The 52,168-nt window shown below is 33.5% G+C and overlaps 4 protein-coding genes and 1 non-coding gene across 5 annotated transcripts; 3 read left to right on the top strand and 2 right to left on the bottom strand.

Annotated features, from left to right (window-relative positions):
- The first annotated feature begins 2,429 nt into the window (after positions 1 to 2,429).
- Trnai-aau lies at positions 2,430 to 2,503 on the top strand. The gene has a single exon. It is a non-coding gene; the product is annotated as a tRNA-Ile (tRNA).
- An 11,744-nt stretch (positions 2,504 to 14,247) lies between these two features.
- On the top strand, positions 14,248 to 17,087 carry LOC125065951. The gene is made up of 5 exons (XM_047673811.1): positions 14,248 to 14,523; positions 15,488 to 15,623; positions 16,107 to 16,205; positions 16,524 to 16,653; positions 17,014 to 17,087. The coding sequence occupies exons 1-5, from the start codon at positions 14,248 to 14,250 to the stop codon at positions 17,066 to 17,068; spliced, it is 696 nt and encodes a 231-aa protein (XP_047529767.1). The 3' UTR covers positions 17,069 to 17,087.
- A 796-nt stretch (positions 17,088 to 17,883) lies between these two features.
- On the top strand, positions 17,884 to 23,805 carry LOC125065629. The gene is made up of 4 exons (XM_047673361.1): positions 17,884 to 18,011; positions 19,534 to 19,651; positions 22,808 to 22,976; positions 23,570 to 23,805. The coding sequence occupies exons 1-4, from the start codon at positions 17,959 to 17,961 to the stop codon at positions 23,749 to 23,751; spliced, it is 522 nt and encodes a 173-aa protein (XP_047529317.1). The 5' UTR covers positions 17,884 to 17,958; the 3' UTR covers positions 23,752 to 23,805.
- Positions 23,806 to 24,611: 806 nt separating this feature from the next.
- LOC125065628 (macrophage mannose receptor 1-like) lies at positions 24,612 to 29,090 on the bottom strand. The gene is made up of 7 exons (XM_047673360.1): positions 29,008 to 29,090; positions 28,328 to 28,435; positions 27,375 to 27,503; positions 26,828 to 27,019; positions 26,032 to 26,165; positions 25,531 to 25,651; positions 24,612 to 24,826 (listed from the first exon to the last, which is right to left on the bottom strand). The coding sequence occupies exons 1-7, from the start codon at positions 29,060 to 29,062 to the stop codon at positions 24,654 to 24,656; spliced, it is 912 nt and encodes a 303-aa protein (XP_047529316.1). The 5' UTR covers positions 29,063 to 29,090; the 3' UTR covers positions 24,612 to 24,653.
- A 3,818-nt stretch (positions 29,091 to 32,908) lies between these two features.
- On the bottom strand, positions 32,909 to 39,831 carry LOC125065627 (macrophage mannose receptor 1-like). Its single transcript, XM_047673359.1, has 7 exons — positions 39,744 to 39,831; positions 37,360 to 37,470; positions 36,039 to 36,176; positions 34,621 to 34,815; positions 34,083 to 34,216; positions 33,493 to 33,613; positions 32,909 to 33,273 (listed from the first exon to the last, which is right to left on the bottom strand). The coding sequence occupies exons 1-7, from the start codon at positions 39,790 to 39,792 to the stop codon at positions 33,089 to 33,091; spliced, it is 933 nt and encodes a 310-aa protein (XP_047529315.1). The 5' UTR covers positions 39,793 to 39,831; the 3' UTR covers positions 32,909 to 33,088.
- Positions 39,832 to 52,168: the final 12,337 nt, after the last annotated feature.

The raw sequence follows: 52,168 nt of genomic DNA, 5'->3' as shown, positions 1-52,168 counted from the left end.
GGTTGTTTTGTGTAACGGTGATGAGCCAGGGGTGAATGAATCAGTATTATTACAGATTAAACACGCATTTGAAAGTACTGCTTCCCTCTTACAATGCTGACGTTTATCAACTAAATACAAGTTTTATAATTTCGTTTTATTTTTCTATGTGTGTCATGACACACAAACAATAAAATGCGACTGTATAAATCGGACTAATAATGGGGAAAGTTTAACAAAATGTTTCTAATAAAAACTTAACATTGTTTAATACCAGCTAAATGGAGCTACAAGTCTTCTCTTCTTATCATAAAGAATTATTAAAATTGGTTCGTAAACAAAATCGATATAAAACAATACATGTAAATATGTAGTTGAGAACCTCCTATTTTTTTAAGTACAGTAAAGACTTAACTATGATTATTTTTACTGTTTACGCACTCACAGAGTGACTTGTAACGCCATCTCTTGGTGAATTTGAACATCAAGTGCTAACTCTATGCATTATAATTGAAACATAAATAAAAGCTTTGTTGGCTCACCTCAAGAGCTCTGTTTTGTTTTAAGACTTAAACTAGAAATTAAATAAATTCCGTAATGTGGCCCTGAGGACGGTGAAAAATAGGACGCGTCTAGCTAAGTGCTCGCGAAAATTCGTTACCACAGAGTACGCTATAGCAAAGGCATCATAATTAAAATATAATATATTAAATTAGTTTTATAGCTGGTTGTGGACAAATGCATGTTTAATTATCATAGATTAGCTTAAGTAGCTTTACAAATGATTTTTGTGCATTTTAGTAGACACTAAAATGCACAAAAAAGAGACTAAACAATAATGTTCGCTTAAGTTAGGGAGTCAGAGATACTAATCTTTCGTTTTAAGTATCGAGTAAGTACAACATATTAGAATATTAAAAAAACTGACATATATATATAAAAAGTTGAAACTTCGAACTCTAATTAAGCTATAATGCAACTTCTATATTTAAAATTTCGAGACCCCTATACATAATATGTTAAATAAGTTGTTAAACGTTACAGCAATTTATTTCCAATTCACAAAACCTATTATTATATATTTTAAAATTTTACAGTATCTAATCATCATCTACTCTATACTGTTTTTAAGTAATCTCGCCGTTGGTTTTAGAGTAGCTCAATGCAGCTGCGCCTTTATCGAGACCGATAACAAAGTGCTGAAAGGTGTGTCTTAATAATGTTTACGGCCCTTACTTTGCTGAATTTCCTTATAATATCTATGTAATATATTTTAATTGCAAACTTTATTTACTCTTAATATAATTCTATAATAAGGTTTTTACGAGACACCCAGGCAAGCTTTGGAGATAACAAAAATAACAATTATTCTACTGTACATATATAAATGCTTTATTACTCCTTAAGATATATACGATGGTTGGGAAATAGACTGACTGTCTTGTCTGTCTGAATAAGTGACCTGTCGGCGTCAGCAGTCTTAAATCAATAAAAGTTATTTAAGCTGTAATATAACAGGAATAATAACTGTAACATAATATTATTTTTATTTTCTCGAAGATTTTTATTTTAATTTTTTACTCCCGGAGTTTACATTACATACATTAGCAGCTTGTAAATTTCCCACTGCTGGGCTAAGGCCTCCTCTCCCTTTGAGGAGAAGGTTAGAAGCATATTCCGCAGTTTACTTATACTTAATATTATATACATTTTAAACGTCTTTTTGTAATTTTAATTATAGTTTTATATAATTAAGCCATTTGAGTTTGTAGCAGACATGTATGTATGATCTATATTTGTCAATTCAGTGTTGAAGTGACTAATTAAATAAATAATTAAAATAGAATAAAATTACTTCCAATAAGATACTTATAACCTTAACTACTAATTTAAATTCCTTAACAACGTAATATTGACTTAAATATTGACGAATAGATACGTGAAATATCTTCCAAAACGTAATAAATAATTTACGCAGTAACAAAAACATTTCTTAACCACATTTAAATTACCATAATAATAATTATATTATAATCAAAGGAAAGTTTAGTAATAAATATTTACGTTGTTTAATAATACGGGAACGATCCATCACGACTGTCAAGTCTCGTATTCTCATCCACGTGCAAAACAATATCTGTCGTTTGCCAGTGGCCTTTTCTCTAAACCAACTTGCCCCCAATTTCTGCCCAAAAAATGTTGCAAAACCTTATGTCATTCCGTTTTTTTTTAATACCGAAGGTATAAAGACATTTATAGTTGACAGTTGTCATTAAAGAATCATAAGTTGTCATAAAAAAAAAGGTGTCATAAAAGAAAAAGTTGTTTTCGGATGATTCGTCACGTTTAAGCACCGATCCGCATTGGAGCAGCGTGCTTGACTAAGCTATGTATTGTTGTGTTTCAAACGATTACTTACCTGATTCTGTATTTCGTCATTACACTCACCAGGCCCATTAGCTCAGTTGGTTAGAGCGTCGTGCTAATAACGCGAAGGTCGCGGGTTCGATCCCCTCATGGGCCATATAGTTTTGGTACAGTATATACCTTTATTAACAACGAAACTGTTATATTAGTTCGAGTTAAAACCACATTACAAAATGGGATAGATTTTTCATAACTAATAAAAAACAAATTGAGATTTCCTGAAGGTAGATATCACGGGCAAAAAATTCCTAAACGAAATAATTCAAAGTATTCTCTTATCTATCTTTCCTCAATTTTGCTTAGTATGTATTTTATTTAGTGGACATTAATATCTATTATATCCGAAACAAGAAAAAATATCGTCTCGTAACGTAGATTATTTTACATTTTTTCCTGTTATTTTTGGCCATAAATCTCTTTGTGTCCAATTGTGATATTTTTTGGAGAATCAACAATCCCCCCTTGAACCGCTGACAGGGTGGCTAAAACGTGCGTCTGACATTTGACGAATGAATTTTCGGCGAATAGTCGAGTAAATTTTGCTTAACAAATATGCCTAATTTTTGACGGAACAGTTTAATTAGGGGCGATAATGCGAGACCGAAAACCAACAACCCTTACACGTACTAAATAAACACATGTATTTAATCACAGGATGATGGCAATATTTACCTACCTGGTGTTAATTGGGTACTTCCGCTATATATATATACTTTACACAACATAACGTAACATTAAGAGTCTGTAAATTTCCCACTGCTGGGCTAAGGCCTCCTCTCCCTTTGAGGAGAAGGTTTGGAGCATATTGCACAACGCTGCTCCAATGCGGTTTGATGGACACATGTGTCTAATTTCAACGAAATCCGGTAGAATTAGACACATGCAGGTTTCCTTACGATGTTTTCCTTCACTACCGAGTACTGTGACATCTCGTGTGTCTGTAGTTACACTGGATCAGTCATATTTCAAACAGGACCTTGAATAAGTGGGTAGTATCCAGACAGGCTTGCAAAAAGCCACATCACCAAGTAATAATTAAAAATAACTATAAATCATTTGTAACTTGGGGATATGTAAATGGGGATAACTAATTAATTACTATGTATACATACTTTGTCTGCCAAACTTGTCTAGTGGCCAGGTTAAGATTGCAGATATTTTAGACGAAATTTCTTTCAAGACATTCTCTGCATGAGCACGTTAGAAGGTTCGAGTGTCTCTTCCATTCCTTTTATTTATATATCATCTATTGTTTGCAATTTTAAACGGTAATGATTAAAAATCAGCCTAAAAATTACCAAAGCGATAAGTACAAAAGTAAACGTCTAGATTTCTCTTTATTTTCCACAATTTAGAAGAAACCTATTTTTTTTTTGTATCCAAAGCTTGTTCCGTTTTCCATGAGAAATAAACCCAGGATTTCTGTAACGAATTTCAGTGCGACATACTCGTAAAGTCGTATAAGCCGGCACATGTTCACCTTTGATACTAGATACGGTGTAACTTGAACATTGAGCTAGCAAAGTCTGTATGCAAATACAGCAAAAGGCTGACTCGAGTATTTGAACTAGAATTCGCAGAATCGCTCGAAAATTCGAAAACGTTCCAAAAGTTTTCTTATAATTTGATTGTACTACAGATACAAAAACAGTCAAATATATTATCATATAAATTTAATATATAACCTATTTTTTTGTATTTAAAATATTAAATTAGCTCACTGGAGTGGAAGTGGGCTGGTCATCTTTCCAAACGCTTTGATTGCTGATGGAGCTGACACCTGAAATAATGGACACCGCGCTTGGTCAAACTTAGTGTAGAATAAGTAATTAAGTTGGACGGACGATATAAAAATATAGGAGATACTGGTTGCCCAATATCAATGGTTGGCGTTCTATGCTTTGCCTTTCGTTCAGCAGTGGACGGCAAATAGCTGAAGAAATAATATATAAAAATGTTATCACTTTATAAAAATCTTTGCTTTACATAAAAGTATCGATTAAGTAAAGATTATGATATAAGAGAGTTCCGCTCTTCCATGTACCAAAGCTTCAACTTTATAAATGAATTAAATATTTTATATAACATATTGTATAGGATATAGATAGAGTATTCAAATATTTATTTGCATGCGTGCCTTGGTGGTGGGGGGGTGGTGTAGCTTTGCGTGTATGTGTGTTTAATGGTGTCATTTTTGATCATTTCACCTTATTAACATTTATATTTTTTTAATGGTAAAATGATTATATTTACCGATGTCATATTATATATGTGGGAGATAATAATTATTAATCAAGTTCCGATCTTATAAAAAAGGACAAGTTGCTATAGAAAGGGTCGACAGATGTCAACAGATCAGAAGTGGTTCAGTGTTGAACACGGCACAATCGGTGCTCTGAACTGTTTTTCTTTGGTGATTAACCCAAGTGAGTATCTTTGTACTTATTCTGTAATTAAACTCAATTATTCTATATATATCGAATTCATTGTAATGTTTAAGAATAAGTATAATTTATTGTTATTGTTTTAAATATACATTTTTTTGTCACCCGTTCTCCAAAATATATGCGTAGTAAACAACTAGACTAACTACTTCATAAACATGACATCGGTTGACAAAGTTCTTACCTTTGAGAATAAACCATTAAAATTCTTACCAGAAATTGCCAATATGAAATGCTTTCACGACACATTGACGACCATCGACCTTCATAACTTCCATACAAAACACTATTCTCTTAAAATAACCGAGCGTATTTAGTATCGCAGCACTAAAACTTAATTTCCTGGTTACATTAGAGGCTATTCGCTGTTAATTGTAGCAGTAATATAATAAGGAACTGCCCTATATCCCTCCCAAATGTAATATTTCTCAGGTTCATTAAAATCGGTCAGAAAACTTGTAATTATAAATTCCACGAGTAATGCTATTAAATTTTAATTTCGGATGTTTGCGGTAAGCTACCACTTGTTTTAACTTGAATGCGAATAACACAATATACTAATGGATTCAACCATTAATATATTAAGTAGTTTGCGCATAATTTGTGAATAATAATGGTAATCCACATTCAATTTAAATTCTATTGCTGTAATAGGGTTTTTATTTCATTAAATGATGAGTTTAAACTTTTACAAGTGAATCTATTTGTTTCATTAAAAACAATGTTAGACGGATTGGCCAATGGGTTTTCTCGCGGTAAGTCGGTCCAACAACACTATTAATATGTTTGGCAGTAGAATATATATATACCTATGATGAGTGGGTAGTGTCTATCAAAGGGGCCATTTCATTGTTAACTTGTAACTTACGTTGCCAATTCTTATGTTAATAAATAAATATTTTTTATATGTACCTTGTTTATCACAGCAACACGAAGACAGCTGGATCGTTTGAAGTTATTATCTATATAGGATGGATAAGTATATAATATATATAATACAAATCATTAATATCGTTTATATAAAATCTATTGAAATGGATAAAATAGCGAATTTTAATTTTAATCATTGCAAAACCCGATGAGCCGCAATCCTCGAACGGAGCGCGCCATCACGTTCCAGGTACTTTGTTTGTGATTTGCGTTGATTTAAATGAATTTGTTCAGCTTAGCCGTAGAGATCAACAGACGTACTCCTGTATAAACTGTTTGGAAATCTTCTGAAAGCTGCAATAGCTTTGCGATTACATTATGTAAATGCTAAAAAAGTGAGAAGTCAATTGCTATAGAGTTGCTCTAACATAAAACTTTTTAGTAAAACTTGTGGTAATGCTTCGTGCAAGCCCGTCTGGCTACGTAGCACCCACTCATCGGCTATTCTATCGCCAAACAGGCACTAGGGGTATATCATCTTAGTTCCCAAGGTTGGTGGCGCATTGGCAAAGGAATGGTTAATATTTCTTACAGTGCCAATATCTTGGTAGACCATGTTATATGTAATAGGTGGCAAGCGAGCAGGAGGCTCACCTTTTGCAAAGTGACTACCACCGCCCATGGACATCGGCAACTCCGGGGGGCTTTCAGGTGCGTTGCTGGCCTTTAAGGAAAGAGTACGCTCTTTTCTTGAAGGTTCCCAAGTCGAAACTTGATGTAATTATTTATTTTAGTAACGAAACTCTTTTGTATCGCGTTTTGGTTTAAAAACATTTTTTAAAACATTAAAACGAATCCAATATAGATAAAACACATGCTTCAGTGTTTTCATGATCCCATTTATAACAGTCGACTGACTCGCCCGAAAAAGGTTAGTTGCCATTTTGATTTCAGTAAAAGGCCTACACGTTACTACGTTTAAATGATATAATTATACGAATGCTTAGACATTCTAGAGATTGAATATTAATATTAATAAACCAGCGAAAACGATATTTGATGCTAATTGATTAATAACACTTGCTTCGCAATACGTAAAAACATATTAGATAATTTTCATAAAATCAGCGGCAGTAATTATATTTTTTTTTAAATTTAGTAACGGTGGGCAGACTGCTACATGGGTAAACTGATGGTAAGCAATACCCACTACATCGCGATATCTACGGGGTACATATTATTTATAAATTAACTCTTACTCAGTCAATACACCACCAACCCTTTCTATAATAAAATTGCGTAGATAGTTTTAACATTGCCAATTAGTAAATTCAAATCATATCAAGTTATAATATTGTTTTAAATTTACCATTTCGGAAACTCTCCCACTTCTGGGGTCACCGCTTCGCATTATAGAGCCCTCAACTTAAATTCGTACACCAAAACGATTTCAAAATAATATTTTTTGCGATCTGTGTTTATTTTGCAGGTTTTTGTTACACAAAATATAAAATAAATTGTGTAGAGTTGAAATTTCAGTCGTTTCAGTGCATCAATACATCATACATGGTTCACATCTGCTCGATATATGAGAAAATTTAATATAATAGCTTACGTTATCTAGAGCCAATTTTAAATCAAGACGGTACGAGTACCTGACAAGATAGAGCTTCGGTCCTGTAACCACTTGTGACAATTAATATGTCCACTGCAAAGATGGATGGCATTCACCTAATGGGCGGAACACATCTGCGACGAAGAAAAGGGAACGCAATAATAAGATATTTCAGATTTTCCAACATTACAAATAACGTTAACTAAATATACTAAGAAATTACGTCATTAAATTTTTTTTTAGCAAAATTGTAATGAGAAGCAGTAGTAGAGTTTCGTATACAAATGTTCAAATTGTAATTTAGATTTTTTATTTTATTTAGTCTTTAATACAAAAGAAGATCACGTAATGTTTTACGTATTCGAAGGCGGTATCGCTGACAGTGATCTCTTTCAGGCGACCTCCATTGTGGAATAAAGTTGGACAAAGATCCGGAGATGTACACTTTGCTTGATCTTTGTCAGAGCTTAAAGTTAAATTAATTAATTATTAACTTAAACCTGGTTAGCTTGTCTCGTGCTACATTTACACAAAATCTTCCCTCGACCCTTGCAAGATCGTCATTTTAACTTGTCTTCCAGTGTGTGGTCCCTTTGTTGTAACACTTAAGACATACATAACTAATTTTATGTTTAATAATATATATAAGCGATATTTTCATTACATTACATTAACAGCCGGTAAATTTCCAAATGCTGGGCTAAGGCCTTCTCTCTCCTTGAGGAGAAGTTTTGGAACATATTCCACCACGCTGCTCCAATACACACATGTGGCAGATTTTCGTTGAAATTATACACATGCAGGTAAACACAAATTAATCACATGAAAATTCAGTGGTACTTGCCTGGGTTTGAACCCGAAATCATCGGTTAAGATGCACGCGTTCTGACCACTGGGCCATCTGGGCTCTTCGATATTTTCAGTTATGGTTAAATTAGAGAATACCAGATAGTCTAAACCGAAGAGAAGTCAAGCTAAGCGAAGGGCTTTCGGATAAATTTGAATAGTAAAACTAGTCAGACAGTTTAACTGGATCACTCGAATTTATTCTGTTAATGAAATTTAAAGCGGAAATTCTGCATTTTACACTAGTTGCTGCTCGTGGTTTTATCTGCATTAAGCTATAGTGTTCCGCCACTGCGTCGTAAAAGTAAAGAATATATAAATGTCCTAATGCTGGGCTAAAGCTTCGTCTCCCTATAAGGAAATTTTGAAACTTATTCCACCACATTAAAATGGGGTTTGGTGGATATACATGTGGCAGAACATCATTGAAATAAGATACATTCAGGTTTCTTCGTGATGAATAAACAACGCCGAGCACGGAATTTTCTGGTGCTGCTGGTGGTGTTTGTTTTGTGTCTGATTTAAATCATCGGTTAAGTTACACGCGTTCTAACCACTGAGCCATCTTGGTTCTACTGCGTAACACAATCCTATATATATTGATTCACCACGTAGCTTGAAATGTATTTGAAGAGAGGGGCGGTTTTAGTATGATTATAAGTGATTCGCTTCACAGACATGGCAAGTTTATTTGTTCATATTAGCCAGCAGACTTGACTGCTTGTATATCAATCACTGTTGTGCTATCTCTAACGGGATGGCGCAGCAGTGATTATTAAAAGTTTATTTTTTGTTTTTTCTTCTTTAGAATTATTTATTGTACTAACACTAGGATATGAGAATTGTTACAAACAAAATGGACATATAGTCTGAAATAAATGATTTGTTATTATTATATTAACTTTTTAACAGCTCTACTGTCAGCTAACAGTAAAGCTGGACTCATATTCGAACACTATTATAAAATGAAGACGCAAAATTAATTATAGACATTCTAACATACACAATAACAACACAAAAAAAGCGTATTTCAACGTGGCTCAATATTCGACACTTGTATGTGATTCAGTAAAAAACTGTAAGAATTATTATGGGTAATTCAATGTCCAGCGGATTTTTTCCATATTCAATATATATTTGAGTTTTATTACTTAAATCAAAACAAAATGTTATGTTTTACTTATGTACTGAAACTCAAAAACCGGAAATCCAGGAAGTTTTCGAAAATGAATCTTAATAGTTAGAGAACTCACCTCCGGCGTCCAGACAGTAGTCCCGGTATAATGTGTTGTTTTTTTTTTTAAATAAATATAGAACAGTAGTTAATGAGACGAAGAAAAATGGGAAAAAAAAACATGTCCATAAAAGATAATTTTCTGAATATGGATCAAAAAATATAATAAAATCATTTAAGGAACAATGCCTGTTTTTATTTTTATTTGGTGGAGCTTGATATTTCGATATTAAAATACTGTTAGTAATAAAAATAACCATATTAATTTAAAATCTTATATATAGTTATTGTTTTAAATTGATATTAAATGTAAAAAAAAAAATATTTTTTATTACATTCTAAAATTTTCCCACTGCCGCTAATATGATTCTCCCTACCTTATTCAAATCATTAATATCTTTGTTAATCTTTTATCAAATAATCAAAATTTGCCCATGTTATTTTTGTTTAATTAATCTATATGCCGTACTCGGGCAATCCACAAAAAATAAATATTAAAACAAAAAATTGAATTCTCTCAATTTTTCATCATATCTGCGGGTTCCGAGAACCACCCTTAACCATCCCTTACGTCGCCAATGCGCCACCAAAATTTGGGTCAATCATAGGTCATCACTGGTTCAATCACCATTCAAATCAGAACACATGAATGCTAAGTACATATATGACGATAACTACCAAGACAGGTTTGCATCAAGTGAAGTTAATACTTAATAAATTAATTTAAAAAGGCAACGCTTGCCGGTTGATAAATAGTATTATATATTGTTAATTATCAAATGGTCTACACTGTCAATATCTGTCACCTTACAGGTCCAAGGTTCAAATACAAATATTAGCTTAGGACACAATCAAATGGTCATTGGTATTCGAAATCGATGCCTACACTTGCGGTACAGGCGTGTAGATAATTACACAGTTGAGGATTACGAGCTGAACTGTATTTACTCTTCGGCGGTTGAAAATTGTGGATAATCATGGAATCAATTATGTTTAATGGAACGACATTATATTTGTCTCTTTCTCGCATCAATCGTCATACGAGTGTGACAGAGACATGAAAAAATGTGCTAGAATTTTGTTAATTGTATCTTTTGGCACAAAACAATAGATTTTCTATTAAGCATAGACATAACAAAAGTTTGTAGGTCTAATCAATTGATTCAGCGTTACCTAGAAATACCGTCGATACCTACTTATTCTCCATCTAGTTTGATAAAATCTGAATTTTTATAAAATTAATTCTCTTAAAATAATTTGTTTCATTCGTCAAAATCAAAAACGAAAAATTAACAAACAAAATACATATTTTTTAATTGTAACTAATAACAAGCAATACAGTACTTCACTTTTCTCTTAAACTATCAAAATATTCTTTTTATGTCATAGTAGACGGACTATCAAATGGACCAACTAATGGAATGTGGTCGCCAACGCCTATAGTCATTGCCGCTGTAAGAAATAAAAAACCATTTCTTCACGTCGCCAATACGCCAACCTTGGGAGCTAAAATGTCATGTCCCTAGTGCCTGTAGTAATTTTATTTCTGATATTAACTTAGTGAAATATGATAAAGTTATCTATTTCATAAATCGAATAAATATGTAATATATATGCAAATAAATACAACCTGAAATGTTATATCCACAAGTTGATGTCGAGTTTGTATCAAAGCGAGAAGTCAAGATAGCCTTGCATATTTCAAACTCCATTAACTCGTGTCGTACTGAAACGTTTACTAAACGAAAATTTCAACCCTGAACACCTCGTATTAAGAATCAATTTACAACGAAAGTCCTGAGAATTGTTACTCGAGAAAGACATTTAAGATATCTACGTGATATTTTGCGGTAAAGAGTGAAACACTTTGAACACCTTTACAAATGCAAAGTAAGTCAATTTCTCGTTTTCTTTTTCTTATTGAAAACAATCTCATTTTCCAGTTGCGAAATTAAATTCACGGTTTGGGAAATATTTTATTACTTAGTTCATAATTGAACAGCTATGAGGGAAGGTTATACGAGGACTGTTTTCAAGGACATTTTTTTGTGGAAACATATACGACGTTTATAAATTAAACGGTTCAGATGGTAAGTTTTACTTTGTCATGTTTCAAAGATGTTAATGGACGTTAATTACAGAAAAATAAGGTATTCTTACCGAATTATAATCCTATGGAAGGATTTGAGAGATACGCAAAAATTTTGACATTATGCATTCGTGACCAGTCTCGAGCGATATTCTGCAAGCATTCGGCTAAGCTTTGCGGGAATGTTCCACGTGATTACGGCGGATTTCACCTCAAGGGGCAGAAAGTTCGATTCCCCCGTACCAGATCGTCAGTGCATACCATTCTTTTCTAGGCTTTTTGAAAGAAAGCGAAAGCACATCCTACCCCTCCCCTTTTACACGCCCTATATGTTTCTGGAAGGCTACTTTTCTACTAACCTATTATAGTCATACAGATGAATGTATTTGAAGCCAAAGATGTTATTCCTACGATAGCGATAAGCCATTAAAGTTCATATCTTGTCATCATCAGCTGATTATAATCCACTGATGGACATTTGACGGCATTCAGTGAGTGGAACTCGACCTTCAACTCCTTTTCCAAATCCTTCCCGCTTCCTTACGAATATACATCAACATGTAGTATTATTAAAACAATGAATGTTCTTGAAATCGCGCGACAAGAGAAAAACCAAGGAGACTACGCACGTACTGTTACTGTCTCCTTAGTATTCTTAGGGACTTTGACAGTTGACACTTGAAACGCAAATACGGTCTCTAAAATTTATGCACTGTTTTTGTCGCGACACGTTTCGTTCCTTATTCAAATTATATGAATTTTTTAATGTTCTTTATTTTCGTTACTATCGGACAATATTTATTTAACTGAACTTTATAACAAACAACAAAATACCAAAAATACAAAAATCGTTAATTTATTTTAATAAAATATACATTGAACAGGTTACCTCGAACAAGCACTTAACTAGAACTTCTCAATTGCATAAGGTCGATAGTAGTTAGACTGAATTGTTTCAGGACTATTCTAAACAATTTATCCTGGACGAAGTTTTAGCTGCAAATTGGATTCTAAACGGTCTCGAAAGAACACTTCTTGGAATCACGGTTGTGGGTATTTATTTGAAGCGTTACATATTGAGTGTTTTATAACATAAATATTATTTTATATATATTTCTAATGACGTTGACGGTGGTTTGTGCATAGCCCGTTTGGATGCATATATGTATATATTTTTTGATCAGAATGACTAAATGTAACGGTTTGAATAGTGAGTGAACAATTTAGTAAGTTCAGTGGTTGGAGTAAATACTCAAAAGAGGTTTATAGTTATGGTATTGCCAGTGTCTTCGCTTATTGTAAGTGGTACATGACCTTTTAGTCTCTTTACGATTTTTAAATTGAAAAAATCAAGTTAATTTAAGTGCCATACTCACGCTCCAAAAACTACTTCTCTGTTACAATTGTAATTGTGGCCAGTTCGTGGTAATAGAAATAAATCAAATCGTTCCTATAATTTGAATAACGCGTCCCTATATACATTTCGGCGAATGAAATTTTAGCGCGATTCAGAATTAAATATTTCTTCAAACAAAAAGTTTTACAAAGTGCTAAGTTACAAGCGCAAATGCATTTCTAAAGACATATAACTTTGAATCAATTTAAAAGTCTATTGCTATTCAGAATAGCACTTAAGTCTAACTTAAGAAGCACTTGACATATAAAACACTTCGTGCTGAAAACCGACACGTGTATGATGTTATTATTAGTCCATAAGAACTTACATAAACATTACTTCTATGTAAATATAGCAATAAAAATAATAAATTTTATTTAGTCGACATTCTTAATTAAAATTCAATTCGAAATTTAAAATAAGGAAATTCGAGAGATTTAATTATAAGAAACCGGCTTAAATCTCATAAAATCTCGACATTATTAAAGATCCTCTGGCCAAATTTTGGCACAGCGGATATATTCAAAGTCTATCTAATAATACAAGTCAAATTAAAATGAACGAAGATGTTTACCAACAAACCAGTTCTCTACTCTCTCATATTAATTCTCCGATGAATCAACAATTAGTCACGAATAGAAAGAGATCAGAAATCAAGTCAAGTGTTAAGGGTGAAAAAAAAATTACCACTAAATCAACAAGGCAGATTTATATGACTAATATTGACTGCCTCGTTAGTCTAGTAGCTAGATATATAAAGCCACAGATCACAGGTCGGATCGATAAAAGACTATTATCAGTAACAGTTTTGAGTCTGGGAGTTAGAAGTGTTTATTCTCGTACCCCAGAATGCATATTAAGCCGTTGGTCTTGCGGCTAAACCGGTCGTGTCGGATTTGCCGTCTCATCGGGTTAAGAGAGTGCACATCTATTTTCACACACACATGCGTAATATAATATATCTTGCGTGATATGTTGGTCTCCCTTGAAGTAGTCCACCATGGCCAAAATCGGTCAGAACGAAATCGTCATAGAGATTTATATAATTTATAATAAAATGTTGGTAAGGGTAAAAATCTATACGATTAATTTGAGTGAATAATTAATGATACAATTAAATTAATCAGGGTATTTCTAATTCTCAGAATAAAAAATTCTCGGTAATTTATACATAGAGTACAAAACGAATATTGATTTGATTTCTAAAAAGGTCCCATAAATTGATTACAACTGACACATGTCAGTGAGCGCTTAAACGTATCATATATTAATTATTTAATTAATTAATTAATTCGCTCAGCGTAGTCATCAATATTAAGCAGACATTATATTACAAAACTTTTACAAATGGCTCATGTCGATGAAGGAAGGTATATTTATAACGAAACAGAAACACCAGAATTAAGTGCTGAGTTCAATAAAATGTCTGATGAAGATGTGAAAAATGGATCATCACTTCTATTTGGTGATGGTGATTGTGGAGAACCCATATCGAAACAACGTGTAATATTAGACTTTACACCAGATGATGATATCGATAATGACGATGTCCAAGAGAAATGTTGCGCATTCTGGGAGTTTGTGAATAACCATCCGGAACTTGATAATCTTATTGTTAAACCTGTAAGTAGTCAAATATTTACCTTCTTAAATATGTCATAACACCACAACGTCGACTGGATACCCGGCTTGCCACTTTAAATTATATTCATACTAGCTGAAATTTATAAAACAATACCAATAGCACACAAACCTCCACCACTATTTAACTCATTTTAAAAGGTGAATTAAAAAAGTAACTTCCCCGGAACTTAAACTATCTGTATACCAAATTTAATCTAAATCGATACAGTGGTTTAATTGTGAGGAGGTAACACACAGAGCTATTTTCGAATTTATAATATCAGTATAGATTTTATGAGAAAATACGAAAATGTGGAAAGTACTTGATCTAAAACTAAGAAACAAAACGAGGTCTATCAGGATATTAGGTATAATTTCTAAATCACTAATATCGCTTTATTTTACAACTCAATGCCAAATAAAAATCAAAATACCAAAATACAACTATTAGTATCAATTTTAACATATTCAATATGAAAAATATTATATCTGTACAAAACTCATCAGTTATAAATAAAATAATGTATAACATCTAACTATTATACTCTGGTTGAGTCTTACCAAATAAGTTATTGGAAAAGCAATAACAAGCTGCGTGTTGTAGAGTGTCATCACGATCTAGTGGAGACACTTGAAGGCAATCGAAGGAAAATAAACCTTTATACGAGGAAACGGATACCAGTTCTAAGAATATCGTAGAAAAGTTTTAATATACACCCATTATTAAGGTTCTCGATAAAGATGTCATTTCATAGATTTTTGTTCTGATTTATTTCGATTCGTTTATTTTGATAATAGTCAACCAGATTTTTGTTCTTGTTTTTAAATTGATTTTATGACGAAGAGTAGACTTTTGTTGGCCGACTCATACTAATTCGGAGATCAGGATTGCATCTGATCATTTGTAGATACGTAAAATAATGATCGCGTTAATGTTATCAATTCTTTTTCTCTTTTCATTTAGAAAGAAGATACTTACTCGTATAATGGTATCAAGAAATCAAATGAGATGATATCTTTACCAAAACATAAGTCAAGCATTTCTGTTGATTTAAAAGAGGATACAGCTGTATCTGTTCTGGAGTTTGTGGAAGAAAAGGGTAAGAAATTTTGTTACCGCCTAATGAATCAGTACCATGTAGCGTAATATGTCACAAAGGCTTGAGTTTACTTCTTGGCGCAACTTCCTTTGATTGTTAATGATTACTATAATTCGGTTATTGCTGGATAACTGTACGAGTACGCAAGTCGCTGACATGCAATCGACGTTTCGCCATAAGTTGCCCCAGTAAGGACAAGCGCAATACATGATTCGGCCAAAGTATCATGAAATAAAGCCGCTGCCAAATTTTAGTGTCTTTGTAATTTAATGACCAAGCAATTCAGAGTATATTTAAAACTGATAAGATTTTTATTTATAATTATTTCTTAAATAAAATTAGCTAGATGTATTTATTCGCAAAATAATTACTTTGTATACCTTCCATGAAAATTAATCGATTCTAGCTCCAAGCTTTTTTATCATTTATACAATTGTATCGACTTCTATCACGTTTAATATTAAATAAGACAAATATTTTAAGGTCTCATCAGTCGCGCATTTAAATCAAAAATGGCGTCTTCATTTTGCGATGGAGAATTAAAGGATTATTCCGATGAATCCCTCCCTAAGGCGAGAAAAGGTAATTAGACAAGAGGTGGAGTAGGAAGGTTCAGACAATTGTCTTAATTGGGATCGTCAACTGAGTGGGCATGTCAACTTTGAAACGTCAGAATAAGTAGACGGGTAATTAATAAAACAAACATAACTACGTGTCATAAGTCACTCAGGAGTATATTGAAGTTCATCAAACGATTTAAGGGGACTGGCAGGTGCATTTTATGGTTAATTTAATAAGTTTAAATTAGTAGTTTTTTCTTCATTCATTAGCAAATTAATATATACTATTGTATTTTATGGTCTAGTTTTTGTTTCTTAACGTTTTTTTTTTTACGTGTAGTCCGGACTAATGCCAAGGAAAAAAATCATAAGAAATACAAAACACCGAAGGAAGACACATCCCCTCAAACTTCTGTGGCTGCACGAAACATGTGTCAAATGCTCCAGGAATGGGACTTGGAACATCCTAAGTGAGTAATGAACACATTTATTTTTGATATTTTTAACAATTTGGTCAATATTTTTTCAAACTATATCTATACTTAATATTATAAATGTGAACGTAACTCTGTCTGTCTGTCTGTCGCTCTTTCAATGCCAAACCAATGAACTGAATTTGACGAAATTTGGTATGAAGCAAACTTGAGCTCCAAGGAAGGACTTGGGGTACTTTTTTTGCCTAACAAATGACAACCAATCCCTAAAGCGCGAGCGAAGCCGCGGGCGACAACTAGTCTAAATATATTTTAAGTACTTATTAAACTATGGGATATAGTTTTAAACGTGTTAATTTTGATTATATTACGTATGTTGATGATTGATTCTTACAGATCTATGTGTCCGCCGGGTCCTGTACCGCAACCAGGTTTCAAAGATTCCACATAACAGCAAAGTGATCCAATATGAATTGTTTGTTGTATTTGCTGCAATGTTATAAATTAATTAATTATAGTAACAACAATTCCATAAAATTATATCACAAGTTAAATAAATTAATAATGTTTATTTTGAATTATATGTATCATCATTTATATAACTTATTGTACATAAATGGCAGCCGTTAAAAAAAATACAATATTTTTATTTAGTATTGTTTTGTTTGTGACATAATTGCGATTAATCTTAAAGAAAATCAATGTATAAATATGGAGTACAATAAAAAAAATATTTGTTAAAAAAAAATAATATTTAAAAATATATATTATTAATGAAAAAAATATATATATCAATCGTGTTTAGTTAATTAGTAAAAAGTAATTGGGTTCTTCTGACGACACAACTATCAGTAGCAGCACGGAGTCTGTAAGTCTCTGAATCTGTCTCATTTTTAAACATGTAAAGCCGGTGATCCTGCACTTTAGCTTACGGTTATCCGGATTAGGCGTGATATTATGAGAGTAAGGGAACAGAGCATGTATCTGCTCGCACACTCGTCAACTATAATATTTTCTGTGTAGTTGGTTAGTCTCCCTTAAGATAGGCTGCCGCTCATCCGCTGCACTTAAAATAGATATTTATAATTGATTTTGTTGTAACAAAAAGTATTTACTTTGTCCTGTCAACATATAAAATATTATAACGGTGTCATGGTAACGCGCCCATGTATTATTACATAATTAATAATGAATTAGTTTTAGCCACAAAACTATATTTTTGGTTTACAAGTTTATTAAACACTGTTAAGTTATATCTTTCTTAAATTCATCAACTGTACTTCAGAATTAATAAAATAAATTAATGAATTTATGTTTCAAGCTAATTATTCGTTCAGATAAATGTTAAAATTACCGAAAGTCAAGGACAGAACAGGTACTAAAGACGTATGCAAGTAAGTCCCTCTAGAAGTTGAATATATACTTTGCTAATTGAATATTAACATGCTTCAATAAATTGTTGTGCATTTCAAGGGACATATCATCTTAACCCAAACAAATCAATTTTATTCAAGTAATCATCACAATGAAGCGTTTTTGAATCGACGATATTTAAATACTAACTTTTCGGAAAGCAGCTTCCAGCGATAAAAAACGGCAAGAACTCGCATAGTTGCTCTTGTCTTCTCTTCTTTTCAAACAAACAGATTTACTGTCCTGTGATGGAACTCGAGCCTAAAGCCAGGCGTTTTTTTCTAAAAAGGATTCTTTTAATGAATAATAAGATTTATTTATTAATTTAGTCTTAATAAACTTTTTAAATTTAGTAAATGGTAAATTGATTATATTTCCCGATATCTTATCATATACTCCAAAAGTTGTTGGCGCATTGAAGTTTTAAGGAATGTTTTAAATATCTTACAACGCTAACGTCTATGAGTGATGGTGGCCTTTGTCATTTCGGCCTACTTATTTTATAATTTAAAAAAAAACATTCTATTCTATGATTAGCTTGCTTGATTAGACTTCGCAAAGCTTAGTATTTAATTAACTCTTGGTAAAATATCCGTACAAACTGACCTATATATTGAACGCAGGTATAAATAGACTGTTTTCCTACTCACCCAACTAAGCTCAAGTGATCCGTGTAAATAAAAATGCAGCGACGATCAATCAAAAATATCTCAAAATTTTCAATTAGCTCTTTATCAAAATTTATACAACATATAGACATACTTTTTTTTTCTTACGCTTTTACATCTTTTTAATTTAACCGATTAACTAATCCGAAAATGATATATAAAATTATATGAAAACGATATGTTTCAAACATTTGCCCCCTTTCTCCCTTAACACGAGCAAACCCACGGGCCACAGCTAGAATTTTTTATATGGCTTAGTTGGGCCGGACGTGAAAATGGACCGCTGGATGGCAAGTGTCCATGGACATTAACGCCACTCACATCGCCAATGCACCACTGACCTTGGGAACTGAGATGTTATGTCCTTTGTACCCGGAGTTTCACTGGCTCACTCACGCAGAACCAAGTATTGCTGCTTGATGGAAGAATACACGATGAGTGTACCTACCCAAACAAGGAATTTAATGACGGTGCGTCAATAACATGAATATATAAAGAGTATTACTTGCACACATTACAGTAAGAGTGTATTACTTGCACACCAGCGGACCATCCTGTCGAGTCAGCCATTTTGCTTTTTTTTCGGAAGAAATCAGCAGATAGTATATCTATTTAATGATAGAAAGGTTTAATACTGCTATCAATAACCGTTACTGAAAGATTATTATACACTGTTTTGGAAACGGATTTGTCTGTCATTTTTGTTAATTATCCACATACTATCCGTGATAAAATCTACTGAACAGCCACGCTTTTATATAAATATATAAAAGTTTTTAAATTTTCCTGTTTCCTTTAAAATATTTTAAAGATAGGCGGCATTTGATTAATGCAGATGCAGGCCGATTTGTAAGAGCCGTAGACGAGAATGGAAGGGAGAAACCCACAAGACATCAGCCGAACTTGTACTTGAAAGGAAACCTTTACAAGAATGTTTTAGAAGATGGCCATCGGTAAGCATTTGTTTTTTTTCCTTTTAATTTTGTATATGCTAAGCAATACAATACATAACAAATGGAACCTACTTAACTTTTTCCTACCAAATGATAAATGGACATGTACCAATGCCAACGCGTTACCAACCTTGGAAACGAATGTGTCTTCAAACCGCAACACAACAAAACTAAGTATTGCTTTTTGGCTTCCTAAATTTCGATGAGTGGATCGTACTTAACCAGACGGGCTGGCACAAAGACAAACTAAAGCATCAAATAATCCAGTAAGCTAGCAACCCTACCAAATTTGAAATAAGTATTTTGCAACCAATCAGTAGTAGCGTGATAGTACTTTATATTCTAACAGCCTTTCTCGTTTATGACACACTACTAGATGATGACACGTATCGCATCACCACACGTTTGAATTTCAGAAGAAAAGAAAAAGTCTCCCATTTTATTAATTGTGATTAACTGACTTATTGACTGACTTCATAATTTCAAATATATCAAAGTGCTCATTATAGATTTCAACTTATGTAATATCGTAGTATAGATCTGTTTACTTAAGAAGACGTCACGTTAAATTATTATTGGTGTGCATTAGTATGAGTGAGTGAATATAATGCTTACAAGATGTCTATCTTAGTGTGCGTGAGAAGACTGAGGGTAAAGCAAAAATAAGAAGGAAAAAATAGGAAGAGCGCACCTTCGTGAGTGAATGTATTATAATACAACACAGAGCATACGAAAAATAGCACAACAATGTGTACGTGTGTCTGTAATTAATATCGTTCTCGACATGGAATAAACATCATAAATATACATGCGTGTTTCGACTGACATTCGCCTACATATACATCCATCAACCCGGAATAGGCTATCGTATCTTCTGTAGCTTCGAATTTTGTCAACAAAAGGAGGCCTTAACCCAGCAAGTAATAAATACATATATACACAGAATAGTTTTTATTATTTGTTTAATTTTATAAACCTTATAATCCTAAGGTTGAAATAACATCGAAATTCACAAATATATCCTATATACATTAAATCTGCAGAATATATTTAAGAATTTGTAATATTTTACTTTTAAAATTCCTGCCAAAAGATTTGTAACAAAATATGAATATGAATTATATAAATGTCATTCCGACTGAAGTCAAGTCGTCGAATAAATTGTTGAAATTATATAAACCAGTACAGTCCAGTTCTCGGCGGTAGTTTCAGCGAAGAGTAATACGATTTGCCTCGTGAAGTCGACACAAAAGTAACTACTTCTTGGAGTTTGTTTTGCCTTTTACACTGCTCCTGTCAATTGAACTTTTGTATCCATTTTGAAAATAGTACGTTCGAACATATATCCAAGCGAACGGAGTAAATATATTTATCTAGTTTTTCTATACGAGTTGGAAATTTAAAACGTGATACCAAAGCTAGTCTGTTTATCTCGTTATTTACGTGATAAAATGGATAGGTATAATGGCGAATGTAGATCACTGATTAGATCATTTTATAAAGGTAGCAGCTAATCTTATAATTTATATGACCTCAAAAAAAATTGTTTTTTTTTTATGATGTCAGTAGGCGGACGAGCAAATGAGCCATCTGATGGTAAGTGGTCACCACTGCCCATAGACAACGGCATTGTAAGAAATATTAACCTTTACCTACATCACCAATGCGCCTTGGGAACCAAGATGTTGCGTCCCTTGTGCCTGTAGTTATAATGGCTCTCTCATCCTTCAAACCGGAACACAACAATACTGAGTACTGCTGTTTGGCGGTAGAATATCTGATGAGTGGGTGGTATCTACCCAGGCGGGCTTGCACAAAGCCCTACCACCAAGTATATTAATTAAGTATAAGTATTATGGATAGTCATTTAAGTTTTAAAATAAACTCTATTTAGGCAAGTGATCATAGGCATAATTTAAATAAACCCAGTTCATCAGGTTGAGGGCGCATTATATTCGATGTAATGAATCGTTTTATATTTATATGACGCCAATATATATGGACAGTGGTGATCACCTACAATAAAAAAACTCATAAGGTGGTGAAGTGGATAGAATCCTTAAATTTAAAACTACTATAGGTCTTTTATGAAATCTTTCTAATCACAAATGCGTTTCACGTGTTTTATATTTTTCTTTGATACGCAGGGTTATTGGTAATTCGACGTGTTTCTATTAGGACGTGATAGGGGTCACTAATTTCGATAATCTTAATGTATGATGCAAAAGTGAACCATTTTTAAGTTATCACGTTTTTTAGATTTTTTCATAATAAGTCTAAAATGCAACTTCAAAAATTTTATATTTACATATTTATAAAAACGATTAAACACTGGTTATTTATCAATATTAAAACAATAATTATCGTTACGAGATGCGAGACTAAAATGCGAGACCGAAAACGATTTCGGTCTCGCATTTTTTAATTTGTATTATTTCAATATTTTTTTTATTTTTTTTCCACAAAATAGGCTTAAAAACTAAATAGCCGTTATTAAACTGTCTCAGAGATTATTTAAAAAGTATTACCATTTTCTTATCTCTTCAAAAATGTATTACAACTAGGAATTTATTTCAAAGCAACTGAAAAAAAAAGACCACACAGGACGCTGGTGGAAATTCGTATTCGAACATGAACAAATTCGGACTAAAGGTCGCTCTTTGAAATCCCCACAAAATTAATTAAAAACAATACCATAAAATATATAAACAGAAACAGTTCAGAGGCTAAGTTACAACTAAAATATTTTGTAATTTAGCCTAATTAAAGTTCTTGCTCGAAGTGACTTCCCTTATTGCGTACGCAAAGTCGCATCATTTTTCTAAGTAACAAGACTTTCGAATAAGTCAAATTATTCCGTATCACAGTTAATGAGCTTGTAATTCTTATTTTGCGGTCTGCAAAAATGGTTCACTTTTGCATAATACATATGGGGGTTACAATTATCGCAAATAGTCACCCCTATCACCTCCTAACGGGAATAAGTCGAATTAACAATAACTCTGTATAATGTGCCTTATGGCAGGAGCAACACTGGCTCACTCATCCCTCAAACCAAAACATTCTTAGTATTACTGCTTGAAAGTAAAATATATCATGAGTGGGTGGCTAACCAGACTTGCTCAAAGCCCTACCACTGAGCAACGATTGTTTCAGAAAATTCACGCAAACAGCCTCTGTCCTTTGTTTGCAAGAAAACATCGCCTAGTGATAAATGAACGGAACGCTAGCATACCTCCGAACATCGTACGAATTTGCCAAACACCCTTAGATGACAAAGTTGATACACCATATATAAAGTTTGCGGAAATGGCGAAAAAATTAGGTAGGTCTCCATAGTAAGCGAATTAAATTAAAATTTTACCTTCGTAGAATTAATGACAAAAAAAATTATTAAGGGCACAAAAATATCTTGTAGTAGATAATTATATCCATAAGCTAAATAAACGAATTTATGGCTTTGAACTGCGAAGGAGCTTGATCGATGTTAACCAAACTGATCTGGACCAAACCATAATAGAAATAATCATTTCTACAACCGTTTTAAGCATTGAGTTTTATTTTCATTTATGTCTCAATTCATCGTTTCAGTTATAGCGTTCTAGCGTCTGATTGTCATCAAGGAAACCTACAATTCTTTGTTTTTTTCCTGCCATAATAAAAATACTTCGCCCTCTCTAATAATACGAATACGATAGTCATGCCTCCATCGCGGCAATACTTTCAACTGTTCTGCATATATTCTCATGTTTTTGTATGTCAGTTTTGCCTCGCTTATTTTCTGGCTCTCTGCTTTCTCATTTTGGAAATTCTATAACATATCACGCGCAACGAAATTGTCTCTCTTGCGAGTGGAGACTGTGGCCAAAAACGAACAAGAACAATTACATACAGATCACTTTATTTTTTGTAATTCAGGTGTATGGGATGCAGTGATAAGTTGCTGTGCATTTTGCAACTGTGGAATTTGTTGCGCGTGCCGTCCGCACAACTACGAGATACGTGCAGAGTCGTGGGACCAGATGCGTGCAAATATGCGTAGTTTTGATGCACGTGTAAAAGACTGTATGCCTATGCGAATTATGTATGACATACTATGATTAAATTATGAAATACTATTGCATTTTATATCATAATAGGAATTTATATGACATATGTAATAGATGGCCAGCACCAATAGGTATCGATTATATATTATAATTTAATTTATGTGTTGTACCTTGACAAACAAATTTGATCTTTTTTTTAAGTCATAGTTGGGTGACAATATGGTAAGTGGTCACCACTACCCATGCGCGGTATGAAATATTAATAATTCCTCATATCACCAATGTGCCAACATCCTTGGAAACTGGGATGTTATGTCCGTTGTCTCGTAGGCATACTCAACTTTCAAACTGGAACACAACGATACTTATCTACCTAAACGGGCTTGCACAAAGCGATACCATAAAGTAAAAGTAGTGATTCTTAAGTAATATTGTGTTAATTGAAACGAAGGGAATAAAAACAACTATCTTATATATATTTTTTATTATTAAACTTTTATATATTTTCAACTCTCTTATATTTTACCGCCTTGTTGCTATAGCGACCCCGTCTTTTCTTTTTCCCTGTTATATGGGTTGCCATGGACGACAGTCTCTTTTGTATAACTAATGAGTAACGTTCGGAAAAGAATGGGTTGGCTATTCAATTCTAAGGCTTGGCTTGGCTTGGCTTGGTTTGGTTTGGCTTGGCTCGGCTTGGCTTGGTTTAGCATATAACGTTACATAATATTTTATTATGAATGTCATACATAAATTAAACTAATTGTAAGCCTCAATCCTAATTTATATCATAAATATAACTGTGTGTTTGTATGTTTATTATGCTTTTACTTGTTAACTATCAAACTGAGTGTAAACATTATGCTTGCTCATTTCATAATGTTAACATGACATAAATAAGTAACAACGTATAAATTGCCAAATATTTTTTATTTCAACGCTTAAGTGAATGGTTAACACACTAAGCTTTTTGGATCCTTCTCACATATGAAAGCGTAGCTGTTTTCACACCACAGATCATTCAGCAAAGCAGTTCTGTACACAGAACCGCAGTATTCGCCGGTTGTTGAGTTATTGGGTTCTCCAGGAGAGAAGTGGTCATAGCCTGCCTCTTGAAGAGTCTGACCTGGTAATAAATATATAAGAACAAAGTTTAAATATATTTTTAGAGGTAGCGATTATTTTTTATATAAAAAAAAACCTTATTAAACTTTTTTTTATGTTGTTTTGTGAATACTAACTATAAAGATACGATTCGCTTTGCTTACTGATAGTAGATGTGTCTAAGTGGCGTCATTTAAAAGCTACCCTTGACCCACCGCATCAGAAGGCTTTGTATGTAGGATAGAAGTATCTTAAGATTATAAATGATACATATGATATTTTATCTTTTCCTATGAACTGGTAAGACCTATACAAAATGAAATAAAAAAAAATATTTGTTAGAAGACAAACTGTTTTTACGTTAAATATTATGAGGGGAAAACTAATAATTATTAAAATTAATTTTCCTTGACGACATATTATTTACATATATCCATTATGCTATCACAAAAAGGATTATTAATATGAATATTTTAAAGTAATTGTATCTACAATAAACGATTCTAGATTCAGACAGTTATACTTTCTGCGTCAGTATAGTATGGAATGAACAAGTATCAGCTCCTGAATTCTATTGTCTTGATGACGTCACGTTTAGCACGTGTGCTGTCTGTAAATTTTTTTTTTTTTCAAAAAAGAAAAAATGCTAATGCTAAATAAAGTGTTCTTATAAAATTACAGCGATAATTTGTTGAATAATAAATTTATTATTAGGTAATAATTTACCTTCTATCGTTAAGTATTCTCCGTGTTCACCCCAATCATGGAATCCGACAAATGCTACGTCTTTCCAAAACTTTCCTACCATAGAAGTTGCTGGATTCTGTGCGAAGATTGCCGCGATAGCCTTAAAAAAGAAGTTTAAATTTCTAACAACTTGGTGGACGAGATAATTGACCACTAAATGGTAAGTGGTGACCTTCGCCCGTAGATATTGAAGCTGTTTGAATTATTAATCATTCATTACATTGCCAATACTCAAACGTGCTTAGTATTGTTGTTTGGCGCTACCTACTAGTGGTGGTACCTACCCAGGGTGCTGTAAAATCTGATGAGTGGTGGTATCTACCCAGACGGGCTTGCGCTACGAATGAATACGACGATATTAATCAAATTAAGGCTTATCCATCCATTATGGTTTGAAATGGTCATTGACCATTATCGTCGTGATTAGAATGATACACATACCTAATTATAAATAATTTTGATATATCAAACTCTAGCTACCTTTGCTTCAGTCTTACTATTGATGATGGCCAAGTAACCACCTTCCGCGTTGCACGCCATGAAAGCTCGTGACCACTTACGCGGCACTCTGTGAAACTTGTAGCAGCTTCCAGTTGAGTTGTAGTAATGGTAATCTGTAAGAAAGCAAGATGCATCTAATATTAGTTCACGATATTTAAGAAAACCTTTCTTGATAATGCCTGATTAATACTTCACGAGTCAGTGATGCTAGGTTCAAGTCAGCAAATTTCGATTATGTCGGACCATATCGGCTCTAATAACAGGTGAATAAAAATCAAACGACGACCTCCGTGGTCGAGTAAAGTGAACACCAGTTTTCATGGGTACGCCACTCCGATTCTCGGCCGAGTCGATGTACATAGAAAAAGTTCATTAGTTTTCTTTGTTGCCTTGGGTCTGGGTGTTTGTGGTGCCGTCGTTACTTCTGATTTTCCATAACAGAAGTCCTTTAGCTACTTACATTGGGATCAGAGTAATGTATGTGATGTTGTCCAATATTTATTTATTTTTTAAAATGGTTGCGTAAATTCACAACAAATCCTTTACTTCAAAAATAAGAAGCAAAACGAAGTCATGAAATTAGAATTGTATGCCTCGGAGAGCATATCATACGAACCCTGCACCTGATCCCTACAGATGTTTAGAGTTTTTCAATCAGATGTGTTTACGGAAAAAGTATTAAAACATTTGTGTTACCCACCTTCTGTCGGGACTCGATGATGTATAAAATCAGATATATTCACTCTTAGATTTCAATTAAATTAAATCAACTTACTGCTATCTATGGTTCCGCATTCATTACGACGATCATTGGGATTGTATTTCTTATAACAGATGTATGGTCTTGTAAGTTCACAGTTCATGTCTCCTAAATTTCCACTTGAAGTCATATACAGACAGTCCTCGCTATTTTCCCAATTGTCAGGCTCTCCATTGACCCACGGAGTGTACTTGTCTATTGGTAGTCCTGATGAATTTTTGATAAACAGGTAATTATAGAATTATGATACTTAAGACTATATGTTTGAATTAGAAATTATTCTATATTATGATATTTAATATAATTTCGCTTATTTATATTGATTAATTGACCGGATACGGAGAATGTGTTGTACGTATGTACAGTATTACATTTTCTTTTGAACATTACATTTATTGCGAGCCAGATATTGTTAAAAACATTAAACGGCTTAACTTGAAAAGAAATTCATAACTAATGACATTTTATGATCTCGCTCAAGATACAGTTTTGATTTTTAACAAGCGTCTGGAAACGTCTTTTGATTAATTGAAATCAATTTAAGTTTCAATGATTCTCATACCTTCAACAGAGTGATAGTCTTCTTTTGAGAACGTCGCATGATATCCAGTGAATATATCGGTATTTGCCCTTGTCATTCTGAGCATTGCGTTTCTCATTCTAAAGTTTAACGGTGAAGCTAACACTGCACCTGTAAGAAAAAAGTATTGATCAAAAACAGTTATCTTAAATAATGCTGGATATCATTTCGTAATCTTAAATTTAGCCGCAAGCAATAATATATAATTTAACAACTATAAAATTTAGATTTCATTACAATATTTATAATAATATTGTAAACAGTTAACCGCACATTGCTGGTTCAAAGCCAGCAGCACAGCAGAATGAACATCGTGAGGAAACCTCATATTGAAGATGTAAATCAACCACACAAAACATCGTGGTTAAAAGGTTACTAAACTGTTTTGAAGATTTTTACAAATAAAAATATATATTATAATTAATACTATAATAATAAAGGTGACAATATGTTTATTTGTATGTAGGGGATAAACTCCCAAATCAAATAAAAAAAAGTCGCTGGTAGAAAATGCATTATTCCAAATTCGCAGTTAAATTTTGTTCATTAGTTCCTTTGAAAAAACCTTGAAATTATCTATACAAATAACTAAAACTGATGTGTCAAATATCAAAATAATGCGTATAGATGTTTACTCGATACTCAAACTAAAACATAATTTTCTATTATATGTATGCATATATTTTTAAATATCCTTAATTTTGTTGACTGCCACTCTATATACCCTGAGCATGTACATACATGAGCCCTGAAATCATTGCATTCAATAAAAGTGTTAATATCAAAACATATAGAAATGACAAATATACTTGATTTATCCTGTGACCAACAATTTACTCAAGAATTGAACAATTTAGACGAAATCGAAATTCAAAATCGATTCGACAATTCGAATATAACCAATACACGAGTTTGTCTACTATAATTATTCCTACCTTCAAGATGACATCTCAATCTTGCGTCGTGCCAATTCGCCGGCACTCTCTGGTACTTCAACCAACCGTTAGCGTCATCGTCATAGGTGTAGTCGCAACGAAAATCATCTGTGTAAATAAAACATATAAATTGTCAATCCAATGCAATGAAACTTTTTAATTTTTAAATACAACAAGTGATAACGTATATTTTAGACACGACCTAGTTTCTCGGAAGTAAAACCCACAGAGACATTAACATTGGGAGCAATGAGCTACTTGCAAATTTTGATAACTTCACAAATAATTCAAACGGGTTCGAAGACAATGGATGTGGAACGACAAAGAGAAATACGCAAAGATCCAAACGATTTTCAAAATTGCAAACAAATTAAAATAAAACAATGAAACAAAGTTATTAAAAATAACTAACTGAATAACTTGTTCATTACTTACCACCAAATCACCAAATAATTTGCCGACAAACAGCACTTACAGTTGTATTATGGTTTGAAGGGTGAGTGAGCCGGTGTAACAGAAGGGTCATAGCATCTTAGTTTACAAAGTTATTGGCGCATAGACGTTGCAAGGAATGATATTTATTATTTCTTACAACGCCAATATGTGTAGGCGATGGTAATCACTTGCCATGAAACGATATTAAAACTAATATAGGTAACATAAAATAATATCTTATTTACCCGCCGAGGCCACGCAGAAAATGATCCCGAGCGACAAAAAAATACGAAGAAACATGGTGTTAAACGATTGTTGACACAAAAAAATATCTTTCCGACGTTATATATTCATTTTAACCGTAAATAAATCATAATAGGTGTAACGATTTTCAACGTTCGTCTCGAATTCGTTAATTTCATACTAATTAACGTTATGATAATAATAAATGTCTATAGAAAAGCCGTAATCATATTATTTTTGTAAGTAAATGTCGGATTTCTATTAGCAATTAGGACTAGAGGTGGAACAAATGGTACATTTTTCATTAATTTGGAACTTGAAGGATGAAATAAAAGTGTATAATTAATTTATTAACATTTGACGTTTAAAATCAAAATCAAAATATACTTTATTCAAGTATGCTTATAATAAGTGAAGCTACCACCGGTTCGGAATGTAGATTCTACCGAGAAGAACCGGCAAGAGACTCAGTAGTTACTCTTTTTCAACATTTAAAAGTACAGTCATGTTAGTTAAATACAATTATATATGTACGAAACTCCAAGCTTTTTAACATATATGATCTTGTATTTGAATAATATGCCTTCTTTACCAATGTATTTTTTACAATTTTTTTGAATTTATGGAAAGGCAACGTTAAAAATGTCTGCTATCTTGAAATTAATAAACACTTAAAGTATTAATAAGTAAATCAATTAGCAGCCGATAGCGATCTACTGCTGGACATAAGGCTCTGCATCCACTCGGGTCCCGTAACCTTCTTCAGGTTATCGTTCCACCTGGCATGGCAATCTCGTAAACCACGTAAGTCCTCGGTACGGCTCGCTCAACAGCCATGTCACTTCAGTCTGGTAACTATGCAAGCTTTATAACTCTGGTTCTTATCCGGATAACCTCATTTCTAAATGTATCTTTTAAAGATACTCCTAGCGTCCTTTCGCGCTCTGAATTCTTGGATCGAAGTGGCTCCTACCGAGCTGAATTACTTGTTTTTCCCCTTTAACTTCGGTACGTTTCCGTTTTACATATCCCGGTCCCAGCAGGAAATGCCTGTTAAACATGACCTTGATCTTGTTCAATTTTATAACAAGACCAACATTTGAAGTTTGTACCGAGGAAGACTTTCGTAAGTTACGCAACATTTTGGTTAGTTTTACAAGCGACTCTTGAATGGGTTAGGAAGCAGCATTTAAGTCTTACTCCAATATCAAATAAATATCTTTGAAATACTTTATATACCATTATAACAGCTATAAACAGTTGGGCCATCTGGTGATAAGTCTAAAAAATATTAACAATGGTCGAGTAGTGTGTACACCGGTTTTCATTGGTACGCCACTCCGAGGTTCCAGGTTCGATTCCCGGCCGAGTCGATGTAAGAAAAGTTCATTAGTATTCTATAGTGTCTTGGGTCTGGGTGCTTGTGGTACCGCCGTTACTTCTGATTTTCATTAACACAAGTGATTTAGCTACTTACATTGGAATCAGAGTAATGTGTGAGATGTTGTCCAATATTTATTTATTTAGCGCCACTAACTTTGAGAACTACGATATTTTATCCCTTGTGCCTGAAGTTACACTGTCCCACTCATTCTTCAAACCGGAACACAATAATACTAAGTATTGCTGTTTGGCGGTAGAATATCTGATGAGTGGGTGGTACCCAGACAGGCACAAAGCGTAACCACCAAGTTCTAACCACTAGCTATTCTCCAGCCCAAATAGCTCATGTATATAATACAACAGTGACTATGCTATCTGAACAAATAAAAGATATGACATCGTTGTAGTAACAATATCTTGTTTAAAAAATCTCATCCACGATAAGTAGTTTTTTTAACATAGTACCGAAAATATAGTAATTCAATATGACAAATTTAAGCTTAGTAAACAAATATAGAGATTTAGTCTTTTTAATATTATATCGAAACTTTTTTAAAGGTACCTTTGTACATACGATATAAATGTACATCACAAGCATTAGCCATAACTTAAAGTACGATATTATTTTAATTTTGTACAGCACTGTTACTTGGGGTGTTTCACTGTTCACAAGAGATCAATTAGCTTATGAAGTATATATGTATGTACAGCCTAAGGGTCGGTTTACTAACCTCCAATTAGCAATACTTTTGTATTTCCGTGTTTCAATATGAATGCTGAGTACCTCGGTGTAATTACAGGTACAAGGAACATAAATTCCGTTTATTTATTGACCAAACTTCGTTTGAAAAAGTGTAGTTAGAATATTTTCATTAATTTCTCACATCGTCTACAATGAAATGCTTGAAGACGAAAGTTTTCCGCAAATGCGTATCACTTACATTGAAATTCGGTATCGAAACGTGGACTAACTAATGGGACTAATCCACAAGCTCAAAGTTAAAATCTGAAATGAGGTAATCCGGAGATGATTCCATGACGTGAACAAAGTGGCTGCACCCGACTGCATCGGAAGGTGAACCGAGAACTTTAGCGCACTTTAGCTTTGGCAATGTTAGCAATGTAATTAATTACTGGAATCAATGTTCGTTTCGTCATTTCTAATTTTGGTGCTGAATGTAAATTCTAGAACCCTAATTATTTCGGTGTCCATAATATATTATAAGAAACTATTAGAATTCCATTAGAAATAATATGTTATTTGGCTTAAACAGCTGTCGTTGAATTTAAATTAATTTATATATATTTATAAACCTTTTTTCATGGGTACGCCACTCCGAGGTCCCGGGTTTGATTCCCAGGCGAGTCGATGTAGAAAAAGTTCATTAGTTTTATATGTTGTCATGGGTCTGGGTGTATGTGGTACCGTCGTTACTTCTGATTTTCCATAACACAAGTGCTTTAGCTACTTTGGGATCAGAGTAATGTAATGTATGTAATGTTGTCCAATATTTATTTATAAATATTTATTGTTTGCTCTCCTACTCATGACCTGGATAGCAAAACCGATGGGAAAGACTACAGGCGCAGGACGAACGGCTTTACATGCTATTCGAGCCAGAGGATTGTGGACATTGAGTAGATTTAAGTGAACCCGGGGCAAACTGACTTCATGTGCAATCCCCGCGGTAGCATTAATAGGCTGTTAATCTATTTTTTTACAAAATAGCATTACAAATTAACTGATATGGTTGAGTTAAATTGCTTAAATAATGTTAATTTTAAACGGTCACTATACGGTAATAATATAAATGTAATATCTTTATCGATATTGTTCAAATACATTAAAACAAACATTGTAGTCTCGAGTATGATTCGAACACAGATTATTGTTACGCTGGTAATTATAATCAAAAGACGAATCTTTTTATCTTAAAGATAATCAAAACTTACATATACAATGCATATTCCTTGCGATTCTCTAATATGTATATCTGATATATTTGGTGGTAGGGCTTAATGGTACCATTTATTCTACTGTCAAATAGCAATGTTAAGTTTTGTTGTGTTCCGGTTAAAAGGTGATTGAGTCAGTGTAGTCGCAAGGGAAATGACGTCACAGTTCCTGAGGTTGATGGCTTATTGGTTATATAAGGAGTAGTTAAAATCTCACAGGGCGCCAATGTCTATGAGCAGTGGGGATTGCTTACCATCAGGGCTCAAAGTCCGACTACCGAAGCCACAAAGAAAATCAAAACATTTTTTTTTGAGAAGTAATGTAGTATGCATTTCAATAAATATACTGGAAACTAAACTTATTTTTTACCTAAATAATTTGCAAAATATCCAGTTTTAATTGCTTTGATTTGGTATATTTATTGATACTTACATATATTTTATGGAAAATAATATTAAAAAATTTATATATAAAAAAATTTACTTAAAGATACATATTTAATTGATTACTTTACAGTCTTCCGTTTTTGTTATATTTAGTAAATAAAACAAGTTCGATGTCAATTATTGTTTAAACTAAATTTTAATTTTAAAATTATTTATATTAAAGAACAATTCATTACAGACAAATATAATCAATCATTCATCGGCGACGAATTGATTTTATCATTGTAGAGCAATTTAATTTATTAAACCAAAATATATTTCGGCAAAACTTTATTGACATTTGAAATAATAAGCAATTTAGTCTTCCGTTTCACACAACAGACTATCTACATCCTTCTCACAGATGAACGCGTACTTGTTCTCACACCACAAATCATCGAACATTCCGCTACGATAGACTGCACCGCAGAATTCCCCCGTAGTTGCGTTATTAGGCTCTCCGGGTGAAAACTTGTCATAGCCAGCCTCCAGAAGTGTGTCACCTGACGAGAAATATTTGAAGTTCTCAAGCAAATGTAAGATTTGTTACACTAAAGCGCACTAGACTTTTAAAACAACAAATATTTACTTAATTTGTTATCATTAAGATTTAAATTTTATTAAAATGTTTAATCTGACTTTCATTTTACTGCGTGATTATATAATAGGTACATTCATTGATTATAATATTTGTGGTAATGTTTAAAAATAAATATTCTTACCATGAATGGTCAAGAATTCTCCGTGTTCTCCCCAATCATGGAATCCCATAAAAGCTACATCTTTCCAGAAATTACCTACCATGGAACTACCAGGGTTTTTGGCAAAAATTTCTTTAATCACCTGCAAATATGTAGACATTTTTTAAGCATAATATAATCAACATATTAAAAAATAATAATATAATATTATTATTTCCGATTTTGGCTCGATCCGTAACGAATTGATTCGATACGTTCTTCAACCTAGAGGTTTTGGTTTCCGAATGTCTGCTCATGATGATGATAGGAAACGTCATCTTGAAACATGTCAAACATTACTCGATAAATAACGTCAGTAAAATCGGTACTAAACAATAATTAATAATTTAATATATAGCTAAAATAAGCCTCCATTTTTTTTAAATGTATCGCAAATTATCTTTCGTAATAAATCTCCTCTTCTATGTAACAAATCCCAAAGATCTGTAAGGAATTTCTCAAATCATTACAGCCTTTATGCCTTCTAACTCTAATCTTCTTGTATGTTATATTGTTATTCCTTTTTCTTTCTTTCTTTCTAATCTCAATAATAAAACATATCTGTGGTCTACCTTAGCTTCGGTTTCGCTGTTGATAATCGCTAAGTGGCCTCCTTCAGCGGTGCAGGTCATGTAAGCCCGTGACCATGTCCGAGGAACTCTATGAAACTTATAACAGCTTCCAGTTCTAGGTTCCAGCTGATACTCTGCAATGAAAAAGTAACCGTAGAAATAAATTGGACCATCTGATAAATATTTGGGAAAGTTAAAAATTTATTGTATTTTTGTATATTTTGGGGTCGATTGTGATTCGCTACACGATAACGAAAAGGGTTATTTCATTGTTCTAACAAAGATGAAGGATAGTTTTCAGTTGAGGAAGTTTTGACAGACAGATAATTCGATTGATGAGGATAATAGGGATAAGGGGAGAGTTGTAAAACTAAGACACATTATTTAGTAATTTTGAAACTGTTATCAGGAAATTCATATTACCAACAATTCTAAAGGCCTACAACGTACTTGCAAGCCCAAAGTGTTGGAGGTGACTTTCCACCAGGTGAGACTGCTCGTTTGCTATCTGTACCATAAAATCAACCAAGATTATTACCAGGATCGACAGTTCCGCAACTATTACGATGTAAACGTTTAGTGACTTTCTTGTAACACATATAGGGAAAGGGTTCAGAACAATTAACGTCAGCTAACAATCCGGTCGATAACATCAGGAGACAACTCTCATTATCTTCATAGTTATCGGGTTCATCCTCTGCCCAATTGTGTGGAATCTTTGATAAAGGCACGCCTGAAACAAGATACAAGCCACGCTAATGTATACTGGCTATAATTTTTCGTGTTTTAAAAGATCCTCTTCTCATGGCTTTAAATTTCAGACAGTCAATTCATAAGCACCAAAATGTATGAGAATACCGAGCTTGTTAATTTACAATTTCTTATTTAGTTATTTCCATCTAACAAAAACCAAAATCTTATTCAATACAAAAATATTGAGTAGGTACATAGAAACGTTACTCTTATTTAATGACTAGCCGTGCCCGCGACTTCGTGCGCGTTTGAATTTAACAAAAAAGTTATTGTTGCCTTAGTTACTCCTAATTACATCAGCTATCTGCCAGTGAAAGTCCCGTCGAAATCAGCCCAGCCGTTCCAGAGATTAGTCGGAACAAATAAACAGACAGACAGAACTCCAATTTTATTATATGTACAGATTGACAAAATTCTGAAACCAATTACATTTGACAATAATCGATATCAAAAAGGGGAATGTTTTATTTTCCTCAAAGATAATGACTATGATTTACAATAATATCATATATTTATACTTGATACGGTCTGGGTTTACTCGTGTTATCTTATTGATGTCGAAAGGTGACAATATTATCAACTTGCATATAATGTGAATGCAAATACGATGACTTTATGCATGCAAAATATGGGATACACCAAATTTTTTTAATTTATGTTGTGACGAAATTGGTTCTAGATAAACTTTGAATCAACTGTCACTGACTCTCATAGAAATTTAACGATCACTTAACATGATACATACATACATATATACTTTATTTTTCCTGTGGTAAAACTAACTAAATGTCATAAAAATCTTCTACGGGTGGTCAAAAGATTTAAGTGATTGATTAAATTTAAATCTAAATTAAAAAATATATATCTACATTTTTATGTTTCTTAATTTGTGCTTATAGTAAAGCTGGACAGTCTTACAAATTATGGTAACGAAACCTGCATGGGTGGGATGGAAATTTGCCTCATTTGTAACCAAAATCAACTCATCACCAATCTAGTACGTTGGGTTGGTAACGAGTTAGTTAGAAGCGCGCTGCAGCTGATTAGAACTTATTCCAATACGCTGTATCGTGACGCTTGCTTCTCGTCAAAAGGATACGAGATCTTGACCCAGCACGTATTATTACAATTGTTTTATCTTGCTAATTAATTTGAAGTGTGTGTGGTAGTATTAAATAATTAAATCAATCTAAAAAAAAGTACCTTCAACAGAATGAAAATCGCCTCTCGAGAAAATGCTATGTATTCCGGTGAAGATACATCTCAGTGTATTTTCTTGTTTCATCAGATCTTTCATTGCAGATTTCAGGTTTTCATTAAGTGGGGACGCCAACTTCGCACCTGTAAATATATTGTGTCAATAATTTATGTACGTAAATGCAACTACATTGCCGGTTAAAATTTAGTACCTCTATTATATATCTTTACGTTAAATTATGAAAGGCGTGTCTTAATGTGCGTGAGACGACTAAGAATGAAGACACAAATAAATATATATTTGTCAAATATATTCATTAAAAAATATAAATTTAACGTGTAGGAGCGCGCCTTGATACCTGGACCTATAGCTATACTACTCATTCCACGAAATTAGCTCCCAAAGGAAATTACCCTCGTGCTCTCATTGCGTACACGTCATCTTCTTTTGCCAAATCATTTCTTTAGACTGTCTTACATACCAGATTCATGTTTATCTTTAGCCGCACGCATCGACCAGTGAGGTGCGTGTATTTTATTCTCTACAATTCGACTTGTGCAATTTACTAAGACTTATTATTGGAGATTTCGGTAGGTCTTGGTTAAAAGTCTCGAGTCGAACTGGTAAGAATTATAGTTAAGGAAGTCTCTGTATTGATTATATGAAGGGTGAGTGAGCCAATTACAACAGGGATATAACATCTTTATTCTTAAAGCTGGTTACGAATTGGTGATGTAATATGTGGGTAATATTTGATAGAGTGCCAACGTCCATGGACACTGGTGACCCCATACCATTCGGTGGCTCACTTACCATTCCTACTTAGTCGTATAACCGCTGTTACAGCTCCTGAACGGTTCAACGTGTCCTTTCATTATCATACTAACAGATTATACTATAAGAGTTCTAGTTGGCAATTGCTTTAATTTGTGTTCCTATTATCTGCTTAGATAAAGAAAGCCTTCATTATGCCACCGCTCACCAGTGTTTGCTGGACATTTTTTATTAATTTAATATATAAATCAAAAACTATAATATTTTTTCTACTAAAGTATATTTAAATTATTAATGTGTGATTGTTACTGCATTATAATCGAATCGAATACTCTATATTGCACACCACATTTACGAACAACTATAACTATAAATACGAAAGCAGGATAACATCTGCAAAGGTGATAGCGCTAGAAAGCGATCTCTTTCACACAACCTTTGACCATATGACTCTACGTAGCAATTTGAACGTATACACAAGACCAAAGTAATGATTAAATATATGCTTAAAAAAAAAAAAGTACAATGATTACACGAAGAAAAATATATTACCTTCAAGATGGCATCGCAGTCTGGCCTCGTGCCAATTGGCCGGCACCCTGTGTAGTTTTAAGTAGCCCTTAGTGTCATTAAAGTATTTATAGTCACATCTGAATTTTCCATCTAAAAAATAATTATTTATTTGATACAATGTTCAATAACTCAAACATATTACATCAAGTAATACACACATACAGAAAAGCTAAAACAGAAGTAAAGGATAACTATTTTAACCAAGCTATTTTTAAATTTATAAATTCAAACATATTATGAACTCGTTGTCGTGCGTGTGTTAGGTTGGTAGTAATAGAGTAGGCATAAAAAGCCTATGTTCTTCCTTGTGATTCAAGCTTACCTTATAGCAAATTTCATCAGTTACGGTTCAGTGGCTTAGCCGTGAAAGCGTACCGGACGCATTCAAAGTTACTTTTGTACTTATAATATTATTATAGATAGTTACTTAATTCGTATAAATAAAATAAGTTTTTATGTCATTATATTTTATAAAAATTAGTCTCAAATATTATACTACAATTCTCTGAACTTCAATTTCGAATCCAGTAATTATTACACGGGAAGGCTGAAAAGTTCATTTATTTATTTTTAATTATTCATATTTATTTATTTATGTTAGGCACGTTTTACAGTACATATATTAAGCATTTATTAATTCCAAAAAAATAAGTAACATCCATCTGATACATGTACAATTTATAGATACTATTAAATATTACATATAAATTTTATTGAAACGGCTTCGATACATAATCATAAAATCACTTCGTATGGGTTTAGTTTAGTAAATTTACTCCTTATTCGTGGTAATGGTTACCATACGTAAAAAATCTTCTGAATTTGTTTTTATTAGCTTTTTTTTCTAAACTATCTATCACAAGACTTTTTTACTTACTTTGGAGTGTTACGGAACACAAAGCAAAGGGAACCTTCGGAATATTTTTTTAAAATATATTTTTAATATTTTTTTTACAAGACGAGAAGTTTTGCTAAACCTATGACACTATTACTCTGCAAATAGAGGGAGTGAGGTTTGCATACGGCATGTTTATCGGTAACGCGGTATCGAACAATGAGATCAACTAAAAATACGACACTATCTATATATATATAAATAAATAACCTAAGATTTCAAGTTTATATTTCAATTAGTCCCCTATAATTTATTTATCTCACATTTTCTATTTAAGGTATGAATACTGCGTTGCCTTCAAAATTAAAACAAAATAATATACTATACCAGAGAAGAACTGACAACAAACTCAGTAGTTATTCTTTTCCAACATTTGAAATGCAAAGGTATGTATGTAATGTAATGTAAGGTAATTTGATCGTCTTACTATGGATGTATTCAATGTCGACATTATAACATTATTCTTTATGAACCGATATTAATGATTCATTGCGTTGAGTGATATATGACTCTAAAGTTGCATCTCAATTTAATTTATATTGGACGGTTTTTTTTTTTTAAATAATTTATCTTTCGGGAATTCCGGAAATCAGTCAGTAAGCACACAGTACACACAGTAACAGCTTGTAAATTTCCCACTGCTGGGCTAAGGCCTCATCTCCCTTTGAGGAGAAGGCTTGGAGCAAATTCCAACCAACGTTTCCACCAACAAGCATTGGACCAGCGTGATCCAATGCTTGTTGGTGGAAACGCATGCGGCAGAATTTCGTTGAAATTAGACACATGCAGGTTTCCTTAACCGCCGAGCAAGAGATAAATTATAAACACATATTAAACGCATGAAACGCATGGTTTGACCCCCAATCACCGGTTAAGATGCACGCGATCACACCACTGGGCCATCTTGGCTCTCAGTAAAACCTCATAACCACATATGTCATCGGCTTTTATATATATGTATATACACATAGCTACTCGTATGTTGGTGGGCTGGCAATTGGGCCACTTGATGGTAAGTGGTCACCAGGGATGTTATGGAGCTCCGTAACGGTAACCGAAACAATACGATATCCGAAATAAAAATTAATCCGAAACCGACTCCGATATAAACATTGTTTGTTGTTATTTTATTTTTGCAAACTTAAAGAGAGGCTATTTATTTTTTAAGACTGTTTTGTTAAAAAATAGTCTACAAATGAAGTCGTTAATTACTTTGTAATAATCTATTTTACAATTTCTTAGTAACAAATACTCGGAAACAATCGGATAATCCGAAATAAATTAATATCCGTAACCGTAACCGAAAACGGTAAAATATTATTCCCATATCCATATTCATAAACAGACCAATAACATCCCTGGTGACCAATGTCCATAGACATTAGTGTTGTAACAACCTTTGCATCGCCAATATGCTACCAACCTTGGAAGCAGCGAGATCTTATTAGCAAAATATATATATACTTACCTAGACAAGATATAAATCCAAATATAAGTAAATACGTCAACAGCAACATAACGACACTGAATCCAAAGCGGAGTGATAAAGATAAATGTTCTCCGTTGCATTAAATAAATATTAAATCTTATGTATTTACGGCAAAGTTTATCAGAATAATGATAATATTAATAAAAAATTGATATAGCAAAGATCAAGTCAGGTCGTCTGGACGTGAGTGCAGTCTGGTTTTTCAAATCGCTTTAAACATGGGAAAACATGCTCGGGAATATACAGTAATCAATTACCTGTTCGGGAAATATTCAAATAATCTATGTATACACAAACATATTACGCCTATGTTTCGTGTGCATAGACATAATTATATATTAATATTAAATATAAATATAAATATTGGACAACATCACATACATTACTCTGACCCCAATGTAAGTAGCTAAAGCACTTTTGTTATGGAAAATCAGGAGTAACAACGGTACCGCATACACCCAGACCCAAGACAACGTAGAAAACTAATGAACTTTTTCTACATCGACTCGGTCGGGAATCGAACCCGGGACCTCGGAGTGGCGTACCCATGAAAACCGGCGTACATACTACTCGGAGCCCCGTTTATTACATAAACAATTTTTCACTTCTGGTAGGCATTTATGTATAATTGCATTTTATAAGAGTCTGCTTGAATAAAAGATGTTTTTACTTGTATTATGACAAAGATTTCACTGTTATTGATGTTTACGTTAATATTAATTAATTTTTGTAAGTATACGTAAATATCTATAAAAATTTTTTAATGAATGCTTTTGTTTACATAATATACTTGTACCGACCAGAAGTGAAAACAAATTTTTAAAAAGGATTGACTTATAGCTGTTTACCTTAAAATTATCAATCAACAAAAAAAAATTTACTATAAATGAATAATAATTAAAAACACCAAACAAAACGACAATTTTTGTATGACTCAGAAAAAGTATGTCCGAAGTACCTTCTCGCAAAAAAGTAAACCCAAGTACTCTGTGACTATGACTAGTGACTGACTTTTTTTTAATGTACGCTACGACGTATGACGGTATGATGCATTAGCCAGTGATTCCCAAAGTGGTCCAAGTGGACCCCCAGTGGTCCACGGGAGACTTGCTGGGGGTCTACGTAGGCGTGAATAAAAGATGGGGGTCCATAAGATGTTAATGTAAGCAAAGGGTAAGCATAGTTTTTATAGGGGCCTACCTACATTGTTTTAAGTACCTAACTAAGCAGATAATATTTTAATAAGGCAAGCAATCACTAACAAATTCATAGATTTTAATTGCTGAAATACTCGTAGGGTTACTAAGGGTAGAATTAAAAGCACCAATATTAAACAAATTTAAATTTAGTGTTTTTTCTCAAACTGTGGTTACCGACACATGCCAATAGGTGGTCCACGAGAAAAATAAGTTTAGGAACTACTGCATTAGGCGATAAGACAAGTAAATAAAACGCGATATTTGCGTAACTAATTTATTTTATGAGTTTATAGACTAACATCTGCCCAGAGGATAGCGATGAAGTCGGGGAAGTGTAAGGGATGACGAAAGTAACCGATGTGCTGTTCCAGAATATAATCTACTCTATTTAATTTTTATTTTATTTTATAATACCTGATGGGAAGTGGTCACCGCCGCCCATAGACAATAGTGCTGTAAGAAATATTAACCTTACCTTACATCCGATACAGATACAGATTGTCAACGTTCCATAATTCACTATGTATCTGCCAGAAAATCGTTTTGAGAACTAATATTTCATCGCAAATTAATACTCTCTGTACCAGGAACTCGATAATTGCGCTAAATGAACATATCGTCAAACAAATTACACCCAAGTTTAATTGGCTCACTTAGAGTTCCGTTTCACACTTACAATCACCTAACTTGGCTTAAGTTAACTCTCCTTATTAATTGCAAGCAACTAAGGCTCTCGAGCAAAAAGTTCGAACGTTCTAATCGATCTTTCTCTGTCCCTTTGTTCGATTTAAGAGTTTTAGACTAACTTAAGGATAATCGAAGTAATGACTACCACTGGTAGATATAAGAAAATATACGTACCTAACTAATATAAGTAATACAATAAACTTGTTTTTTTTTTGTGTATTTTTGTAATTGCTTACAGTTTTTAATATGATTAAGAAATACCCAGGTGGTGACTGTTTCATTCCTAGAATGTGCTATCAGTACTATCATCATCCTCCAGCCCTTATTCCAATTTTACTTGGGGTCGGCGCAGCATGTCTTTTTCTTCCATACTTCTCTGTCGGACATTATCTCACAAGTAACATTCTTCCTAACTATATCGTCTTTTACACAATCCATCCATCGTTTCTTTGGAGCTATCTGTACTAATATATACTAATATTATAAATGTGAAAGAATCTCTGTGCGTCTGTCTATCTGTCTGTTGCTGTTGGCAAACCTTAAACTCCAAGGAAGGATATACGAATACACTCCTTCTTGCCTAATATCTGATGTCGAAACATACACAGGGACAGAAAGCGGTAAGCGACTTTGTTTTATACTATGTAATGATGATGATTAACTGTGATTCAAATAAAAAAAAAAACAAATACTCGTTTATGTGATATTGCTAAAAAAAATTAAACAGGATTGAATGTATTTGTACTCGACTGTTTACACTTTCGTGCTTTGGAAAGCACGTAACTACTTCTCATGCGCTCCTTCGGATAATTAGAGTCGAATAAAGAGTTGTATGTCTGTAAGCGCAGATAGCTTTACCATAAATGAAGAGGTTACTAAGAAATGACAAAGGATTTTTTTTTGGTATGTCAAACTGGTAAAACTGTTAAACATATACATAAAACGTACACGAGAGGATGCAGCGTGCTTTGGAAATAATTTAGTATATAAGCAGCTGCGTTTCGTAGTTTTATTCGCTTTAAATTTATACAATTGACGTAAGAATCATGAATTTTATATATTCGTAGAAATAGCGCAAGACGGCGACTATACGAAAATAGGCTACTAGTTTTAGACCGAGGCTTCCCTTGTGTTTTGGGGTTTGTTGGCAGGCATTAAAAGTAGCTTATTTTCTTCCTTGGAGTTGAAGCTTACTCTATAATTAAATTACATCAGAATCGGTTTAGTGGTTTGTCCGTGGAAGAGCAACGAATACACAGATCTACTTTCACATTTATAATATTAGCGGCTACATACCGGCTACCCCTTATCGTGCTTTCTTTAAAATACGTATAAATCTTAATTATACAAAATTAAGTATTACCGATCTTTTAATATTAATAGGGTCAATGAATTAACGCAAATGAGCCCTTATGTATGATAAACGCTCCTAGCAGCTCATGAGGGAAGCTCTTCAGTAAAGAGCGGACCTTCATTTAAAATGATTCATAAATATATAACCGTCTATATAACTTTATAGACCTGATTGTCCACTGCGCATAATATACTATTTAAAGCGATCCTCTTAAGTTATTATAGGAAGGATAGATTATTTAACATCTGCTTATGAACTACGAGGCCCTGTATCAGTCGCGATCGAATTATTGTCGTTAAACTGTTTTCCTATTCTACCAAAACAACGATTTGGTTACAGTTCGGTCGAAGTTGGATCGCAATAGACTTGGAAAAGTATCTTTAATCCAATTATTAAAAGTAGAATTAACCACCACTTAGGATACAGTTAACCCTAAGGTTTTATAAGGAATAGTCGAGATTTTGTCGAAATTGAATCAAAAACGTATCATAACGGTTATAAATTAGTAGAATTTTCCTTTAATGCATAACACGTGTAAAACCACGGTAAACGGATAGTTAATGCTATAAAGGTACACGAATGATGATATAGTAAGCTAAACTAAATATTGACCGCGTTTTGACACATCTCAAACTTTAGTTGGACAACGAAACAATTTTAAATTGATTGATATCCAAGTTGTAACTGTGTCTCATTCACTGATATCATAATTCTTGCTTAGCGAATTTAAGTGCAAATATATATTATCAAAACGACATAGAAGAAAATCTATCACCATTTATCGCAATACACATAAATCATAGTTAGTTTACTCTTAATAAAAGGTTACCAAAAATATATGTAGAGTAGATGGAGTAAAAATAAATACAAAAAATAAAAATACGTTTAAACTTTCATCATTCCAGAACCTGTTTACACCAATTTAAGTGTAAAGTGAACAGTGACCCTAACTAAATCCAGTGTGGTTCACAAGCGTTTAACCTAAACGATGACACTAGGCCCTTTAATGCCCTCCGACAGGATGAATTAAGATTAAAAGGTTTCGAAAAGATTTACAAGTCCATGTCATAAGCTCCTAACACTGTAGCGGTGTTTCATTGAGATTATTTTACATAAATGAAAATTTATTTTTTTTATAGAGAAATTCGGAAAAACAATGCACAATATTTTTATGTACTTAAGATATAGATAATATAGGGACTTGGACTATTTTTTTAAGATTCTATAAAATAATTTATTAATTTTAATAAAATAATTGTTAATTTGTGTGTTGTTTATTTTATAATATTTCATTTTATACTTTATCGTTCGTTAAAACGAAAAAAATATATATATCATATTTAATATATCCTTTGTAACATACAAATATAAAATTTTCTTAAGCTTTTATGGTGATGGACATAGTCATCGATATTTTCTGTAAAGTAATAAAATTGTTACAATTTGATTTTGAGGAATACTGATTTTATGAATTAGAGTAGAATAGTAGAGAGTTATCAAGTAGCGAACACGGACCAGAAGCCGCAGCGTGTGTAGGTCCCCCACGAGGGGGTCCGGCGACCTGAAGGCGTGAAGGTCGCGGGAAGCCGCTGGTTGCGGGCTGCAGTGGCTGTCCTTCGGCTGAGCGGATCGAGATCCAGAGACTGCGGACATTAGTATTTGGTCTTAATTTCAACTTCATACCTTTACCTTTACCTGAAAAAAACCCTCTTGACGGACAGACAGACATGAAGACATTTTATAAGGCTTCCTTTTCCATATAGAAATACGTGTCCCTAAAAAATAGTAAGTAACTCTTTCATTATATTTAATAATCGATATAAATACACCCCTGCTTATTTCATATAATTTATCTACCCCCACGACACGTTGACATCTTAATGCGCCGGACACTTGCTCGCTTGAACACCTCCCCCACTCCCTCCATTTATTACTCTCCGTGCAAGCGAAGGTTCCATTAATACACATCGTTCGCCCTTGGTTCGCTCCGTGTCTTGGCCGTTGGTGCATTTTAATATATTATTAAGATTCATATAATTTTTACCTTTTGTTGTTACATCTAATTATTTCAAATCGAAACACAACGATACTAAGTATTGATAACGGTAGAATATCTGATGAGTGTCCCCAGTCTACGTCCTGGATTCAGTCGGGCCTATTAAAAAACTATTGGGTTTTTATGTCGAAAAATTCTCAGTACCAGCTCGGAGTCTAAAGGTTGGAAGTGAAGACTCAACTATTACATGATGATTATGAAATATATACAAAAATAATTATGAAATATACGTACCTTATGATTTTACATCAATTGATTTTTTAAATTAGTAGCCTGTAAATTTCCCACAGCTGGGCTAAGGCCTCCTCTCCCTTTGAGAAGGTTTGGAACATATTCCACCACGCCGCTCCAATGCGAGTTGGGGGAATACACATGTTTCGAATTTCGTTGAAATTAGACACATGCAGGTTTCACCGCCGTGCACGAGATGAATTATAAACACAAATTAAGCTCATGAAAATTCAGTGGCGCCTGCCTAGGTTTGAACCCGAAATCATCGGTTAAGATGCACGCCTTCTAACCACTGGGCCATCTCGGTTCTCACCCCAGGATTATGAGAGTGAAAAAACAAACAGTGCACTGTGTTTGTTAACACACTTATGCACTATAACAGGTAATGCGTCCTCCCTTGATATTGGCCATCGCTATCATTTGATGAGTGGATTGTAGCCAATGTCCATGGGTGGTGACCACTAACCATCAAACGGGCTAATTGCATCTATCTAATTTAAATAAAAATCTACATTCAAATACAATTAACCATCATTGCTCAATTCTTGACCGATGTTAGACAATCCCACTTACAAGCAGTGGTATAATACGACGCAGTTGTGAGTGATAGCAAACTTAAACAACACTAACGAAGATGGAGTGAAATCCTAACTTGTTTACTTGACGTTTGTTCAGGACGGGCTTGTTTTCTTTACGACAAACTGTGGTACAATAGTTCATAGTACATATCTGAAACTATGTTAATAAATTCAATGTAATGTATTGGTTTTTATACAAATTTCTTTAAAAATAGAATTGAAACCCAACATGTCCAGTGCACATGAAGATTTTTTTTATTTTTTCTTATTTTATTTAAGTTTACAACATCCCCAGGCTCACAGTTGCCCGTGCCTTTTTTTTACATTCCACTTTACAACATTTTGACGTTTTAAAGTTTTATTTTGTTACTAAATATCAGCAGATCTTGGCTGGACTTTGACCTAGTCGTCTTTAAATAATTTTTTTTTATATTTATTGTAAATTGTATATGATATAAATTATGACAAGTGTTTATATATATATAAATTTACTTTTCTGCAATCCTGCAGGCCTGCTCCGTGCTCGATCAGAGAGAGTACAGCCTCGGCGACTCTGATGTCGCGTTTGTATATAGATGTCTTGAGTCTGTGCTCTGGGATGGTTATGCACATGTAGTATTTAACGAATGTGGGAATAAACCCAAGTAAGCACCGTTGTGTTTAATGTCATTATTATGTGCTTATCATAGATCTCATATTCGGGTAATCGCCATGGTTTAATTAAATTTTCTCAGGTTTCCTTATGATATTGCCTTTCCCGATTATGAGATTTTCCATAAAAAGTGAAGATCAGTGTTTGCAATTAACATTTATAACAAGGTTTAACCTGATACACATATACCTACACATGCACACACACGAACATACATACACACGTATACGCAAATACACACACAATAATAAACACACTCAGAAACAGACACAGAGAGAGAAATTGTCGGTTTTCAATACAAGCAGTTGTAAGTACATAAACAAAATAACACATTTGTTTCTATTGAAATAACCAAACATTTGATTGTTTCTTTCGTCTCTTTATATATCATTTAAAATATTTAGATTCATCTGAATAACCTCTAAGTATAATTATACTTACTAATGTGCTATATTGAAACAAATATTTTCAAGCAAAACAATACCGCGAAGTCCGCACAAAGTTGCGATCAACAGCGTTCGACTTCCACAAATGATGACATAGACTTCCCGCGAATTACTTCACTTCGCACGCTCTAAGTTTCAACCCTATAGGGATGATGAAACGGATTTTGAAAAATCTTATTTGAAAGTAACTATAAATTTATTACGAATCATAGCATTCAGTTGAGTAAATAAAACGAGTTAAAAATAAAAATACAAAGAACTATGCCATTAGCATGCTTTAAAGTATGTTGTGTGTGTGAGAGTGTGTGTGTGTGTGTTTGTGCTTTGTATTTGTCTCTTACAACTCGATTACCTATCTATACCTTTAAAATAGAACGTGCTTATTTTGTTATGCCTAACCATTGTATAGTTAAAGTAAATAATTATGATTCAAAAACAATTTACTATTCAAATATTGAACTTCATTAATCCGTTTATTATTGTTGTATTATTGTATTGCTGAGTTTCTTTCGGCGGTTCTTCTCAGGGTGTTCCTTTTTCCTTTTTAGTGGTAGTGTTAAATTTGACCACACACAAATTTGGGGACCGTTAATCTGTTCCTTCGTCAGAAGTCTGATTGCATGGTTCTGACCTGTTAGCAATTCATCGGGCGTTTCAATTTTCATACAGAATTCCGTCAATGCATTCTGATATCCTGAAAGTATGTTATAAATTTTAAAAATCTTTATACACTTTATACTATCTACGGGAATTCTTAATTCACGGAGCGAATTTTCCTCGAGAGGTATTCGCTTTTATAACAAAATGCCGTAAATACAAACATATTTCCCAAATATTCAAATTAAACCAAAGTCAAAGTCAAAGTCAAAAATCTTTATTCAATATAGAAGTGTTTACACTTGCTTATTGATTGTCAAAAATCTACCACCGGTTCGGAATTTAGCACCTCAGACCTGAGAAGAACCGGCGAAAGAAACTCAGCGGGATATATTTTTTTTAACCATTTTCCATGTAGGTACAATGATAAGTATATTTTAGTTATTTGAAACAGCCTGGAGGCGATCATTTCATTCCCAAGCGTTATTACCTTAGGTGTGTTACTTAGGCCTGAGTTATGAATTACTACTTACTATTGATGCTACTTATATACTAAATTACGTCACTGGACCTAAGGGTGTTCTCTGTACCCCGGGTCCCCCTAGGTATTTGAAGCCCGTATAAGCGGGCCGACCATCGATCGTGGCGTGATGGTAGCATGCGCAAGCGATACTATGGGGAGCACTGGTGAGTCCCAAATCTAAATTTATTTGGAGAATACGAGTTTTTCAAGCGAAAAAAGTTGTATTACTTAGAAAAGGTCATACAGATGATGAATAATATAATAGATGATTAATATTTTGTTTGTTTTCAAGCAGGATATGAAATAATCTAATAAGCTGTAACGTAATTTTATTAATGAGAAAGAGTATGTAGTGAGTTTCATGTCGTTTTTTTTCGATGGAATCTAAATTCCCAGGCACCCAACACTAAAACCCAGGCAGGCACCACTGAAATTTCAATTCTTAATTTGTGTTTATAATTCATCTCGTGCTCGGCGGTGAAGGAAAACATCGTGAGGAAACTTGCATGTGTCTAATTTCAACGAAATTCTGCCACATGTGTATTCCGCCAACCCGCATTGGAGCAGCGTGGTGGAATATGCTCCAAACCTTCTCAAAGGGAGAGGAGGCCTTAGCCCAGCAGTGGGACATTTTACGGGCTGCTAATGAATAGTGTGTGATGTATTTGATGACATATTCTTATTTTAATTTTTAATCATTTTGATAAGTGTCCGCTATAATATTGTGTTTCAATTAACGTCACATTGTGACTATTCCCTGCCTAGCTTAGATAAAATATAATTTTACGTTTAAATTTCTTATATTTAAATATCGGTTTGGCTCGTGATTTCGTCTAGTTAGTTAGGATCCATATAACGTTGACTTTGTGTAATAACCGTGTTCTTTTAGAGCGTCAGAGATTATAAATTCAATCGACTATAGAGGAGTCAAATAAAACCAGGTTTATCTTTTAAATGCGTTTTTAATATAAATATTTTGTTTAATATATTTGAAATAATATTGAATGTATGAGATACCGGTCCCATTTCCTTTAACACCTCTTACGAGTAGCTGAAGGATGTCGCTCCTACCCATCTTTATATATTTAACTGTTTTGAAAAATATAAAAGAGGGAGGAGGTTGAAATGGCCCCGCGCCCGCCATCAACTGTAGATTCCAACCATAGATCGGCGAACCTTCCTCGAGCATGGGAAGTGCAATTTTATAGTGTGCAAACACTTTGTTAAATAATATATGAACTAGAACTAAAGTCCAGCAGGTATCACAGCCGTAGCTGAGGTGTATAAAAGACTAATAGTCTTATAAATAAAACTAGACCGTAGTCCAGCGGATAGCACAGTAATAACTATGCTATTCAAATCGACGACTAGACTTATAAATAAATCAACAAACTAGACCGTGGTCCAGTGGGTTTCACAGTCGTAACTGCGGTGTTTATAAAGTAGCCAATGCTACAACAATAATAATAAAAATAAGGATCAAAGTCCCATAAATAGTCAATCTGTCATAGCTGAGGAAATATGTAGTCAATGGGTTTAACCCTGGATTATCATTGCATTAAATCACTGTTTCTCATACCAGTTCAAGTGCACGACCATTAGGCGGCCTAATGCAAGCACAACGTTATTCGTTGCTATATCCACTGTCGCAGAGTGTCGTTTTATCGTAAGATAATACGTATTAATTCCAAACATAGTGGAATAATATTCAATTAAACTCATAGATTACCGCGTAGGAATCATTTAAGTGGATTTAGCATAATTTGCTATATTTTCTACCGTAGTAGGTTATAAAGTATGAATATATATATCATGTATCATAAACGTATAATCGTATTCTTTCTTATAAATAAGACTTATATCTAAGACTTATAACTAAGACTTAAAACTAAATCGAACGTTTTCTTAACTAGCTTATAAACCTTATAAACGCTTCGCGTATCACGTTTTACTTAAATCTATAACTATACAGTGGATATACTTAACTCTACAACAGGCACACACCCGACAGTCGATTACCTAAACCAGCTTCGAACTCAGATCATTATTTGCACGTGATAATTAACTTCAAAGAGATATACGCAGTCTTATTACTAAACTAGGTGCCCTACTACAATATTTCTTATAATATCCTTAACACTGGGCTAAGGAGGCGTCCCTAAAAGGACGAACATTTTGCTACAAACGACACTTCTCGTATAAAGCGATTAGTGCGCCATATATGTATAGTGATGCCAGCCTGGATGAAATCCATTATTTGGGTCCTTCACTGCATGAACGTATCACTTCAGCATTATTACAGCCTCCGCAACGCCCTGCAACATTCGGTCGTGATTCTGGTACTACCGATTGATGAGAGACATCAATAACGACATCGTAACGTCAACCAGCCATAGCTCAGTACCACATAGCACATACACTACTCTAGTAACCCGGTAAGACAGAGTGAGGGACATTACCGTATCGCCAAAGACGTTATACAGTAACCTCAAACCCCGAAACTATCTCACGTAGGCAGCCTCATTGGTAACAGAAGGAGGGACACTACCGTATCGCCGAAGACGTTATACAGTAACATCACACCTCGCAACTGCATCACCTAAGCAAATTCAAGACGACATCGCCACGAGGGACACTAATGCAGCGACTCTCGGTCGAGCCACACAGCCTCAGACCACGCGTCGAATCATCAAGAATCCACCAGAGTATATTCAGTACAGTACTCGTGCGCGATCATTTTGCATGTGCATAGTACAAATATATTATAAAGGTTTTGTTATTTAACAATAAAAATCTTAAAACATCAACATCATTAGATCTTTGTCGTCGTGATCGTATCAAACAGTTATACCAAACTTGGATCTGTTTACTGATAATAATTGTGGAGTTTTAGAACGACCGGTTTACGAACTTACGTCCGTCGATCGACACAGTTTTACATGAAGATTATTGATTTCGACCGCTATACGAACTTACATCCGTCGATCGTCACAGTTTTACAATATAATATCGCTACAACTTGCTCCGCTTACGGTTTACAAGAATCTGCAACATGGAAGACAAAGTTGACAAGCAATATGTTTAGTTATTTTACAAATTAATTATTATTGAAAGAAGTTCAATCATTATTTATAGCCTTATTGCTATTTGTTAATATACTTGATTTAAATTTGATAATTAATAGTCACCGAGGTAACTCTCTACTATCAGTATGCATCGCCCAGTACATACTTTTTTGCAATTAGATATTATCGCAAGACGGCTACCATCAAACCGTTTCTATATCATATTAATTTCATTATTATATTTTATTCGAGGTTAACCCCGACCTTCTTTATATCGCTTTTATATAATAAATATAATGTCTCATTAAGAACACTCATTCATATGACGGCCTGCCATACCGTCATTTGTAATAATCATTTGTATTATTTATAGGTAAAGTGCACGAAGCACATTCTCATTATAATTATATTTTGCCATGCATCCACCATTGATATATGAGTAAGCACTACACCGACACACGGATCTGCGCCACTCCTATATTTCAGAATAATCAACCATAGCTAGCAGCCTCGCAGTATAACCCGCATAGCTGCACCGCCTAGTATCATTTCTTATTATGTAATTTGATATGCATTATTGCACGCGGCCGATGCGGCGAGCGCATCACTCCACGCGTCCAATTTGAACCGAGCTGCCAAGCATCATACCCCTATATATGCTTTCACGAGAGTATGACATTCGGCGCAGGTCAGCCTTAAATCTATAGAATTTTGTATGGAAAAAGGCTGGCGCCGAGATTTTTCCTTAAAAAAGTGGCACGTCATTTTCTTCGCCAATACACGAACATATCCATGAATACACGAACGATTTCACCAAAAACGTATGAAAAAAGGTAAGCTTGATATAATGTCATTAATTTATTATTCCATGTATGTGTATACATTTACTATGCAATCTCATGAATTTATTTGTATGTATGTTTTTATGTTTCTATATATGACATATAATTCTATATATGTATATATGTATGTGATAGATAGTTGTATAAAATTATCAATATAATTAATTATTGTGA

This window comes from Vanessa atalanta, chromosome 8 (assembly GCF_905147765.1).
Source record: "Vanessa atalanta chromosome 8, ilVanAtal1.2, whole genome shotgun sequence".
Taxonomy (NCBI): domain Eukaryota; kingdom Metazoa; phylum Arthropoda; class Insecta; order Lepidoptera; family Nymphalidae; genus Vanessa; species Vanessa atalanta.
Note: the sequence above shows the minus strand (reverse complement) of the source record. Positions and strands in the feature narration are given on the sequence as shown.

What these genes read in the sequence shown, in the direction of transcription:
- LOC125065951 (XM_047673811.1), top strand. Translation starts at nt 14,248, where the DNA reads ATGGCTCATGTCGATGAAGGAAGGTATATTTATAACGAAACAGAAACA. An exon ending in ATAATCTTATTGTTAAACCT is followed by an intron (nt 14,524 to 15,487) that starts GTAAGTAGTCAA and finishes CTTTTCATTTAG; the next exon opens with AAAGAAGATACTTACTCGTA. An exon ending in TGGGACTTGGAACATCCTAA is followed by an intron (nt 16,654 to 17,013) that starts GTGAGTAATGAA and finishes TGATTCTTACAG; the next exon opens with ATCTATGTGTCCGCCGGGTC.
- LOC125065629 (XM_047673361.1), top strand. Translation starts at nt 17,959, where the DNA reads ATGTTAAAATTACCGAAAGTCAAGGACAGAACAGGTACTAAAGACGTA. An exon ending in GGTACTAAAGACGTATGCAA is followed by an intron (nt 18,012 to 19,533) that starts GTAAGTCCCTCT and finishes TGATTAATGCAG; the next exon opens with ATGCAGGCCGATTTGTAAGA. An exon ending in GTTTTAGAAGATGGCCATCG is followed by an intron (nt 19,652 to 22,807) that starts GTAAGCATTTGT and finishes CGATTGTTTCAG; the next exon opens with AAAATTCACGCAAACAGCCT.
- LOC125065628 (XM_047673360.1), bottom strand. Translation starts at nt 29,062, where the DNA reads ATGTTTCTTCGTATTTTTTTGTCGCTCGGGATCATTTTCTGCGTGGCC. An exon ending in ATGCGGAACCATAGATAGCA is followed by an intron (nt 26,166 to 26,827) that starts GTAAGTTGATTT and finishes GCTTTCTTACAG; the next exon opens with ATTACCATTACTACAACTCA. An exon ending in ATAGTAAGACTGAAGCAAAG is followed by an intron (nt 25,652 to 26,031) that starts GTAGCTAGAGTT and finishes TTCTTTTTTAAG; the next exon opens with GCTATCGCGGCAATCTTCGC.
- LOC125065627 (XM_047673359.1), bottom strand. Translation starts at nt 39,792, where the DNA reads ATGTTGCTGTTGACGTATTTACTTATATTTGGATTTATATCTTGTCTA. An exon ending in ACTGCGATGCCATCTTGAAG is followed by an intron (nt 36,177 to 37,359) that starts GTAATATATTTT and finishes ATATATTTACAG; the next exon opens with GTGCGAAGTTGGCGTCCCCA. An exon ending in CGATTTTCATTCTGTTGAAG is followed by an intron (nt 34,816 to 36,038) that starts GTACTTTTTTTT and finishes ATCTTGTTTCAG; the next exon opens with GCGTGCCTTTATCAAAGATT.